The sequence below is a fragment of the Pristiophorus japonicus genome, chromosome 5 (genome assembly GCF_044704955.1).
Source record: "Pristiophorus japonicus isolate sPriJap1 chromosome 5, sPriJap1.hap1, whole genome shotgun sequence".
Lineage (NCBI taxonomy): Eukaryota > Metazoa > Chordata > Chondrichthyes > Pristiophoridae > Pristiophorus > Pristiophorus japonicus.
In genome coordinates this window covers 193,065,264-193,137,352 of record NC_091981.1, presented here as the reverse complement: position 1 = coordinate 193,137,352, position 72,089 = coordinate 193,065,264, and the positions used below count along the sequence as shown (strand labels likewise).

The following is a 72,089-nucleotide window of genomic DNA, read 5'->3' as shown; positions in this document are numbered from 1 at the left end:
TCTGTAGACCATGAGCTTGGTGCCAGATTTGAGGGCCTGATCCTTGAACACTCTCTTCCTCAGGCGGCTGAAGGCTGCGCTGATGCACTGGAGGCGGTGTTGAATCTCGTCGTCGATGTCTGCCCTTGCTGACAATAGGCTCCCGAGGTATGGAAAGTGGTCCACGTTGTTCAAGGCCGCGCCATTCATGATTTTAATTGCCTCACCTGCTGCTGCCTGTTGGGTCTGCTCAGTGCTGACAGACCCGACATTTGGTAAAGGCATGTGGCGACGGGTTCAGAGTGGGGTCCTGACCGACTGGGTAAACAAAACATTTTTGCACCTAACCCATTGACCTCTTTCAGCATCCAGCCCAAAGGAACAGTTTAAAGTAATGGTTTGGAGTATAAAAGGCATCATGGACACTTGTGACTGATCACCTGTTGTTGCCCTTCAACACAGTGAGAAGAAGGTAATTTTAAATGGTGTACATGATCAATACAGTGCATTCTTGGAAGTTGTAAGTAACTCATTTTAATTTGCCTTTGCTGGTTCGATCATTACATTTTTTGAAACTGTCTGGGGGACTTATTCCTAAACCATCTCCCTCCACTGTGCCTCTGCCCAGCCTCCTCCCCAATCCCCCAAACAGGCCATGTAACCACAGTCTCAACTCATGCAGTAGCATCTCACTAGTTGCCTCTGAAACAAATGAATGTCAATATCCAGAAGATTTGCCTTTCTGATATTTTGCCAAAGTATTCACTGCAAAAAAATCCTCCTGATGCTGTCTGTCTTTTTAAGTTGCTGAAGGCCTTTAAACCCTGAAGCACCATATCATCGCCACCCACCACCCCACCCCCCACCCCCCACCCTCCCAATCTCCATGTGAAAATTGCTGGCAAATAACCTGCTGGGTGCCTGCCTATGATATGGAAATTAAGCTGACACTGGAAAATCTCCCAGAGCGTGAGCTTAACTTAGTGGGCAGGTGGTATGGCAGGCCCAATACACTTCCGGTGGCATTTCCACTGGACATGAAACTCCCAGGGCTTGATTGCAATACAGGAGGCATGACAAGTGTGAAATATGAATATGGTAGAGATCAGATACATGATGGCCCATTTGGTACATGCAGTGTGCAACTCAGCCATTAAAGTAGGAAAGTCGCTGGCCTATGCTGGGTTCATGAATCTTAGCTGGATTAACAGTAAGGGTGCTGCAATTGACCTGAGAGATTCTGTCCTAGGAAGAGGAAAAATCAGATGGGGTTTCCATTCCTAATTACACTCAGAATTAGGCTCAGCTGTGTTGCCTGGTTTTGTTGAGTAGCCTGTTGACACTGTTCAGGACTCTCAAATGGAATGGCTATTTGGGTGGTGTTTTACAGGATGGTGCTATTTGTAGTAATGCATTTCAGTCGTCATCTTCAAGAGAGGAAAGGAGAAAATTGGAAGCGAAATAGCAAAGTAAGTAAAATATAGAAATATGCAACATGATGCTAGAAATGGCAGGAGATAGGTAATTTGCAGGAAATAGTGTCTATATTTATTGTTTCTGCTTATATTGTAGTAATGTTATGAATTTGCTCTCTCAGCGTGGAATTTTGTCCAGTGGGAGCACAGATTTGGATGCAGATTCCTCATGATTTTCCATTGATTTAGAAGAAAAATTATGCTGAGTGAACACCTGATTTCCAAGTAAATGGTTCCAGCAAGCTCTATGCTGGGAGTGCACAATCATAAAATAACCCCTTATATACTTCGGAGGAAAAATTGATTATCAACCATTTTGAGGCGCTAACATCGCCTGAGCGCTAATTTTAGTGCCGGGCGATATTTAGTGCCTCTGGTATCGATAATAATTTTTAGCATCCTAAGTGTAGTGTATGGAGAAAGAGTCAGACTGAATGAACACTGTGAGCTCAAAGTAAAGTGTGACCGTAGTCTTTTATTGCAGGTCTCCAACCTGTGAAGCCTCCTTAATTACCTGTGCTCCCAAGGGATTATGGGATCCCTTCGGACTACAGGGGATGAGCCTTCTGGTGGCAGTACAGACTAAATACGAGTTTACATATATAAAAACACTCCCCCGCAAAGTCACGAGTGTAACTATTTACAATGTGAGTCGATCTGGGGCCTTTCTTGCCCTGGTTGATCATCTTGGTGTGAAAGCTGGTGTTGTTGAATCATTTGTTGGGCCCAGCTGGGCTGTTGTGGATGATGGGTTCTGCTTCGTGGTCAACCGTGATGCCAGTTGCCACTGGTGTGTTTGTTGGGGGATAAAAAAAGATAGGATCCAAGGTGGGTTGCTCAGGATAGTCCATGAATCTGAGTTTGATTTGGTCCAAGTGCTTCCAGTGAATGAGTCCATTTGAAAGTTTGACCCGAAATACCCTGCTCCCCTCTTTGGCCACAACAGTGTCGGGAAGCCACTTGGGACCTTGTCCATAATTCAATACAAATACAGGATCAGTGATTTCAATCTCGCGTGACACATTTATGCTTTCATGGTATGCACTTTGTTGAAGCCGCTTGCTCTCTACCTGTTCATGTAGATCAGGGTAAACTAACGAGCCTTGTCTTAAGTTCTCTTTTCATTCAGCAGTTCAGCAGGTGGGATCCCAGTGAGTGAGTGGGGTCTCGTGCAGTAGCTAAGCAGGACTCGGGATAGGCGAGTCTGCAGTGAGCCTTCAGTTACCCTCTTCAAGCCTTGCTTCATGATTTGCACTGCTCTCTCTGCCTGACCATTGGACGCCGCTTTGAACGGGGCAGATGTGACATGTTTGATCCCATGGGGGGGGCGAAGTGTGTTGGAGGGGTGGGCCTGGGGGCTCTGTGCCTCGGTGCGGGGAGTGTTCGGAATGGGGTGGACGGGTTGACTGCGCAGATGGCGTTGGTGGATGTGGTGTGGTTGACGTCGCGCAGGCATGGCTCCGGGGTGGCCGGGGCTGGGGGCTCGACATCCGGGGGTGTTCGGCATTTGGGAAGGATTCTGACGGGACGGGGCGGGTTGGGTGCGGGGAGAGTGTTCCCGGTGTTGGGTGGGTCCGGAGCCGGGGGCGGGGGGCGGGGTACGGTCTTGGGATGGGGGGTGGGCTGTTTGGGGCTGGGATTGGGAGAGACTTCTTCACTCGGGGAGTTGTTGGCCTGTGGGCTTCCCTGCCGCGGAGAGTTGTTGATGCCAGTTCATTGGTTGTGTTCGGGAGGGAGTTGGATGTGGTCCTTGCGGCTGGGTGGGGTCGGGGGGTGTGGAGGGGGCGTGAGGGGGGGTGGTGCTGGTGTGGGTGATCAGCCATGATCTTGTTGAATGGCGGTGCAGGCTCGAGGGGCCGAATGGCCTACTCCTGCACCTATTTTCTATGTTTCTATGTTTCTATTACGGGTCATGAATTCTTTGAACTCAGCACTGGTAAAACATGGCCCGTTGTCGCTCACCTGGACGTTGGGTAGGCCGTGTGTGGCAAACATGGCCCGCAGGCTTTCAGTAGTGGTAGCGGACGTGCCAGCCGACATTATCTCACATTCAATTCACTTGGAGTACGTATCTACAACCACAAGGAACATTTTATCCAAGAACGGGCCTGCATAGTCGACGTGTACCCTAGACCACGATTTGGAGGGTCAAGGCCATAAAGTTAGCGGTGCCTCCCTAGGTGCATTGCTTAACTGCGAGCATGTATTTAATCTGTGAACGCAGGACTCTAAGTCCGCATCGATACCGGGCCACCACACGAGGGATCTGTCCATCGCTTTCATCATTACGATGCCTGGGTGGGTACTGTGGAGGTCATTGATAAAGGTGTCTCTGCCCTTATTGGGGACCACTACTCGATTGCCCCACAGAAGGCAGTCAGCCTGTATAGACATTTCATCTTTGCGCCGCTGGAACGGCTTTATCTCTTCCTGCATTTCCACTGGGACACTGGACCAGCTACCGTGAAGTACACAGCTTTTGACTAGACATAATAAGGGGTCTTGGCTTGTCCAGGTTTTGATCTGCCCGGCAGTGATGGGTGATTGCTCATTCTCAAATGCTTCCATAACCAAGGCTAGGTCTGCAGGCTACACCATTTCCACCCCCATGGTGGGCAATGGCAGCCTACTGAGAGCATCGGCGGAGTTTTCTGTGCCTGGCTTGTGGCGAATGGTGTAGTTATATGCGAACAACTTGAGCGCCCATCTCTGGATGCGGGCCGATGCGGTGGTATTTATCCCTTTACTCTCGGAGAACAGCGAAATAAGTGGCTCATGGTCAGTTTCCAATTCGAATTTTAGCCCAAACAGGTATTGATGCATTTTCTTTTCCCCATAGACACACACTAACGCTTCTTTCTCAATCATGCTGTAGGCTCTCTCAGCCTTAGACAGACTCCTGGATGCATAAACAACCGGCTGCAGTTTCCTAAAATCATTAGCTTGTTGCAATACACACCCGATGCCACATGACGATGCATCACATGCTAGTACCAAATGCTTACATAGATCATACAACACAACCAATTTATTTGAGCATAACAATTTTCTCGCTTTTACAAAAGCATTTTCTTGGCTTTTGCCCCAAACCCATTCATCCCCTTTTCGTAGTAAGACACGCAGTGGTTCTAGCAGTGTGCTGAGACCCGGTAAGAATTTACCAAAGTAGTTCAGGAGTCCCAGAAACAATCACAACTCCGTCACATTCTGGGGCTTCGGTGCCTTCTCAATTGCATCCGCCTTCGTGTTGGTGGGCCTGATGCCGTCCGTCGCAATCCTCCTTCCCAGGAACACAACTTCAGGCACCAGGAAAACGCACTTCGAGCATTTTAACCTGAGCCCCACGTGGTTGAGTCGAATAAGAACCTCCTCCAGGTTCTGCAGATGATCGACTGTGTTCCGACCTGTGACCAAAATGTCGTCCTGGAAGACCACGGTGTGCGGGACCAACTTCAGTAAACTTCCCATGTTTCTCTGGAATATCGCTGCTGCTGATAGAATTCCAAATGGGCATCTGTTATAAATAAAAAGATCTTTGTGCATGTTGATGCAGGTGAGGGCCTTCGATGGTTCCTCCAGTTCCTGCGTCATATAGGCTGAAGTCAGATCCAGCTTCGTGAACGTCTTTCCTCCCGCCAGCGTTGCAAAGAGGTTGTCGACTTTTGGTAGTGGATATTGGTCCTGCAGGGAGAAACGATTGATAGTTACTTTGTAATCGCCACAGATTTTGATGGTGACATCTCCCTTAAGGACTGGGACATTAAGACTGGCCCACTCATTGAACTCGATTGGGGAAAAGATGCCCTTTCTTTGCAGCCGATCTTGCTCGATCCCTATGCTGTCTCTCATCATGTACGGTACTGCTCTCGCCTTGGGATGGATGGGTCGTGCCTCCGGAATTAGGTGGATTTGCACTTTTTCTCCTTGGAATTTCTCGATGCCTGGTTCGAACAGCGAAGGAAATTTCTTTAAGACCTGGGCACATGAAGTATCGCCAGCGGACGATAGCGCTCGGACGTCGTCCCAGTTCCAGCGTATCTTTCCCAGCCAGCTCCTGCCGAGTAATGTGGAACCATCGCCCGGTACCACCCAGAGTGGTAGCTTGTGCACCGCTCCATCGTATGAGACCTTTACAGTAGCACTGCCGATTACAGGAATCAGTTCTTTCATGTAAGTTCTTAGTTTCGTGCGAACTGAAGTTAAGACTGGCCTTGAGGCCTTGTTGCATCACAACCTTTCGAAAGTCTTTTTGTCCATGATGGACTGGCTCGTACCTGTGTCTAGCTCCATTGACAGCGGGAGTCCATTTAGTTCAACATTCAGCATTATCGGGGGACAATTCGTGGTGAATGTGTGCACCTCATGTACCTGTGCCTCTTCGATCTGAGGCTCTGGTTCGTCGTGATCCTCTGTGGATCTGTCTTCCTCTGCAACATGATGGATTGCAGGTTTAACAGGCTTTGCAGCTCACCTGCACACTCGTTGGAGGTGTCCCATTGTTCCACAGCCCTTGCAAATGTACTCTTTGAACCAGCATGAATGGAAACAATGATCACCCCCGCAGCGCCAACAAGGTGTTAATGGCCTTGCATTCATCACCCTTGATGGTGGACTCTGAGACATCTGTGGACGTGTAGTTGCAGGTATGTGTGACCTGCCCTGTACGTTACGATTCAAAAACAACATCACTTTGTTCACAGTACTTGTAGCAGCACTTGTGTGCTGAGAAATTTGCTTCGTATTGTCATTGATGATAATGAATGCTTGTGCTATCACTATGGCCTTACTCAAGGTTGGAGTCTCTACAGTCAAAAGTTTGCGAAGTATGGTTTCATGGCCAATGCCAAGTACGAAAAAGTCTCTGAGCATGTGGTCAAATGTCCTTCAAATTCGCAATGTCCTGCAAGGCGTCTTAGCTCGGCGACATAACTCACCACTTCCTGGCCCTCAGACCTTTTGTAGGTGTAGAACCGGTACCTCGCCATCAGAACACTTTCCTTCAGGTTCAAATGCTCTCGGACCAGTGTGCACAAATCATCGTATGATTTCTCAGTGGGGTTCGCTGGAGTGAGCAGATTATACATTGGGCCATACGTTGGTGCTCCACAGATGGTGAGCACGATCGCCCTTCGTTTGGCAGCGCTCTCTTCCCCATCTAGCTCATTGGCCACGAAGTATTGGTTGAGTCACTCCACAAAAGTTTCCCAATCATCTCCCTCTGAGAATTTCTCCAGGATGCCCACTGTTCTCCGCATCTTTGGGTTCGCTATCTGTACCTCGTCGCCAGTTGTAGTGTATGGAGAAAGAGTCAGACTGAACACTGTGAGCTCAAAGTAAAGTGTGACCGTAGTCTTTTATTGCAGGTCTCCAGAGTGCCTCTCCAACCTGTGAAGCCTCCTTAAATACTTTTGCTCCCAAGAGATTATGGGATCCCTTTGGACTCCAGGGGATGAGCCCTCTGGTGGCTGTACAGAGTAAATACAAGTTTACATATATAACACTAAGAGTGGACTAGAGCGCTAAGCCGGTAGCGCTATTGAAGTTCTGGTGCTAAAGTACTGGAATCCTCACGCTCCAAGAGAAGGTTAGCTGTAAAAAATGAAAACCTAAAAAACATTACACTTCAAATAATTAACACATCAGGAACACCAAATAAAGTAGAATCAATGCACATAAAGTTAAATAAAATCTCTAAAACTTACCTTTTACACTCAGCCCTTTCATTAGCACCCCGGGACAGCTGTGAATGCCAGCTTTTTCTGGCGTGATTAGCACCAGGCGGTAAGCCAGGTGATAACATTCAAGTTGGCTTCCATGGCGCTACCGGGGCATTGCACACTGGTGCAACAGTCCCTGGTGCTAAGCATTCCCTCTTCAACTTGGCGAGCGGTGCTAATATTGCTGTGTCCGGGCAACAAGCCTTTAGCGCCCCAGTAGCGCCTTTCGCCAGTGCTAACAGGTGGCGCTAATCAATTCAATTTCTCACCCCTAATGTTTAATCCCAGTGCAAGTCAGTGTATTATTGGATTCTCATTCTGCCACTCTGTTATCAGGAATACTTTGAGCATCTCTTATGTAACCTCTTGTTATCCCCTTACATCGCATCCCATGAAACAAGAATCAATGTGGAACTGCATCACTAACCATTAGAATGTGGATAGGAATAACATGAATACTTGAGCTATGGTTTTAAGCTAACCCACTCGACAAGAGCAAGACAGGTTTGAGTCAGATTTTGATTTGCACCCTATTCAATCTTTGGCTCGATTGAAGTCAGTGGAGTGTAAAATCAAGCGAGGTGTAAATTGGGAGTCCAACCTGAACTAGTTTGGATTTTAGATCCAGGTCCAAACTGGTATTTTTGGAGCCTCCAAAGTTGAATCTGAAGCAAGTGTCAGACCCAGAGGTGGAATATATCTGACCCGTTACCCTTATAAAGCATTCTTTCTGTTACTAACCCATGTGCTATAAAATATATAGCAAAGATAGCACTATTAGTACATACAAAATGCACCAGGAACCTATTTATGAAATCATCACTTTGGTTTGAAAATATTGATCTGGAATTTGCGGTGGGTAAATACAGCGAATGAATAGCGTTCGCTGTTATTTCCGCTCTGAAACTGACCACAACTTCAGGATTTAGCACATGCGCATCCGAACGCGGAAATCCTGAATTTGAGGTCAGTTATTCAATGCTCCGATGCTGGCTGTGCTGTGACCCCACTCCCGACTCCCCCGACCCCCATAGCCGGCAATTAGTGTAATCAGGGAAATCAGTGAAACTGACGAAAACTTGGATTTTTCCACGGTAATATCGCTGTGAAATACCCCATTAAAAGTTAGACCTTGTTGGATTCGGGAGTAACTGGGGTTTTAACAGTGTATTGACTGCTAAACAAACATTATGGCCGTGAAATGCTAATTTTAATTTTGGGAAGTACCAAATTTCTCCATTTTAATAAAAATTACAATTTTGAAGAAACTTAAAAAAATGTTATATATTTTTAAGTTTGTTCATATCTATTTCAGGTTTACCTTTTGCCCATGTGAGAGCCCCAATTTTGTTTAACATTTTTATAACATTTAAAAAAAACTTGCTGGTTCCCAGTCTCTAAGAATTCTGCATTGTGATTGGCTGCTTAGTCAGCTTGTTGATGTTACAGCAGCTCGTACTATGGACTTCCCACTACACTACACTGATCTCAGATGCATGACAAATAAGCCAAATTTCTCACCACAGAGATTGCAAGATCTTTGTGGGAAGCTTTCTTCGGGCCAACGGCAAACACTTTTGTTTTGCCGCTGACCGCAAATTATGGGCCAATGATTTAAATTCCAATTAAATGAATGCTATTAAAATATATGCACAGATCCAGATTGGGAATAAGGTGCTTAATAATTAAGTCATTAAGCTATTGTAAATAATAGGCTTTCATTAGGTCACCAGGGACCATAAAACTGGGTTATTAAACCCCTTAAAAGTTGATCTATTATATTGCCATTGCAGGTGGTTCTGTAAACTCTATGCAAACAATTACACTAGCCACATTTCAACTGTTTATGAAAAATCAGAATAGCACTCATCATAATTAGTTACAGTAGCTAACTACATGCAAATTAAAGTATGACTAATTATTTTGTTTATAGCACTTACATCTGCTGGTCTAATAATAGATCGGTTGCAGTGCTATGAACTGGACCTATAAAGCAATAATCACAGTCTGAACTGTTCTTACAAAATATTACTTTTTTTCTATTGAAATCTGTGGGAGCTAGATTGATACATCTACAAATTTCCACCTCAGTTAAGTATTCATATGAGCAGCCTGCCCATTAGCTAGTGTGTATGTAAAGTGAAGACTTTAATGCCATATTCAGCTGATATGTCACTCGGTTATTTTTAAAGGTATTGTTTAGTTTGATTCAATCACCAATCCTGGTTTTTATTTTAGCCATGTAGGCTGCTGGACAAATGACCATGAGGCAGATTTTCAATGTACTGCCCAGGTGTAAAACTGGTGTTGTGCGATCGTCTGCCTTTTATAAAAATCGCCCAATTTTCACTTCCACTGATTTAAATGGGCAATCGATCCAGATATTCAGCTTTGCCCTTGGGTGCCACTCATTGGAAATCTACCCCCATATGTCCAGGTTTAGCTGCAGCAACAAAATGCTAAAAACCTCATGGTCACTGGTTTTATTCTCAAAAACCTTATACAGTTACAACTTTAAGAAAACATCAGAAACACTGAGAGGAAGACATTTCTTTCTCCCCTGCTCTCTCAAGACAAATGATAACGGGGAAATTATGGAAATCAGCAGATATTAATTTAGGATAATCAATCAGGAGATGAATCAAAAATCTTCAGAAACTCTCTTTGTACAGCTGCACGTAGATGACTACATGATGAGAACTGCAGCCAACAAAGAGCAATTATTAGAAAACTGAACACTATAGCTAGGTCATTTGAAATCAATATAAAATCTGTGTCACACAGCTACCTCTCTTTGCAAGAGCTGTCCTAATTGGAACTAGGTAATGCAATAAGTTAGAACATGTTCTTTTAATTCTGGGACCTAGATTCAAATCCACCTAGACTAATGAGATAAAAATGTCCTCTCTCTTGCAGCTATAAGAATCCCATGAAATGTGTTGGGGGAGTTTTAACCCAATTCCTGGTGGATATGAACAGCAGAAAATTGCCCACAAATTGACAATAAATTAGCAACCTGATTCATAGAGGCTATAAGGATGCGAGCTCTCGAAAACTATAAAAAATGCTGGTACAGTAGGAATTGCTCTTCTAACATTGGGGTTAAGGCACACTAGGAGTTTTTCTACGCATCTGGCTTGTCCAATACGTGCAAGAATGATTGATGATCAGAAAGGAGAAAAGTGCAAAAGTACAAAAGTACCCCATTCCCCAGCAATGACATTTCTCACCTGGACAAACACAAAAACTGCAAACATTAAATTGAACAGCTACACTAATCTCTTTTGAAAAATGTACACAAGTATCTGTGCCATGATAGTATGTGACATTACTACAGCACAGTGCAATGAAGCAGTCAAAGAGGCACTGAATGTTTGTTTTGATAATCTTTTTGGCTTCGTTTGAGAGACAAAAGTCAGAAAAATCACATAATTTTAATCACAATGACACTGCGTATAAATGATACAATGAAACATTTCATTGTGATTTATGTAACTGAGTCCAGTGGTTTCCCAAATGAAATTACTTTTCTATGAAGTTACTTTTCCAATACCTCTTTAATGTTCAGTTATATCTTGATTATCCTATATACAAATATTCTGTGCAAATTAAATATTCTGATAAAGTAACAATGTTAATGTTTTGATTTTATGCAAGATATTCTCCTTGGATTCAGTGGCATTGACACTCACTTATGTCTCCAACAAACCAAAGCGTGCTTTTACCTACCCAATGTCGAAACCCAGGGGTCGGTACTTTGGGTTACTGGATATAATCATGTGATTTCCTCATCTTTGGTGTGTGGAAGAATAGTACTCATTTCGGGGTCAGATTAAGCTCAGTGGTAGCATTTTCACCTCTGAATCAGAAGGTCATGGGTTCAAACTCCATGCCAAAGACTTGAGTACATAATCTGGGCTGATGCTGTTATTAACAGGAGAATCTTTCTCAGTTATTTCTCTTTCTGGGGATAATTTAACTTTGCAGCATAGTATAAAATGGACACCTTCAATGGAAATGTAAATCGGGAGAGATGTTTAACGGTTGGCCAATCTGATAGTTCCCATTTTACACTATCATCCAAAGTCAAAATTACCCCCTCTATATCTAACTAAAAATGGTGGGTTATATAGGTGAATTAATGTGTGTGCATTACTTAATCATTCTGTCCTTTTGGACTATACTGCAACAAAAGAAGAAGCATTTAACATTGATTTAGTATTTGCATAAGAACATTGCCTCAATGTTCTTATGCTTTGGAAAAGTTTATTTGAAAGTAAACTTGAGGTCATCCAAAACTCAGCTGTTCATGTCCTAATTCACACCAAGTCCCGTTCACCCATCACCCCTGTGTTCGCTGACCTATATTGGCTCCCGGTTAAGCAACGCCTCATTTCAAAATTCTCATACTTGTTTTCAAATCCCTCCATGGCTTCGCCCCTCCCTATCTTTGTAATCTCCTCCAACCCCATAAGATATCTGCGCTCTTCTAATTCTGCTCTCTTGTGCATCCCTGATTATAATTGCTCAACCATTTGTGACCGGGCCTTCTGTTGCCTAGTGCAAGAAATCATGAATCCAAATAAATTGCAAATTATAAAATAAATAATGATTTTATAAAAGAAGTAGGTATGCCAGCTCAGCAGATGGGACAGGCTGATAGCACAGGAGAAATTCCAGCCACATCAGATAAGGGCGACATAGAAAGCTAAGGTCATTACGAGGTCAGGACACAAAAAACAGGCCTTCAAGCAGGCATTACTAAACTGATAAAAAGGGTAGCAAGGAACCATAGAATAGACAACTGTCTATGGAAGGACAACAAGGCATTTAGAACAGAGATAAGGAAGAAGATGACCTCATGAGGATGGGAGGGAGCTGTCATAGGTACTCGCTCCCCTGTAATTGGGCAATTAAATGGGTAAAAATGATTGACCGGCCCATCGAAATAAGGTATATAAACGGGCAACCGAGAGAGAGAAACAGACAGACCAAGCAGAGAATTTCCTCGAGGTGGATCTCATGCTGGCTTCGGCTGAACGCCTTGTTCAAATTCAAACCTCTGAGATGGACCTCATGCTGGCTTTGACCTAAAACCTCCGCCAGCTCGGGATCCGTTCCCAGACCACCATTCTGGCTCAACGTCCATCCATTCCGTTCTGGGGCCATAGATTTTTCTCATCTGTCACGGGTTGTATGTCTACTATATCTATCTTAATTGTGTGTTATATCTGATTATGCTTAAAACTGCCGCTCCTTAATAAAATGCCTTACAACTCCTAAGATGCTTTGGGTAATCTGTGTGTGACCTGTGATCCAAATCTTACACTAGGCGCTTAGATTTGGAATTTCCTGCCTAAACCTCTCTGCCTCTCTACCTCTCTTTCCTCCTTTAAGATGCTCCTTAAAACCTACCTCTTTAACCAAGCTTTTAGTCACCTGCCCTAATTTCTCCTTATGTGGCTCAATGTCAAATGTTTTGTTTTATATCATTCCTGTGATGCACCTTGGGATGTTTTATTACATTAACAGCGCTATATGAATGCAAGTTGTTGTTGTTGAAAGAAAGATCATCCTATGAAAAAGATTTCAGGTAAAACCAAATATGAAAATTATCATTCCTAGAGTTCCTTTTTTTAACCTTGTACCAATATTTCTGACACCTCCCAAATTGATGCAAATCAGTTTCAGGAAAATTGAAACTGAAAATATGAATAATGAATTGTGTATTATTGAAATATCAATCATAGAGACAAAATTCTGTTATGGAAAAAAGGGAGCACTAACCAATTTTTGTTGAGATTAACGAACCAATATCTAAATTATGGGAGAACAGCTGTTTAAAACTCTTAAGTAAACAATTTAGTTAGAGGTAACATAAAATATTAGCTAAGCCTGATGTGCTTCCCATAATGATCCTTGAATGCTTTTCATAAAGCTAAAAAAACATTTAACTGGCATAAATGTTGATAATTTTGCTAATCTAGCTTTGGTGTGTAGAATTGTACAATAATTGGCTCAATAACAGCAATAAAAATATCATTGTTGCTACTATCCTCATCCAAGCCTGTGTTACTTTCAGACTTGACTATTCCAATGCTCTCCAGGCCGGCCTTGCATCCTCCACCCTCCATAAACTTCAGCTCATCCAAAACTCTGCTGCCTCTATCCTATTCTGCACCACATCCATGTGAGCATTAGGGCTGTGCAAATTAACCGCGTGGCCGACATGACCAGAAAAGGTTTGTATGTATTTCTGTTTGGGTAAAAGCTGACAAAGGAAACATTAGTGTGCATGTTAGTGGTGTTACGTAAGAAGCAGCCATAGTGTCTTCATTATACAGCAGTTTAGAGTGCTTACATTATTTGAAGAAAGAAAGACTTGCATTTATATAGCACCTTTCATGACCCCGGACATCTCAAAGCGCTTTACAACCAATGAAGTATTTTTGAAGCGTAGTCACTGTTGTGATGTGGGAAGGAGAAGCAACATTAGGCGAGTGGCCGTTAGGAAACTGGGCCAACCTCTCTGCATCCATAGTTTCTAACCTTGCCTCAAAACTCCCTAGCAGCAACTCGGCCTGCAAGCCTCAGCATCTGTTTGTTATTCATTGATTTGCCATCTCCAGCATCAAGAGTATAGTATGCAATTTTGGCACAATAAAAGAATGTGGCTAAAAGGGCAATACTCACCTTCAGTGCCTCAAATGACAGCTCCCAACTTAGATTTATGGGCACCATTAACAATGTGAACAAAATTGAGGATCTTCCTTATCTCTGCCTTTTGAGATACAAGCAAACCTCTTGAGGTAGGACACTATAGACCCTTGTCATGGCATTCATTCAGTCAATGATCTTTCTCCATCAGCTTGCACCTATGTTTTAACTGTAAGATCGCCTTCAGCCCCAAATAGGAACACCTTCCTTTATTGTACATCTGCAGCAGGACCTTTCAGCATCAAATGTAGCAGTGTTGCCCAAATGTCTCTGGTGTAACTCTGAATAATTAGTCAACTTTTCTGACACTGCCACAACTTCCCCTTTAATGCTGAGCTGCAGCCACCGAAGAGATGCTAGCTCACCATATTTTCTGCTCCCCAACCAAATGTGCTACAAGTTAAACTCTCTGGCCAGTGTCATGTGTCATAAGCCTACTTAAATTAGGGAAGTGGACTTCTACTAAAAAATTTAGTGCGCCATGTCATTTGCGATGCTGGTGCAAATACGCACCTTGAGTGGTTTGGCATTTATAAGCAGTGATTATTCAGTGCAGGAAAAATCCTTGATCATTAAAAGTGGTAAAATCGCTGCACCATCTTTGCCCCAATTTTGTGCCATTATCGAAAAATTGGGCTTTATTGTTAACATTTAGTACCCAAGGGCAGGTAGAGAATAGGCAGGAAGCAGTCAAGTTCCTTCTATATTTGGATGGATTTTAGATCAATCTGGCAGTAAACAATCTGTCCAGCATTTTCCATCATATTCATCACAGTGACACTAATAATTTCACAGTGGAGAATCAATAGTCAGTTGCACTTATGCAAATGTATTGTCTTGATTACTATAATTAGCTATATGATCTATGCAAATTACATTTCCCCTCACTCTGCACAGGCATTAACCAACATAAAATAGCACTGAGACAGGACACAATTCCAAATCTGTCGTGTATGGAGAAAGATTCAGACTGAACACTGTGAGCTCAAAGTAAAGTGTGACCTCAGTCTTTTATTGCAGGTCTCCAGAGTGCCTCTCCAACCTGCGAAGCCTTCTTAAGTACCTGTGCTCCCAAGGGATTATGGGATCCCTTGGAACTCCGGGGGATGAGCCCTCTGGTGGCTGTACAGAGCAAATACAAGTCCACATATTTAACAAATTCCTTCTCAATGATTCTAAAAGTTATGGTCCAGCAATTTACAAAATTATTTTACTTTATTTGTAAGCATCAACAAAATAATTATAAAGGAGTAAAACACTGTTGGAAAATGGTGGCTAAAAAGTCAAACAAAGTTTAGAAAATCGCATTTATTGCTGTCAAAAGATCAACAAAGAGCACATATTGCTGGAGACTCACCGTCCCCAGCACAATCCCAAAGCAGGCAAGAGTGATAATTGCCCCAAGGCACGAGAAGGCAATTAATCCACTAGTGAAGAAATGTGGTCTACAGTCACTGAACATCAAGGGAAGGGATTTCAAAGTGTTCGATTGGGTGCTGAAAAATCTCGTTACTTGCTGCCTTATCTTGCACAGAGACTATTTAGAGACAAATTACATATCAACTCAAGGGGTATCAAAGTGCCTGAAGGCATAGTGGATGCCAGCTCCGCACATTATCAGGCATGGAGGCCTGATGCTCAATGTGCCTTGCACCCAGAGATGTAAGAAGGAAGGCATTGAGCATGAAGAACCTATTTGTGTGCAAGACTCATTGAGGCTCCAGCGTTAAATCAAATCAGAACAATGCCCTAAAGTCCAAAGAGAGTGTCTGAAAAATCCAGCAGTCATTTAGTACCTATTTGCAAAGAGATATAAAGATGTTCCTTTTCCTCCTGGTGACCCTCTTTTTCTGATTTTTCAATGTGGGAGAGAAATGAAGCCATTTCTCTCCCACAAAAACTGGTACAGCTTTAGAAGTAGCCAACAGCCTGATACCACTGTTTTTGCCTGATGATACAACCCCTGACCTGTATGTGGGGCATATACAGTATCTGAGTAATCAGGATTGCATTATTGTTAATCTTTTGACAAATGTTGCACATCCCAAAGGCTCTTGGAGAAGGATCTGTCCTGCTGGAGATAGTCAAGAGCAATATCCGTGCAATCTGAGAAAACGCAGATTTAAATTGAAATACAAAGTATTATCTAACTGGCCTGGGAATTGTTGGGAGACAGTTGGGGAAACAGATCAGTGCTCTGGTGACTCCATTCACATCTTTTCTATAGTGTGAAAGCATTAACTGTTCTACATGAAATAAAACAGAAAGTGCTGTAAATACTCAGCAGGTCAGGTAGCATCTATGGAGAAAGAAACAAAGTTAATATTTCAGGTCGATAACCTTTCATCAGAACTGGAAAAAGTTAGAGATTTAACAGCTTTTAAGCAAGGACAGAGGCAGGGAAGGGGGTGAGGGGAGGAAAGAACAAGAGGGAAAGTCTGTGATCGGGTGGAAGGTAGGAGAGATTAAATGAAGAAAGGGATGACCACATCATGAGCAGTGAATTCCAAATATTAAATTGAAAAAATACAAGTAAATTGCTGTTTCACCCAAAAAGAGTGTTTGGAGTCCTGGATAGTGGGAAATGAGGAAGTAAAAAGGCAGGTGTTGCATCTCCTGCACTTGCACGGGAAGGTGCCATGGGAAGGGGAGGGGCTGTTGAGGGTTGTTGAAGAATGGACCAGGGTGTCATGGAGGGAATGATCCCTTTGGAATGCTGAAAGGGGAAGGAGGGGAAGATGTGTTTGATGGCGGCATCATGCTGTAGGTGGTGGAAATGGCAGTGGATGATCCATTGAATGTGGAAGCTGGTGAGGTGGAAGGTGAGGACAAGGGGAACACTATTATTGTACTGTGAGGGAGGGGAAGGGGTGAGAGCAGGTGTGGGAATGGGCTGGACATTGTCGAGGGCCCTGTCAACCACAGAGAGGGGGATCTTCAGACAAAGAGAAGGGAAGACATGTCGGAAGCACAGATATGGAAGGTGGCATTGTTAGAACCGAAGTGACTGAGGTGGAGAAACTGGGTGAATGGAATAGAGTCCTTACAGGAAGTGGGGTGGGAGGAGGTATAGCCAAGTTAGCTGTGGGAGTCAGTGGACTTATAGTGGATATTGTTCTATAGCCTATCCCCAGAAATGAAGACAGGGAAGTCGAGTAAGGGAAGCGAAGATTCGGCGATGGAGCATGTGTAAGTGAGGGAAAGGTGGAAATTGGAAGCAAAGTGAATGAAAGTATCCAGTTCAGGGCAAGAACAGGAAATGGCACTGATACATTCATCAATGTAGTGGAAAAGGAGGTGAGAGAGGGGACCTGAGTAGGACTGGAACAAAGAATGTTCCACATATCCAACAAAAAGACAGGCTTGGCTAGGACCCATACAGGTTCCCGGAACAACATATTTTATTTGAAGGTGTTGTACATGTGCATTCAACCATACAGTTCTTTTTTTGAGGTAACTAAAGGATTTTCTAAAGGGTGGTGTAGAGCAAAAAATCTTTCACCTGTGGTTGAGATTACCCTAACCTTTCCTTTCCTGGGTACCATCTGTAAGCAACCTATGAAAGTTAGCAATTAGAAGAGAAAGAACAAACAAACTTGTGTTCATATAGCACCATTTACAAACTCTGGACTTCCCAAAGCACTTCACAGCAAATTAATTTATTTTGAACTGTACTCACTGTTGTAATATAGGGAAAAACAGAAGCGAATTTACACTACAATGAAGTAACTGGCCAGATAATCTGGTTTAGTGGTATTGGTGGAGGGATAAATGTTCGCAGTAAATATTTGTACTAAGTCTCCGTTCTGTGCATGCATCCTCTCCACAATCCCCACTAACCCCATTCTGCGCAGGTGTCCTCCTCCCCTGCCCCCTCACCCCCCCACCCCTCCCCCACCCTCTAAATCATCCAGAACCAGCCCACATGTTGCCTCAACTGCCTCTGATCCATCAGCAGCCCTGAAGCTTCCAGTCAGGCAGTGGTTTGGAGAAAGCAGGCGGCAAGTGGGGAGAGCGGCCCAGCAGGGAAAGCGAGAAGTGGGGAGAGAGGCTAGGGGGGAGAGAGGTGGAGGGGAGAGAGAGGTTGGGGGGGCGAGAGAGATTCGGGGGGGAGAGAGGCTGGGGGGGAGAGAGGTGGAGGGGAGAGAAAGGTTTGGGGGGAGAGAGGTTGGGGGGGAGAGAGGTTGGGGGGGGCAAGAGAGATTTGGGGGGAGAGAGGTGGAGGGGAGAGAGAGATTGTGGGAGAGAGAGAGGTTGGGGGGATAGAGGTTGGGGGTTGAGAGAGATTTGGGGGGAGAGAGGCTGGGGTGGAGAGAGAGGTTGTGGGGGAGAGAGAGGTTGGGGGGATAGAGGTTGGGGGGGCGAGAGAGATTCGGGGGGAGAGAGGCTGGGGGGGGAGAGAGGTGGAGGGGAGAGAGAGGTTTGGGGGGAGAGAGGTTGGGGGGAATAGAGGTTGGAGGGCGAGAGAGGTTCGGGGGGAGAGAGGCTGGGGGGGAGAGAGGTGGAGGGGAGAGAAAGGTTTGGGTGGAGAGAGGTTGGGGGGGAGAGAGGTTGTGGGGGAGAGAGGGAGAGGTTGGGGGAGAGAGTGAGGTTGGGGGGGAGAGAGAGCTTGCGAGGCAAAGTGATTTGGGGGAGAGAGAGGTTGGGTGGGAGAGAGAGGTTGGGGGGGAGAGAGGTTGGGGGGAGAGAGTGAGAGAGGTTGGGGGAGAGAGACAGAGAGGTTGGGGGAGAGAGAGAGGTTGGGGGAGAGAAGGGTTGGGGGGAGAAAGTGGTTGGGGGAGAGAGAGGTTGGGGGGAAAGTGGTTTGGGGGGAGCGAGAGGTTGGGAAGGGGAAAGAGGTTGGGAGGCGAGCGGCAGCGGGGGGAGGAGAGAGAGAGAGGCTGGGGTTGGGGGGGCAGGGTGGGGGAGAGAGAGAAGTTGGGGGAGGAGAGAGGTTTGGGGGGAGAGAGAGGTTGGGGGAAGAGAGAGGTTGGGGTGGAGAGAGAGATTGGGGGAGAGAGAGGTTGGGGGGAGAGAGAGGTTGGGGGGAGAGAGAGGTTGTGGGGGAAGTGGTTTGGGGGAGAGAGAGCGAGGTTGGGGGGAGAGCGAGGTTTGGGGGGAGAGGGAGGTTGGGGGTAGAGGGAAGTTGAGGGGAGAAAGAGGTTGGGGGGAGAGAGAGGTTGGGGGGAGAGAGAGGTTGGGGGGAGAGAGAGGTTGGGGGGAGAGAGAGGTTGGGGGGAGAGAGAGGTTGGGGGAGAGAGAGGTTGGGGGAGAGAGAGGTTGGGGGAGAGAGGGGTTGGGGGGAGAAAGAGGTTGTGGGGAGAGAGAGGTTGGGTGGAGAGAGAGGTTGGGGGGAGAAAGGGGCTGGGGAGAGAGGGGTTGGGGGAGAGAGGGGTTGGGGGGGAGCGAGAGGTTGGGAGGGGGAAAGAGGTTGGGAGGGGAGGGGCAGCGGGGGGAGGAGAGAGAGAGAGACTGGGGGGGATGAGGAGAGAGAGAAGTTGAGGGGGGAGAGAGAGAGAGAGCCTGTGGTTGGGGGGGGTGGGGGGGGAGAGAGAGAAGTTGGGGGGGGGACAGAGGTTGGGGGGGGAGAGAGAGGTTGGGGGAAGAGAGAGGTTGGGGGGGCGAGAGAGGTTGGGGGTAGAGAGAGGTTGGGGGGAGAGAGAGGTTGAGAGGTGACAGAGAGGTTGGTGGGGGAGAGAGAGGTCGGGGAGAGAGAGGTTGGTGGGAGAGAGAGCTTGGGGGGAGAGAGAGGTTGAGAGGTGACAGAGAGGTTGAGAGGTGACAGAGAGGTTGGGGGGGAGAGAAAGGTTGGGGGAGAGAGAGGGGTTGGGGGGAGAGAGTGGTTGCGGGGAGAGAGTGGTTGGGGGGTTGGGAGGGGAGAGGGAGATTGGGAGGGGAGAGAGAGGTTGGGAGGGGAGGGGGAGCGTGGGCATAGAGCGAGAGAGGCTGGGGGGGGATGGGGAGAGAATGAAGTTGAGGGGGGAGAGAGAGACAATTGTGGGGGTGGTGAAGGGGGATCAGAAGGACAGAGGGAACTCAGAGAAGACGGATCACGTTCTTCCTATCCCCTGGAGCGTTCAAGCTCGGTACATGTACTACCAGGGACACCATTGGTGGATGAAATCCAGAAGTCACGACACTGTCACGATTCTCTTCATACCCAATAAACATGTTAACAATCCGCACACAATACCCCATCTATGGGGGTGGGGGTGAGGTGTGGTGGGGGGGAGGGGGTTGTAAGGTCTTGTGCTTGAGTAAGGGTCTTCAGCTGGCGGAGAGATGCACTGCTGTGGTAATGGACTTTGACTGGAACTTGGTAGCTTTTGGGGAGATCTATCCTCTGTGGCTTCTGAAGTCAAAATGGATCGAATTACAAATTGGACAGTCACTCAGAAGGCTGGGCGGTTCCAGCTACACATTCCAGAGGAACATCAGGGCGTGTCTTATCCTCCAAGGGGATCAATTAGCAATAGGTCTGGAAAGCCAATCAGAGAAATGGCTGCATTTCACTTAGTACAAATAGACGCATCCATAAACATTGGCCAGGACACCAAGATAATTCCGCTACTTTTCCTGAAATAGCCATGAGTTCTTTTACATTCACCTGAACAAGCAGACATGGCTTTAGTTTAATCTCTCATCTGAAGGGTAGCACACATTCAGTGCTATACTGAAGTATCAGTCTAGATTAAGTGCTCAAGCCTCTGGAGTAGGACTTGAACCTTTGAGCTTCTGACTCAGAGGCAAGTAAGCTACCATTGAGCAAAGGCTGCCACATACGCGTTTCTTGAATGCAAATATAAAATGGAGAAAAGATGAGACAGTATTTTGATCGTGCCACTCAATCTTAGACATTGACATGATAATGACCCTGAATTTGCGGTCGGCGGCCTAGCTGAGGAGTACACTGCCGACATCCGAAAGAAATCTGCACTTACCTTGTGTGATCCCCACTTCAAGAAGTTGCTTTCAAATGCTACAGACCTGTGTGCGGTGTAGTGCCCCACGGATCCCAGGAGCACACCGTTGTGCATTTGTGAACCTGGATCACGTGGGGCGATGCTCCTTTCACTTCTTGATTCTTAGCCAATCAGGAAACAGAGGAGATTGCAGATTTGCCCAAACACATTTTAAACAGCTATTAAAACAAGCTTGCCATTCAGTTACAGAAATTAATATTTCAGTCTACAAATAGAATAGAAATGACGTATTTTATATATAGAAACAATTGGCCGTTAATAAAATGTAGCAGTGATATTCGTCCCATTTAATTTTTTAAGCTATTTTCTACCCAATAATCAAGATAAGATGTTACCACTGTTACTAAAAGCAAAATACAGCTGAGATAATGCCTTTCTTACAGTATGAATAACCTAATCTGCGGGAAACAAATCTACAATGGACAGAATGAGATCCCTCGATTTATTTTATATAGTAGAGAATGGGAGATTAAATACAAACTGGCCTTTTTGTATAATAGCAGCAATGTTTGGAACAGGTAGCGCATCTATCTTTATATTTGTTAGGTAAATCTATTTCTGCACCAAATAATTATTACCATATTTACATATGCTAAACATGGGGAGGGGAAGAGAAAATGACGATAATGGGAAAACACTAGGGATCCTGTAGTAAAACAATGAGTATGAAAGGAATAGAGAACACTGAATGTGTGTGTGTGCGTGTGTAATCATCATCTTCATAGGCATAGGCAGTCCCTCGGAATCGAGGAAGACTTGCTTCCACTCTAAAAGTGAGTTCTCAGGTGGCTGTACAGTCCAATGCGGGAATTACAGTCTCTGTCAAAAGTGGGGCAGACAGTGGTTGAAGGAAAGGGTGGGTGAGGAGCCTGGGTTGCTGCATGCTCCTTCTGCTATCTGCGCTTGATTTTTGCATGCTCTCTGTGACGAGACTCGAGGTGCTCAGCGTCCTCCCGGATGCTCTTCCTCCATTTTGGGCGGTGTTGGGCCAGGGATTCCCAGGTGCAGGTGGGGATGTTACACTTTATCAAGGAGGCTTTGAGGGTGTCCTTGAAACGTTTCCTCTGCCCATCTGGGGCTCGCTTGCCATGTAGGAGTTCCAAGCAGAGCGTTTGCTTAGGGAGTCTCATGTCAGGCATGCGGACGATGTGGCCCGCCCAATGGAGCTGGTCGAGCATAGTCAGTGCTTCGATGCTGAGGATGTTGGCCTGATCGAGAACACTGACGTTGGTGCGTCTATCCTCCCAATGTATTTGCAGGATCTTGCAGAGGCAGCACTGGTGGTATTTCTCCAGCACTTTGAGATGTCTGCTGTATATAGTGTATATGTGTGTGTGTAATACATGCGCACACACACACTGATTATTAACTTCTCATTTAAAAAAGGTTAAAAACCACTATTTTAATGCGTTATTCAGTGTGCTTACAAACACTTCATTATGATAACCTCTGAAAGAAAATCTCGCATTATAGCATTGTCTTGTTACAGATCTTTTTGTAATACAGTTTTCTGATCCAGTCCCCCTCTTCATGCAACAGGCTTCCTGCACCTGTTTGAACCAGACATAACAATTTGCAGCGGAATCACCTTGCAGTAAGTGGGAAATTAGCCCAACTTTTTTGCCAGCACATTCATCGGTACAAGGAGGTGAAAGTCACAGTGAAGCATCTGTTTATTCTCCCCCAATCTCTCTCTCTCACCCCTGTGTGTGTCTCTCTCTCCTCACAGAGCACTTTACGGTGCCACTTGACTCCTCACTCACACTGGCATTGAATGAGAAACAAACTGTTCCATGCCGCCCTGCTTCTCTCTTTCCCCGCCGCTCAAACTCTTCACTCAAACTGCCGCTGAGAAACAAACTGGTCCTGGCCGCCGACCGCCTCTCTCTCCCCGCCCGGTTGGAGGCTTGGCGGCTTGTGGCTCAGTCGGACAAAGTGGGCAATTGAAGAACAACGTGGCCCCACTTCCGGTTCCGGTTCCAGGCGGGGTCAGATCCGGAGGACGCAGGTGCAGAAGGATGAGAAAAGCGTTAGGACAAATAGTCACTACGTTAAGTTAATGGTAATATTATTCCAGTGAATGAAATAAAAGATTTATTTTTGTTTAATCTTGTTTCTGCATTCTTTTCTTGGGTCTTCATAATGTTACAATAATCATTTGTAGGATGTCTTGCCGGTGCCAGTTGTAAAAGCTTAATTTCCCATAATTATTTCTAAATCATCTTTTATGTATACATTGAGAATAATCAACGACTAAAGCCTAATAAAAGAGGCTCTGTTCTACAGAAAGTAGAGTCCATCAGTGTGCTTAATATTTCCATACGCATCAGTATAGCATTGTCACCCACTTTCATTCTGCATGGTGGTAAAAATTGATTTTCAGCATCCTGCCTCTATCACTGGCATTAAGCCCAGCTCAAGTCCAAGGTAATTTATCAATTCAGATGACTACACTAAATAATCATTTGGAATTTGCAGAATTTCCCATGTTGATCGGATCCATTACTGGTTTAATTATAGTTTACTAGCACGACTTAAAACTGACAGTAGAAACTGTGAACCAGTAATGCAATTTTTAGGCTAGAATGTCATTGTTTGCATGGCAGGAAACCAGTATAAAAATGATTGCATTACAACAAGAGCAAATTGCATTTATATAGCGTCTTTAACATAGTAAAATGTCCTCAGGCGCTTCACAGGAGCATTATCAAACAAATTTAACACTGAGCCATATGAGGAGATATTAGGAGAGGTGACCAAAAGCTTGATCAAGAGCTAGGTTTGAAAGAGTATCTTAAATGGTACAATTTTGAAGAGGGTGCAAGAGCAGAGGGTCCTGGCGTGCATATTCACCAATCATTGAAGGTGGCAGGACAACTTGAGAAGGCTTGTTAAAAAAGCATTTGGGTCCTTTGCTTTATAAATAGAAGACACGATTTTCCGCATATGTCCGCCTCTGTTTTCGCCCCAGAGGGGCGGCAATGGTGGTGGTGTGAGCACTCAGAGTCATAGGGCTAGAAATTCAGCAAGTTTGCGTGCGTTTTACCGCCAAGGCAGGGCTGAAGCAAGTGATTTTTTTTTCAGCAGTAACTGCGGCGCACAAAATTTAACGCCCGGGCAGAAAACTCAGCAGCGGTTTTGCGCCGGTGGTAAAAATGATCACTCGCCCATTTTTTAAACCATATATGATGTCAATTGGTGTGCAATGTTCTGCTGTCACTGTGAGCAAAAAATTCGGCAAAACTGCCATTTTTACACCCGCCCAAAAACATGCCCCCAAAACATCTAGGGCTAGAGTTTCCTCGTTTTTTTGCATGCTTAACGCTCACGTAACGTCCATTTTACCGCTGAAATGACATATAACACCCATTTATCGCACACTTAGCCACAAAATGGAAACTGACAAGCATTTTTCGGAAACTTATCACCGAGCATTACTTTCCCTATGTGCGTAACGCTGGGAAAAAATAATACCGCCCACGCACTTTTTTGGGGCGGAATCATCAGAATGGGCGAAATCAACGCCCATAATATCGTCCAGCAATACTTTCCATGCGGAATTAATGCCGAGATTCAATAATACCGCCCGCCCATTTTTTTTTGTCGTAAAGAGCTCATTTGGCGAAACTAACGCCCAGGAGATCGCCCACCCTTCACTTTCACCACCTCGCACACATATCGGCCACAATAGCGCTCGCCCAAAAAACCACCCAGAAAAAGTGGAACTGTTCTGAACTAAAGCCAGCGGTGTGGCTGCCATTTTTAAAATCGCAGTTCGCTTCATTCAAAAGGCTGCTTCAACTTCGGGGGAGTTTGCATTGACTCTGGAGTTCTTCTCAGGTGAAGTGACCATCTCAACAGACATATTTTCAGACTCTGGACTATTGGGGGTTTAATCTAGGTGTATTTTAGTGAGGAAATTATTGCTTCTGATCAATCGCTATTATACTTTCATTACAATGGGGCCAGCCATTTCTCAGTCTGCATCGATTAATACGCAGATGCTGCAGAGTGCAGATGGCTCAATGTGTGATGCACATCATTATGTCCCCAATTTAAGATTTGCAAGAATGAGGAGGGCCAGACCATACACACCACGTACTTACAGGGAAAAGAGGTCTTACCTCGACGTGTCCGACCACACCTGCCTTCGGAGACAAGGTGGTGATCAATGAAATATGTGAGCTCATCAGGCCACGTATGCAGCCTGCCATCAGGACATCAGTATCGATCAAGGTCAATGTCACCGCTGCACTGTTTTTCTACGCTTATGGTTCCTTTTGGGCCTCCACGGTTGAGATTTGCCCTCTGTCTCACCATGCAACCCATCGCTGCGTTAGACAGGTCACGGAGAAGGATGGACTTTATCAGCTTCCCCATGATCACGGAGACTCAGACTGACAGGGCTGGAGCATTCTACAGCATTGCTAAGTTCCCCATGGTGCAGGGAGCTATACAGTGCACTCACATCACCATGCAGCCACCTTCTTACTGCCTGAAGGTCCAACTAGTTGTCGACCACAACCAGACCATCATGGCCACGAATGCCAAATGCCCGGGCACCTTCAATGACGCTCACATCCCGCGAGAGAGCGCTGTCTCTGACATCTTTAAGAGTCAGCTACAAGGACAATGCTGGATGCTTGGTGATAACCGATATGGCCTAGCTACCTGGCTGATGACTCCCTTGCGTGATACCCACACCGAGGCCGAGAAGCGATACAACCAGAGCCACAGAGACACACGCAATCTGGTCTAGACAACAATAACTGTGCTTAAGCAGCACTTCAGATGTCTGGACTACTCAGGAGGGGAGCTACAATACAACCCTGAGCAAGTAGGTAAATTTGTGGTCGTGTGCTCTACACTGCACAACCTGGCTATCAGGAGGGGCCAAGAATTGCCAGAAGGGACTGATGCTCCACCTCGGGAGAGAGAGGAAGAGGATGCTGACCTAGGGCCAGACAATCAGGCTGGCTATGCAACCATGCCCACGACCCCCTCCAGACAGCAGGAAAAGCCCCGTGGTGACTACATAGCTGCAAGACTCTTATATGAGGAGCTGATATCTGAACGATTTGCCTGAAAGAACGTTGCTGTGAGTGACATCGCTGACACACTGCTGTGTGTGTGCAGCTCAGACATGAATGGTGCCCATCACCTTGGTGCCAGTTAAGTTGATTGAAGTTAAGTTTTATTTAACCCTTTCATGTTAAGGAATCATCAGTGTGTAACGGTGCAGCTATCTGAGACAATGCGCAACAAGGTTATGTTCAATAAAAAACATTTTATACCAATATTGGTCGGAAATCATAAGTATCACAGGCAAAAGCACCCAAACCCGCCCACACCCACTTTTTCCGCCATTGATGTCAATCAAATGTTCAACATGTCCAGCAAAACAGAATACAAATGCAAAGCAGGAGGGTGGTTCCCTCCCTCCATACATTACAACAAATTGCATACATCCAGATGGAGATATAAAACAGCCATCACTTGCGGACATGCACCTCACCTGGCCGAGGAGCTCCTCAGGCGGTGCCTCATTGGGGCACATGAAGGCAGAGGCGGTGGTTGCATGGGTACAGGAGCAGGGGATGCCAAGGGGGCAACATTCTCTGTTGCAGAAGCAGGATTGTGGTCCTTGCTCTCATCTGTCATTCGCTGTCGTGGTGTGGAATCTAGGAGTGGAGTGCTGCACTCTGGGACCACAGGGAGGCCTGTACCAGCAGTGTTCCTGGCTATCGCATCCAGGGCCTCCGCCATCCGTGGAATGTCCCCAGTCATGGTGGCTAGCTGTCGGGATAGTCCCCACAATGCTTCGATGAGCTGGTCACTAATGTCTACAGTCCTGCTGGACAACAGTACCATCTCTCCGCTCTCATGTAGCGCTCGTGGACCAAACCTGCTGTGTCCATGAAACCTCCGTGGGGTCGGCGCCATCGTGGGGACAAATAGGGTGCCATATGGCAAGGTGCTTTGGGCCAGTACTTTCAGAGTGGAGGCGAGAATGACCGGAGGGCCACTAGATGGCCTTGGGGTGGAATGGCTTCTGGAGCGTGGCGCTGCAGGTTCCTCGAAGTCCGTGCTCTCATCCGTAGAGAACAGACCCAGCGGATTGACGGGCGAGAATGTGAGCTCCTCAGCACCAGATGGTGGATCGTCCGGAGAGTCGGGCCCCTTGTCCTGACCTTCTAGCCTCTGTGGTCTTGCCTGGGGCTGCGCTGCTGGTTGAGCTGCAAAACACAAATGAGGTTATTAGCGGAGAAGGGGGTGCTAGGGTCACAAGGTGAGTCCAGTGCAACACACAACATATGCACGACAAAAGCACCACCGCTATCAAAATCATCACAGACATCACATTTCATGACCATCAACACATTTGCATTGCAATGATTTCATTAGACCAGCATTATCTCTAGGACAATTTTAGAAATCTATCATATATGATTGTTCGGAAATGAGTGGGTGTGGCATCTATGGACTTTACATCACGTAATGGTATAGAATGTACTCACGTGGCATCATTTCAGGATTTGCAGATGCTTCTGTGGCTGTCCATGTGTGCTTCCCCACGAGTGTGAGCACCCGCTCCTCCATGTCAATGATGTTGCTGGGGTCTGTTGGCCCCCCACCCATTCACCTCTGCACGGACCTCATCGTCGATAGCTTCTTCTGTAAAAGGTAACAGGATGACATGACATGAGGTCATTGCGTGATATCATTGCTAGGTGCTGTCACAGAGACTGATATAACACGTAACCAACTGACAGATGTAATCATGATTCTTATGATAACTATCATTCTTTACCTAAAGACGTGCACCACATGACCGCAGGCTTTAAGTAAAACATTCCCGGTAAAAGTAAAAGACCTCACATCTGATGATAGTCACTCATGACTGTTACAAATCAAATTATATAAATACATAAGAACATGTAAATAAATGTAATACTTACTGTTGTGTATGCATGCCTGTTTACTGTGTGATGTCTGTAACACTGTTATGCAACACTGAATGTACCCTCCCACTGTACACACCTTACCTGTACACGAGATGGTGCTGCTGCTGGAGACCTAAGGGTTACCTGCACATTGCAGGTAGCCCAGTATAAAAAGGAGATCACAGCTTGTGGTCCTCACTCGAGGAGCTGCAAATAAAGGACTATGGGTCTACACAGTTTAAGTGTCATACTCTGCCTCGTGGAGTCTTTACTAAAGATGCCTACATACACTACACTTACTCTTGCGGATCACACAAGGTCGTTCCATCGTTTGCGGCATTGGTTACCCTCACGCACCTCATTGGTCGCCAACAAGACTATCTCTGCTATCTCGGCCCATATATTCTGGTAAACCTTTGGTGTGGGCTTTCCACGTCCTCCCTGTGTCAAATCACCCCAGCGTAACTCGACCTCCTGCAGAACCTCCTCACTCTTTTGCGCCCTCCAATGTGCTCCTCTCCCACTTCACTGCTCTCGCCAGCATCAGTCTCCACAGTGTGCTGTGATGCCTCCTCCTCTCCGTCCATTATAGGCCAAATTGGGGCAAATATGTGGCTGGTAACAGCTAATTTTTGGTTCCCTGTTTGCTGTAACGCTCTAAACTCTCCCTCCTTCCTCCCAAAGAAGCCACACCACACCCAGACACGCCTTCAGTCCCTCTAAACTTCCTCTCTATCTGTCTCCTCTTCTGCGCATGTCATGATGATCCTTGACCTCCTGAATCACAGGAATCGAGCGTTGCCATGCCGTTGTTAAGGATGGCGACACTTTACGGAAAAAGGCCAGAGAGATTTAATGCTACCGCCCATTTCATATCGCTCGCGGTAACGCCCAATTTAAAAAATGGACACTAGGTGCTTTGAGAATGGGCGAGAAGCCGGCGATCTGAAACCCATTTTTACCGCCCATGCTGGAAATAATGCCCATTTTTGGACGATAAGCACAAAAGTGTAAAATCTAGCCCCAAGTCTTACCAGGTCGGACTCACGATGCAACCCGGCGCAAATGATGCCATCTTGTAAAACGGAGCAGAAGTTCAATGCAATAAAGGATTTGGAGGGAATGCTGCGTTTTACACATAGAGGTTTTTGTGAGTTTATAGTTTGCTTTTAAGGCTATGTAAGGACATCTGAGGACATTTAAAAGAATGGGGGCTATAATATCTGACATTATTGCTGGCTGCTTTTTCTATGCAGCATTGAGCTGGAAGAAGGCTTATTCAAGAGCATTAGAGCATAATCAAAGAGTTCACAGACATATGGCGAGGAGGCCTTACCCCCCATGAGTTTACAGGGAACCTGCAGCTGTCTGAGGCACAGTGCATTTGAAGGCTGCGCTTCCAAAAAGAGGTGGTCACCGACATATGCCAGCTCATAAAGGCAGATTTACAGCCTACCAGCAGAATCAAGACTGTACAGCCCATCGAGGTGAACATGGCTGCGACAATTGCCTTCTATGTCTCTGGCTCCTTTCAGGCATCAGCAGGGGACATATGCTGCATCTCGCAGTTCGCTATACACAGCTGCATTCGCCAGGTAACTACTGCACTATACACACGCAGGATGGACTTTATAAACTTCCCAATGACCAAGGAGGCATAGAATGAGAGGGTTGTGGGTTTTGCATGAATTGCTGGCTTTCCCAAGGTTCAGGCTGCCATTGACTGTACGTACATCGCCTTGTGAGGATCTTTAGAAGGTCCAGAGGTTTACTGAAACCAAAAGGGATTCCACTCACTGAACATACAGATCATTTAAGACCATATTCAATGGATCATGGCAGTAAATGCCCAGTTTCCAGGGAGCATCCAGGATGCTTTCATCTTGCATAAGTACTCTGGGATGCAGACTATCAGGCCCTGGGGATTTATCGGCCTTCAATCTTATCAATTTCCCTAACACAATTTCCTGACTAATAAGGATTTCCTTCGGTTCCTCCTTCTCACTAGACCCTCTGTCCCCTATTATTTCCGGAAGATTATTTGTGTCTTTCTTCGTGAAGACAGAACCAAAGTATTTGTTCAATTGGTCTGCCATTTTTTTGTTTCCCATTATAAATTCACCTCATTCTTTCTGCAAGGGATCTACATTTGTCTTCACTAATCTTTTTCTCTTCACATATCTATAGAAGATTTTGCAGTCAGTTTTTATGTTCCCAGCAAGCTTCTTCTCATATTCTATTTTCCCCCTCCTACTTAAACCCTTTGTCCTCCTCTGCTGAATTCTAAATTTCTCCCAGTTCTCAGGCTTGCTGCTTTTTCTGGCCAATTTATAAGCCTCTTCCTTGGATTTAACACTATCCTTAATTTCCTTTGTTAGCAACCCTTGTTGCTTCCTGCCTCCGAGCCAATTTTGGATCCAACTTGCTACTTTGCCCTGGATATAATGAGCTATTACATTTGAGACCAGTCTGCCATGTGGGACCTTATCAAAAGCTTTGCTAAAATCCATATACACTACACCATACACACTTCCCTTATCGACCCTCTTGGTTACCTTTTTGAAAAATTCAATCAAGTTAGTCAGACACGACCTTCCCTTAACAAATCCATGCTGACTGTCCTTGATTAATCCATGTCTTTCGAAATGAAGATTTATCCTGTCCCTCAGGACTTTTTCCAATAATTTTCCCACCACCAAGGTTAGGCTGACTGGCCTGTAATTACTCGGCCTATCCCTTTTCTCTTTTTAAACCAAGCTACAACATTAGCAGTCCTCCAGTCCTCTGGCACCGCACCTGGAGCCAGATAGGATTGGAAAATGATGGTCAGAGCCTCTGCAAGTTCCTCTTTTGCCTCTCTTAACAGTCTAGGATACATTTCTTCCTGGCCTGGGGATTTATCCACTTTCAAAGCTGCTAAACCCCTTAATACTTCCTCTCCCACTATGTTTACCTCATCTAATATTTCACACTCCTCCTTCCTCATTGCAAAGTCTGCATCACCCCTCTCTTTTCTGAAAACGTATGCAAAATATTCATTAAGAATCCTACCGACGTCTTCCGCTTTCATACATAGATTTCCTTTATGGTCTCTAATAGGCCCCACTCATTCTCTGGTTATTCTCTTGCACTTAACGTATTTATAAAACATCTTTGGATTTTCCGTGATTTTACTTGCAATCATTTTTTCATGCCCTCTCTTTGCTTTCCTCATATCTTTTTTAATTGCATCCTGCACTTTTTATACTCCTCTAGAGTTTCTGCAGTGTTGAGTTCCCGGTATCTGTCATAAGCTTCCCTTTTTTGCTTTACCATCCAGGGGCTCTTGATTTGTTAGCCCCACCCTTTTTTTAAGGGAACATACTTGCTCTGTACCCTCAGTATCTCCTCCTTGCCTCCCACTGCTCTGACACTGATTTAGCATCAAATAGCCGTTTCCAGTCCATTTTTGCCAAATCCCATCTCAGCTCAGCAAAATTGGCTTTACCTCAATTGAGAAATTTATTTCTGGTCCGCCTTTGTCCTTTTCCATAACTACCCTTCTGGGTGGGCGGCCAGCCTCCAGCACTCCGCCAGGGTCTTCGGGGCCATTTTGACAGGGCGCGAGCATTACCGCCCCTGGTTGCGACACCGGCTCGACGTTTGACTCCTGTCCAACCCTTGCGCTGCAAAGTGCACCCAGGTGGTCGCGGCTGCAGTGCGGTAAGTAATGTCGACCTCAGGTAAGTGTGAATGTTTTTCAGACTTTTTTTGCGATTTATGTTGTGGTGGTGTGGGCTATGTATTGGGCATGTTTTGGTGTTTTTTTATCAGTTTTTTTTTCTCCCCAGCCCTCTCTTAGAGCGCTCCCAGGCCAGTTCTTTAGCTCACGAATTTCACATGCTCAGCCAGTCTAGCGTCCTTACAGAGGTGTGCAGTACCTCCCTTACCGCTCCGCCCCACATTCAGGGCCCAGCTGCCCAATTTTGCTGACTGAGGCCCAAATTTTTTCCATGGGGTTTCAGAACCGCCCCGCCGTCATTAATACCCCGAAATCCTAATAGCCAAAAATCCAGCCCGAGAGTACAAAAGCAAGGATGTTATGCTAAATCTTTATAAATCACTGGTTAGGCTTCAGCTGGAGTATTGTGTCCAATTCTGGGCACCACACTTTAGGAAAGATGTCAAAGTCTTGGAGAGGGTGCAGGGGAAATTTACTAGAATGGTACCAGAGATGAGGGACTTCAGTTATGTGGAGAGATTAGAGAGGCTGGTAGTATTGTCTTTGGAGAAGAGAAGGTTAAGGGGAGATTCAATAGAGGCGTTCAAAATTTTGAGTGGGACTGATCGAGTAAATAGGGAGAAACGTTGCTCCGGGACCACAAGTTATTTTGGAGATTCTTTGGCGGTCGGAGGCGTTCGTACGAAGGAAGCCTCTGACTGCAATTTTCCGCCCAATAATTTAAAGATGGTGTCATTTTTTAAAATATTACTTTATTCCCATTTCTCACTTTTTGTGGCAGTTGGGCCAACAGAGGGCAGAAACACATAACTGGGTGTCACATTTAAGTCTTGAAAAAATCAGCAAACAGAAGCTTAACAAGCTTCTTTGAAACCCCTCTGTCAATTATTTTAGCAGAGGCAGTCCACTTCAGGTATTTGAACACAAAATCCAGGCGAACATCCCAGTGCAGTAATGAGGGAGTGCTGCACTGTTGGATGAGGCCCAGTGGCAGAGGAGAGGCGGCAGCAGTCAGAGAGGTGGGTGTTCGGGGCGTTGGTGAGGCCTACAAGAGACCAGCTGGTGCAGCTGCAGCGGGGAGAGAAGACAAAGAAGAAATAGAAAGAAATCAAAAGGTGACGTCACAGCCAAGGGGGTAAGTGATTGGCTGGTGATTGGTAAGTAGTTTTTCTTTTTCTTTTTCTTTTCTATATCAGTAAGTAACATTTAGCATTGTTGTTGCCAATTGAAGGGTTAAGTCATGGCAGGACAGCTCGGACACATGTTATGCTCCTCCTGTAGTATGTGGGAAATCAGGGACGCTTCCGGTGTCCCTGACGACTATGTGTGCGGGAAGTGCATCCACCTGCAGCTCCTGACAGACCACGTTGCGGCCCTGGAGCTGCGGGTGAATGAACTCTGGAGCATCCAAGATGCTGAGAATGACGTGAATAGTACGTTTAGTGAGTTGGTCTTACCGCAGATAAAGGGTATATAGCCGGATAGGGAATGGATGACCAACAGGAAGAGCAGTGCAAGCAAGGTAGTGTAGGGATCCCCTGCGGTCATCCCGCTGCAAAACAGATACACCGCTTTGGGTACTGTTGAGGGGGATGACTCATCAGGGGAAGGCAGCAGCAGCCAAGTTCATGGCACCGTGGGTGGCTCTGCTGCACAGGAGGGCAGGAAAAAGAGTGGGAGAGCTATAGTGATAGCGGATTCAATTGTAAGGGGAATAGATAGACATTTCTGCAGCCGCAACCGAGACTCCAGGATGGTATGTTGCCTCCCTGGTGCAAGGGGCAAGGATGTCTCGGAGCGGGTGCAGGGCATTCTGAAAAGGGAGGATGAATAGCCAGTTGTCGTGGTGCATATAGGTACCAAAGATATAGGTAAAAATCGGGATGAGGTCCTACAAGACGAATTTAGGGAGCTAGGAGCTAAATTAAAAAGTAGGACCTCAAAAGTAGTAATCTTAGGATTACTACCAGTGTCACATGCTAGTCAGAGTAGGAATTGCAGGATAGCTCAGATGAATACATGGCTTGAGGAGTAGTGCAGAAGGGAGGGATTCAAATTCCTGGGACATTGGAACCGGTTCTAGGGGAGGTAGGACCAGTACAAACCAGATGGTCTGCACCGAGGCAGGACCGGAACCAATGTCCTATGGGAAGTGTTTGCTAGTGCTGTTGGGGAGGAGTTAAACTAATATGGCACGGGGATGGGAACCTATGCAGGGAGTCAGAGGGAAGTAGAATAGGGGCAGAAGCAAAAGATAGAAAGAAGAAAAGTAAAAGTGGAGGGCAGAGAAACCTAAGGAAAAAGCAAAAAGGGCCACATTACAGCAAAATTCTAAAAGGGCAAAGTGTGTTAGAAAGACAAGCCTGAAGGCTCTGTGCCTCAATGCGTGGAGTATTCGGAATAAGGTGGACAAATTAACTGCGCAGATAGCAGTTAATGGGTGTGATGTAATTGGCATCACGGAGACATAGCTCCAGGGTGACCAAGGCTGGGAACTGAACATCCAGGGGTATTCAACATTTAGGAAGGATAGAAACAGGTGGGGTGGCATTGCTGGTTAAAGAGGAGATTAATGCAATAGTAAGAAAGGACATTAGCTTAGATGATGTGGAATCAGTATGGGTGAAGCTACGGAATACCAAACGGCAGAAAATGCTAGTGGGAGTTGTGTACAGACCACCAAACAGTAATAGTGAGGTTGGGGACAGCATCAAACAAGAAATTAGGGATGCGTGCAATAAAGGTACAGCAGTTATCATGGGTGACTTTAATCTGCATATTGATTGGGCTAACCAAACTGGTAGCAATACGGTGGAGGAGGATTTCCTGGAATGTATTAGGGATGGTTTTCTAGACCAATATGTCGAGGAACCAACCAGGGAGCTGGCCATCCTAGACTGGGTGATGTGTAATGAGAAAGAACTAATTAGCAATCTTGTTGCGCGAGGCCCCTTGGGGAAGAGTGACCATAACATGGTAGAATTCTTTATTAAGATGGAGAGTGACACATTTAATTCAGAAACTAGGGTCCTGAACTTAAGGAAAGGTAACTTCGATGGTTTGAGGTGTGAATTGGCTAGAATAGACTGGCAAATGATACTTAAAGGGTTGACGGTGGATAGGCAATGGCAAACATTTAGTGATCACATGGATGAACTTCAGCAATTGAAGAAGACATCCCTGTCTGGAGTAAAAATAAAACGGAGAAGGTGGCTCAACCGTGGCTAACAAGGGAAATTAAGGATAGTGTTAGATCCAAGGAAGAGCCATATAAATTGGCCAGAAAAAGCAACAAACCTGAGGGCTGTGAGAAATTTAGAGTTCAGCAGAGGAGGACAAAGGGTTTAATTAAGAGGGGGAAAATAGAGTACGAGAAGAAGCTTGCCGGGAACAAAAAAACTGACTGCAAAAGCTTCTATAGATATGTGAAGAGAAAAAGATTAGTGAAGACAAACGTAGGTCCCTTGCAGTTGGATTCAGGTGAATTTATAATGCGGAACAAAGAAATGGCAGAACAATGGAACAAATATTTTGGTACTGTCTTCACGAAGAAGACACAAATAACCTTCCGGAAGTATTAGGGGACCAAGGGTCTAGTGAGAAGGAGGAACTGAAGGATATCCTTATTAGGTGGGAAATTGTGTTAGGGAAATTGATGGGATTGAAGGCTGATAAATCCCCGGGGCCTGATAGTCTGCATCCCAGAGTACTTAAGGAAGTAGCCCTAGAAATAGTGGATGCATTGGTGATCATTTTCCAACAGTCTATTGACTTTGGATCAGTTCTTATGGACTGGAGGGTAGCTAATGTAACACCACTTTTTAAAAAGGGAGGGTGAGAGAAAGCGGGTAATTGTCAACCAGTTAGCCTGACATCAGTAGTGGGGAAAATGTTGGAATCAATTATTAAAGATGAAATAGCAGCGCATTTGGAAAGCAGTGACAGGATCGGTCCAAGTCAGCATGGATTTATGAAGGGGATATCATGCTTGACGAATCTTCTGGAATTTTTTGAGGATGTAACTAGCAGAGTGGACAAGGGAGAACCAGTGGATGTGGTGTATTTGGACTTTCAAAAGGCTTTTGACAAGGTTCCACACAAGAGATTGGTGTGAAAAATCAAAGCACATGGTATTGGGGGTAATGTACTGACGTGGATAGAGAACTGGTTGGCAGACAGGAAGCAGAGAGTCGGGATAAACGGGTCCTTTTCAGAATGGCAGGCAGTGACTAGTGGAGTGCCGCAGGGCTCAGTGTTGGGACCCCAGCTCTTTACAATATACTTCAATGATTTGGAAGAAGGAATTATGTGTAATATCTCCAAATTTGCAGATAACACTAAACTGGGTGGTGGTGTGAGCTGTGACGGGGACGCTAGGAGGCTGCAGGGTGACTTGGACAGGTTAGGTGAGTGGGCAAATTCATGGCAGTTGCAGTATAATGTGAATAAATGTGAGGTTATCCACTTTGGGGGCAAAAACACGAAGACAGAATATTATCTGAATGGTGGCAGATTAGGAAAAAGGGAGGTGCAATGAGACCTGGGTATCATGGTTCATCAGTCATTGAAAGTTGGCATACAGGTACAGTCGGCAGTGAAGAAGGCAAATGGTATGTTGGCCTTCATAGCTGGGGGATTTGAGCATAGGAGCAAGGAGGTCTTACTGCAGTTGTACAGGGCATTGGTGAGGCCTCATCTGGAATATTGTGTTCAGTTTTGGTCTCCCAATCTGAGGAAGGACGTTCTTGCTATTGAGGGACTGCAGTGAAGGTTCACCAGACTGATTCCCGGGATGGCAGGACTGACATATTAGGAGAGACTGGATCAACTGCGCCTTTATACATTGGAGTTTAGAATGATGAGGGGGGATCTTATAGAAACATATAAGATTTTGACGGGACGGGACAGGTTAGATGCGTTCCCGATGCGGGGCAAGTCCAGAACCAGGGGACACAGTCTTAGGATAAGAGGTAGGCCTTTTAGGACAAATGAGAAAAAACTTCTTCACTCAGAGAGTTGTTAACCTGTGAAATTCCCTGCCGCAGAGAGTTGTTGATGCCAGTTCATTGGATATATTCACGAGGGAGTTAGATGTGGCCCTTACGGCTAAGGGGATCAAGGGGTATGGAGAGAAAGCAGGAAAGGGATACTGAGGGAATGATCAGCCATGATCTTATTGAATGGTGGTGCAGGCTCGAAGAGCCGAATGGCCTACTCCTGTACCTATTTTCTATGTTTCTATGACTTTAAACCGAGGGCCCATGTGCTTTCTCAGGTGAACATAAAATATCCAACTGCATTATTTCGAAGAGCAGGTAAGTTTTCCCTGGTATTGTGGCGAATATCTATCCCTCAACTGAGATCACTTAAAAACAGATTATCTTGTCACTATCACATTGCTTTTTTTCATTCGTTCCTGGGATTTGGGCATCGCTGGCAATGCCAGCATTTATTACCCATCCCTAATTTCCCTTGAGGTGGTGGTGGTGAGCCGCCTTCTTGAAGCACTGCAGTCCGTGTGGTGAAGGTACTCCCACAGTACTGTTAGGGAGGGAGTGCAGGATTTTGACACAGCAACGATGAAGACAAACCAATATATTTCCAAGGTGTGTGACTTGGAGGGGAACGTGGAGGTGATGATGTTCCGAAGTGCCTGCTGCCCTCGTCCCTCTAGGTGGTAGAGGTTGTGGGTTTGGGAAGTGCTGTCGAAGAAACCTTGGTGAGTTGCTGCAGAGCATAGCAACATCGGAACGTAAGAAATAAGAGCAGGAGTAGGCCATTCGGCCCCTTGCGCCTACTCCGCGATTCTATAAGATCGTGGCTGATCTTGGGCTCTGCTCCACTTCCCTGCCTGTTCCCCATAACCCTTCACTCCCGTATCGTTCAAAAATCTGTCTATCTCTACCTTAAATATGTTAATATATTCAATGATCCAGTCTCTCCAGCTCTCTGGGGCATAGAGTACCACAGATTTACGACCCTCTGAGAGAAGAAATTCCTCCTCATCTCAGTTCAAAAACGCCGACCCCTTATTCTGAAACTATGCCCCCTAGTTCTAGATTCCCCCACGAGTGAAAACATCCTCTCTGCATCTACCTTGTCGAGCCCTCTCAGTATCTTATATGTTTCAAAAAGATCCCCCCTCATTCTTCTAAACTCCAATGAGTATAGGCCCAACCTACTCAACCTTTCTTCATAAGTCAACCCCCTCATCTCAGGAATCAACCGAGTGAACCTTCTCTGAATTGCCTCCAATGCAAGTATATCCCTCTTAAATGAGGAGACCAAAAGTGTACGCAGTACTCTAGGTGTGGCCTCACCAATACCCTGTACAGTTGCAGCAGTACTTCTCTGCCTTTATACTCTCTCCCCCTTGCAATAAAAGCCAACATTCCATTTGGCTTCCTGATTACTTGCTGTACCTGCATACTCACTTTTTGTGTTTCATGCACAAGTACCCCCAGGTCCCACTGTACTGCAGCACTGTGCAATCTTTCTGCATTTAAATAATAACTTGCTCTTTAATTTTTTTCTGCCAAAGTGCATGACCTGACACTTTCCCACATTATACTCCATGAGATAAATGTTTGCCCACTCACTTAGCCTGTCATTATCCGTTTGCAGAATCTTTGTGTCCCCCTTGCAATTTGCTTTCCAACCCATTTTTGTATCATCAGCAAACTTGGCTACATTACTCTTGGTCCCTTTCAATCCAAGTCATTAATATAGATTGTAATTAGTTGCGACCCCAGCACCGATCCCTGTGGCACCCCACTAGTTATCGTTTCCCAACCGGAAAATGACCCATTTGTCCTGACTCTCTGTTTTCTGTTAGTTAGCCAGTCTGCTATCCATTCACATAAATTACCCCCAACCCCGTGATCTTTTATCTTGTGCACTAACCTTTTATGTGGTATCTTATCGCATGCCTTCTGGAAATCCAAATACAACACATCCACTGGTTCCCCCTTATCCACCCTGCTCGTTACATCCTCAAAAAACTCCAGCAAATTTGTCAAACATGATTTCGCTTTCATAAAACAATGCTGACTCTGCTTGATTGAATTATGCTTTTCCAAATGTCCCGCTACTGCTCCCTTAATAATGGACTCCAGCATTTTACAAACGACAGACGTTATGCTAACTGGCCTATAGTTTCCTGCTTTCTATCTGCCTCCTTTTTTAAGAAGGGGTGTTACATTTGCGGTTTTCCAATCCGCTGGGACCTGTCCAAAATCCAGGGAACTTTGGTAGATTACAACCAATGCATCCACTATCTCTGCAGCAACTTATTTTAATACCCTGGGATGCAAGCCATCAGGTCCAGGGGACTTGTCCACTCTTAGTCCCATTATTTTACCAAGTACTTTTTCTTTAGTGATAGTGATTGTTTTAAGTTCCTCCCTCTGTATAGCCCCTTGATTATCCTGTATTGGGATGTTTTTAGTGTCTTCTACCATGAAGACCAATACAAAATATTTGTTCAAAGGCTCTGCCATTTCCCTGTTCCCATTTATTAATTCCCCAGTCTAAGGGACCAACATTTTCATTAGCTACGCTCTTCCATTTTATATACCTGTAGAAGCTCTTACAATCTGTTTTTATATTTCTTGCCAGTTTACTATCATAATCTATCTTCCCTCTCTATTTTTTTTTTAGTCATCCTTTGCTGGTTTTTAAAAATATCCCAATCCTCTATCCTCCCACTAATCTTGGCCACATTATATGCCATTGTTTTCAGTTTGATATCATCCTTTACTTCCTTCGTTAGCCACGCTAACTTTCCTTCTCACTAGAAAATATTTTTGTTGAAATATCTCCTTAAATATCTGCCACTGCTTGTGAACTGTCTTACACTTTAATCTATTTTTCCAGTCCGCTTTAGCCAGCTCTGCCTTCATACCTTTGTTTATGATCAGGACACTGGTTTGAGATCCAACTTTCTCACCCTCCAACTAATTTTTTTAATTCAATCATACTATGGTCACTCTTTCCTAGAGGATCCTTTACTAAGTGATCATTTATTAATCCTGTCTCATTCCACAGTACCAGATCATCCACTTCTGAAGATGGTTGCAAATGCTTCAACCTTGTCTTTTGCACTTGCGCGCTGGGCTCTGCCATCATTGAGGATGGGGATGTTCATGGAGCCTCCTCCTCCCGTAGTTGTTTAATTGTCCACCGCCATTCACGACTGGATGTAGCAGGACTACAGAACTTTCATCTTATCTGTTGGTTGTGGGATCAATTAGCCCTGTCTATAGCATGCAGCTCTGTTGTTTAGAATGCATGTAGTCCTGTGTTGCAGCTTCCCCAAATTGACACCTCATTTTTAGATACAACTGGTGCTGTTCCTGGCATGCTCTTGTGCACTCCTCATTGAACCAGAGTTGGTCCCCGGCTTGATGGTAATGTTAGAATGAGGCATATTCCGGGCCATGAGGTTACATTGTGGTGTAATACAAATCCGCTGCTGCTGATGGCCCACAGCGTCTCATGGATGCCAAGCTTTGAGCTGCTAGATCTGTTCTGAATCTATCCCATTTAGCACGGTGGTAGTGCCACACAGCATGGTGGAGGGTTTCCTCAGTGTGAAGATGGAACTTCGTCTCCACAAGGAACGTGTGTTGTCACTGTTACCAATACTGTCATGGGCAAATGCACCTGCGAAAGGTAGATTGGTGAAGACAAGGTCAAGTTGGTTTTTCCCTCATATTGGTTCTCTCAAAACCTGATGCAGGCCCAGTCTGACAGATATATCCTTCAGAACTCGGTCACCTCGGTCAGTACTGGTGTTACTGAGCCACTCTTGGTGATGGACATTGAAATCCCCACCTAGAGTACATTCTGTGCCCTTGATACCCTCACTGCTTATTCCAAGTGGTGTTCCACATGGAGGGGTACTGATTCATCAGCTGGGAAGGGCGGCAGGTGGTAATCAGCAGGAAATTTCCTTGCCCATCTTTTACCTGATACTATGAGGCTTTATGGGGTCCTGAGTCAATGGTGAGGACTCCCAGAGCCACTCCATCCCGATTGTATACCACTGTGCTGCCGCCCCTCGTGGGTCAGTCCTGTCGGTGGGACAGGATATACCCAGGGATGTTGATGGAGGAGTCTGGGACATTGGCTGAAAGGGAGGATTCTGTGTGTATGACTATGTCAGGCTGTTGCTTGACTAGTCAGTGGGAAAGCTTTCCCAAATTTTGGCACAAGTCCCAGAAGTTAGTCAGGATGAGTTGTAGGGTCGACTGTAGGCTGGGTGTGCATTTGTCATGTCCGAAGCCAGTACCGAGATCAATGACGGGTGGTCCGTCCGGTGTTATTATTATTATTGTTTCTTGTAGCAGTTTGTTACAAGTGAGTGGCTTGCTAGCTCAATTCAGATGGCAGTTAAGAGTCAACCGCATTGCTGTGGGTATGAGTCACATATAGGCCAGACCGGGTAAGGACGGCAGATTTCCTTCCCTAAAGGACATTAGTGAACCAGATGGGTTTTTACGACAATCTGGTAGTTTCATGGTCACCATTACTTGATACTAGGGTGGAGAAACTCAGCTGCTTTGTGCCTCCCATTAGCAGCTGTGGGGGGCGGTAACAGGACGCTAAGGGGCTACCGACCAGGCGCGGTGAATTCATCAATGCCCGTGAACTTCCCTGATTGTTGTGCGCTGTGCATACCCTCTCAGTCTCTAGTGCCCCGAAGGTCATGAGATCATCAAGTGCGCAGCGCCCCGTTACTGTCCTGGATGTAAATTCCTTCCTACCCCCTGCTGCATTATTGGCGTCAACAGCGGCTGCAACAGGAGATATTGTCACCTCGCTGGCTACTTGGGGACCAATAATTAAAGGCAGTGGTGGACAGTTAGGCCAAACTTTATCCAACGCACAAGTCTTGCGGCCCCTTGGGGAAGAGTGACTATAATAAGGTAGAATTCTTAATTAAGATGGAGAGTGACATAGTTAATTCGGAGACTAGGGTACTGAACTTAAGGAAAGGTAACTTCGATGGTATGAGATGTGAATTGGCTAGAATAGACTGGCAAATGATACTTAAAGGGTTGACGGTGGAGAAACAATGGCAAACATTTAAAGATCACATGGATGAACTTCAACAATTGTACATCCCTGTCTGAAGTAAAATTAAAACCGGGAAGGTGGCTCAACTGTGACTAACAAGGGAAATTAAGGATAGTGTTAAATCCAAGGAAGACACATATAAATTGGCCAGAAAAAGCAGCAAACCTTCGAATTGGGAGAAATTTAGAATTCAGCAGAGGAAGACAAAGGGTTTAATTAAGAAGGGAAAAACAGAGTATGAGAGGAAGCTTGCCGGGAACATAAAAACTGACTGCAAAAGCTTCTATACATATGTGAAGAGAAAAAGATTAGTGAAGACAAATGTAGGTCCCTTTCAGTCAGATTCAGGTGAATTTAGAATGGGGAACAAAGAAATGGCAGACCAGTTGAACAAATACTTTGGTTCTGTCTTCACCAAGGAAGACACAAATAACCTTCCGGAAATACTAGGGGACCAAGGGTTTAGTGAGAAGGAGGAACTGAAGGAAATCCTTATCAGGCAAAAAATTGTATTAGGGAAATTGATGGGCTTGAAGGCCGATAAATCCCCAGGGCCTGATAGTCTGCATCCCAGAGTACTTAAGGAAGTGGCCCTAGAAATAGTGGATGCATTGGTGATCATTACCCAACAGTTTATCAACTCTGGATCAGTTCCTATGGACTGGAGGGTAGCTAATGTAACACCACTTTTAAAAAAGGAGGGAGAGTGAAAATGGGTAATTATAGACCAGTTAGCCTGACATCAGTAGTGGGGAAAATTTTGGAATCTAATATTAAAGATGAAATAGCAGCGCATTTGGAAAGCAGTGACAGGATCGGTCCAAGTCAGCATGGATTTATGAAAGGGAAATCTTGCCTGACTAACCTTCTGGAATATTTTAAGGATGTAACTAGTAGAGTCGACAAGGGAGAACCAGTGGATGTGGTGTATTTGGACTTTCAAAAGGCTTTTGACAAGGTCCCACACAAGAGATTGGTGTGCAAAATTAAATCACATGGTATTGGGGGTAATGTACTGACACGGATAGAGAACTGGTTGGCAGACAGGAAGCAGAGACTCGGCATAAATGGGTCCTTTTCAGAATGGCAGGCAGTGACTAGTGGGGTGCCGCAGAGTGCAGTGCTGGGACCCCAGCTCTTTACAATATACTTCAATGATTTGGAAGAAGGAATCGAGTGCAATATCTCAAAGTTTGCAGATGACACTAAGCTGGGTGTCGGTGTGAACTGTGAGGAGGACGCTAAGAGGCTGCAGGGTGACTTGAACAGGTTGGGTGAGTGGGCAAATGCATGGCAGATGCAGTATAATGTGGATAAATGTGAGGTTATCCACTTTGGGGGCAAAAACACGAAGGCAGAATAATATCTGAATGGCGGCTGATTAGGAAAAGGGGAGGTGCAATGAGACCTGGGTGTCATGGTGTAGTAGTCATTGAAAGTTGGCATGCAGGTACAGCAGGTGGTGAAGAAGGCAAATGGTATGTTGGCCTTCATAGCTAGGGGATTTGAGTCTAGGAGCAGGGAGGTCTTTCTGCAGTTGTATAGAGCCTTGGTGAGGCCTCACCTGGAATATTGTGTTCAGGTTTGGTCTCCTAATCTGAGGAAGGACGTTCTTGCTATTGAGGGAGTGCAGCAAAGGTTCACCAAACGGATTCCCGGGATCGCAGGACTGTCATATGAGGAGAAACTGGATCGACTAGGCCTGTAATCACTGGAGTTTAGAAGGATGAGAAGGCATCTCATAGAAACATAGAAAATTCTGACGGGACTGGACAGGTTAAATGCAGGAAGAATGTCCCCGGCGTTGAGGAGGTCCAGAACCAGGGGACACAGTCTAAGGATAAGGGGTAAGCCATTTCGGACTGAGATGAGGAGAAACTTCTTCACTCATAGAGTTGTTAACCTGTGGAATTCCCTGCTGCAGAGAGTCGTTGATGCCAGTTCATTGGATATATTCACGAGGGAGTTAGGTATGTCCCTTACGGCTAAAGGGATCAAGGAGTAAGGAGAGAAAGCAGAAAAGGGGTACTGAGGTGAATGATCAGCAGTGATCTTATCGAATGGTGGTGCAGGCTCGAAGGCCCGAATGGCCTACTCCTGCACCTATTTTCTATGTTTCTATGTCTGACGCCTGCTGAAAGTTTTTGAAGCCTCATTGCTGTGCAATGCCATTGCCGTCCACTCTCTGAAAGTTATTGGATCTGTAATGGAAGTGGCCACTCAGAACTAAGAAGAAGAATGTAGCAAACGATCATTAGCCCTTCACTTTAAGCGAGGGAATAAGCGTCTGATGCAGGTGGCACTACACAGCACAGTTTTCAATGCTCTGCCGCTACTGCCCCTCTCACACAATTTAACGCATTAAGAGAAGTGGTTCGCATTTGATTTAGCGCTCCACTTCCCTCTTGGAGTGCGAAAACTGAAGTTCCCGGGATCAAAAAAGAATTATCGCCTGGTGATAATTTTCTCAGATTTCAAAAGTTAACGCCCCAAATGGGGCACAACATAATTTCTAGCCCTAGCTTTTTATCCCAGATTTATTTATTTAATTGAATTTAAATTCCCCAGTTGCCGTGGTGGAATTTAAACTCATGTTTCCAGATTACTTGTCCAGTCATATAACCATTATGCTACCATTCCCCTTGTTTGTGGGAGCTTGCTGTGCACAAATATACTGCTGTGATTCCTACTGTCATGTATGTACTTTTGGGATCACTAGCCACTAGATGACGTCACTGTTGAAGGCCATTGTGCTGCACGCACATGTGTGCAGCCCAAGTATAAAAGGCCAGCCATTTTGTATATTAGTCACTTTGGGCCTTAATAAAGCAGAGCCATGGCCATACTCTTGGAGTTAAACAGTACTCAGTCTAACAGTTATTGCATACACAAAATTTGGCAACGAGGCAACAAGAACCTTTGCATCCAAAAATGAGCACAATTGGATTGTTGGAGCAATTTGTGGAAGCAGAAGATTGGGCAGACTTTGTGAGCCATTTGAGCCAATTCTTCATGGCCAACAAAATGGAGGAGGTCGGTGACTCAATCGGCACCAGGCGGTGTTCCTCACGGTTTGCGGTCCAAAAATTTATGGTCTGATAAAGAATCTACTCCTGCATGTGAGTCCAACAGAGAAGATGTATGAAGAATTGTGTACACTGGTAAAGGACCACCTTAAGCCAGACGAAGGTATCATCATCTCAAGATACAGATTTTACACGCACGTTCGCTCAGAGGACCAGAATGCGGCCGAATTCATTGCCGACCTGAGTCGTCTAGTGGGACCATGTAAGTTCTGGGTTGTGTTGGTAGACATGCTACGGGACTTCTTTGAAATCGGCACCAACCACAAGATGATCCTGCGTAAACTACTGGCGGTGGAGACGTTGGATTTGACGTTGGCCTACATGATACAGGAGCTGGTCGAGACGTCGAAAAGACTTATGTGCATTAACATACATAAAGGACTGTTTATTTATCACAGGTGCCCTTTTGAAATTCACTCGGCTGCAGCAATATTTCAGAGGAACATGGCGAGTCTACTGAAGTTCGTTCCCAGAACCATCATGTTCCAAGATGACATCCTGATCACAGGTCGTCACTCCGAGGAAAATCTGAACAACCTGGAAGAGGTTCTACATGTCTGGACAAAGTGGGACTCAGACTGAAACGCTCAAAGTGCGTCTTCATGGCACCAGAGGTCAAATTCCTGGAGAGGAAAATTGCTGCTGACAGCATCAGGCCCACAGCCATCAAGGATGCACCCAAGCTGCAGAACGTGACGAAGCTGCGTTCGTTCCTGGGTCTTCTCAACTACTTCGGTAACTTCATATCTAAATTGAGCACCTTATTGGAACCACGGCACATGCTGCTAAGAAAAGGCAACAACTGGGTGTGGGGTGCGTCTCAAGACCGAGCTTTTGAGAAAGCCACTAATCTGCTTTGCTCTAACAAGCTGCTGGTACATTATGACCCATGTAAACATTTAGTATTGGCCTATGATGCTTCATCATATGGAATTGGTTGCGGACTCCACCAAGCTAATGAGGTGGAAAAACTCCAACCAGTCACTTATGCTTCAAACAGTTTGTCTAAAACGGAAAGAGCCTACAGCATGGTAGAGAAAGAAGCACTAGCTTGTGTGCATGGGGTTAAAAAGATGCATCAGTACCTGTTTGGTCTTCAGTTTGAAGTGGAAACAGATCACAAGCTGCTCATTTCACTGTTCTCTGAAAACAAAGATATCAATACCAATTCTTCATCCTGCATCCAGAGGTGGGCGCTGACATTATCCGCATATGATTATGTCTTTCGCCCTAGACCTGGCACCGAGAATTGTGCTGGTGCTTTGAGCCATCTGCCATTGCCCACACCAGAGGTGGAAATGCCACAATCGGCGGACTTATTGTTAGTTGTGGATGCTTTTGAGAGTGAAGGAACCCCTGTCATGGCTCAACCATTAAGACCTGGACCAGCCAGGACCCGATATTATCGGTTGTGAAACGATGCATCCTCAAAGGTGAGTGGTCTGCCATACCCAAGCAAATGTGCATGGAGACCAAACCTTACATTCGTCGCAAAGACGAACTGTCTATTCAGTCAGATTGTATAATGTGGGGCGATCGTGTTGTTATGCCCAAGAAAGGAACAGAAAAATTTGTATGTGAGCTACATAGCACACATCCCAGCATTGGAATGATGAAAGCCATCACCAGGTCTCATGTATGGTGGCCGGGAATTGACTCTGAGCTGGAATCATGTGAGGATCAGTGGAGCACTTGCATGCAGCTCAGCAAAGCACCAGCGGAATCGCCGCTGAGTCTTGTAGTGGTTTTTCCTTCTACTGTTGCTTGTGACCGGGCGCAACCTTCAGACTATGGTGATTTGAGTTGCTATCACCAGTGGACCCCTTTTCTGCTTATACCCAATTACAGCTTAGTGATATGTTTGATATGACCAATAGGTCTGAGGCTGCTTCTACCCAATCGCAACCTTGACATTTTGAGGCGTCCTACACCCTTATCTGGTTCTGACCTCAGAATTTAGGTGGATAATGAGCTTCCCACATTAAAACACGCAGAGATGCAAAAGACAAGAAATGTTCCTGGAAAAGTCAGATAAGTCCTACTTTATTAAAACCCAGGTGAGCAAGGTTAAGTTGCAAAAGACAACACAAAACTAATACACACATAATAAAATTGGTGCGAGCCCCCAAAGTGTGGACCAAGTGAAATACAAGGTCGACGCGCTGGCTTGTTGAACCACTTTGAACTAAGGAAAAAAAAAAGATTTATGGGAGGAACGGACACAACGAAATTCTACACAAGTTTAAAATCCTTATACCCACTCTATCACCCACCCCCTCCTTTACACCTACCTAGCCTAAGCTGACAGTTGGGAGAAGACTCCAGGGTGATACTCACAGTTTCCTTTGACGGGTATAGTGGGTCCCACCTTAAATCGGATTTGCTCCAGTTACACTCGGAGGTTGTATGGGCTCGCAGTTGTGTTTCTTTTCGGCCGTGTGAGTTGTCGGTGTGGACTGGGGTGAATGTTGCCTCCCCCGGTCACCTCGGCCGTCGGTTGTCCAGTCGGTGGGCCTCGGAGCGTGGTCCTGGTGTGCGGCTCGGTTGCTTAGGGCAAGTTTGGGCCCCCCCCTTTTTCTCTTCCTGGGTTTTCGGTCGCTGGTTCAGCACATGGATGGAGTCTAGGTCCGCTGGTGGCAGTTGTCTTTGGCTGCTCCGAAGTTCTTTAGCCTGGGTCGTTCTTTTGCGAGGCTGAGTCCCTCTCTCTTCCTTCGAGGTGTCGTCAGGTCCCCTTGTCTGTGTTCTTTAAGTGCTGCCAGCTCTCACCTTTATACCCAGTTCAGTTCCGGCCTTTTTCGCGCCCAAACTGAATTAGTGTCTCATTGTTTGAGTCGAGGTGGGGATGAGGTGTTAAGGTAAAGCATTGTTTCTTGTGCACCTCGGTGCCAGATAGTCTGGCTGGCTATTGTGTCAGGGTCGGGATGCACTGAGGTGTTGGCCTTTCCTATTGTCTTTATGTACATGGGTAATGGGCTGGTGATGGGCCCTTCTCCTTGATTAGATCCAGGTAAGTTGTCCTTTACAAAATGGGCTGGGTATTCCCCATTGGTCGAGGATTTCCTTGCTTCTGGCCCGGTTCAATTCACTGATTGGCCGGCCCAGGATGCACTTTCCCGGGATTGGCTGGCTTCTCAGCCTGCCTGTGGCCCCCGAATTCACATAGTGTCTGGCCACAGACATCCTTCCCAGCCTGCCTTTCTTCCTGCGGCTTGCCTTGGCCAAAGTCCGATTAAAAGGGTGTATGGGATGATCCTCTGTTTCCTTGTTACCAGGTGCCCTTTTTTTTTGTGTAGCACTGGATTTTTTACCCTTACAGTCTGTACTCGTGGCCGTCCAAACCATGGTCCAGGATCCACATAGACTTTGCAGGTCCCTTCCTGGGGAAGATGTTTTTAGTTGTGGTGGATGCATATTCAAAGTGGATAGAGTGTATAATCATGTCATCCAGCACATCCACAGCTACCATTGAGAATCTCAGTGTCATGTTCGTGACACATGGTCTGCCTGACATCATTATTAGTGACAACAGATCGTGCTTCACCAGTCAGGAGTTTCAAGAGTTCATGAAACTCAATGATATCAAACATGTATGGTCAGCACTGTTCAAACTTGCATCCAATGGGCAAGCAGAACGTGCTGTCCAAAACATAAAGCAGAGTATGATCACTGCAGACCCGCCTGTCATGCATACTGCTCAGTTACAGGACAAGACCACACATGCTTACCGGGGTCTCGCCTGCTGAACTAATGATGAAGAGAGGTCTTAAGACCAAGCTATCTCTTGTACACCATGACTTGAATAATCATGTTGAATATAGAAGGCAAAGTCAGCAAGGATATCACGATCGCGCAGTTGTGTCATGTGATATTTTTGTAGATGATCCTGTATATGTTCTGAATTATGGTCAGGGTCCCAAGTGGATCGCTGGTACTGTCATGGCCAAGGAGGGCAACAGAGTATTTATTGTCAAGCTCAAAAATGGGCAAACATGAGGAAGTATATGGATCAGATAAAGCTGCGGCACACAGACGAACCGGAACAGACAGAGGAAGAGACAATCAACGACCAACCAACCTACCCCCAGTCAGAGGACTCAGTGATCATCAGTGAATTTGAACTTTCAATCATTGACATGTTCAATGAAAATGGACTTTCAATCCCTGACATGGCCATTGCCACTCCCACCAGGTCAGCCAGCCAGCCAGCCACCAGTCACAACAGACTCTGAACATTCATCCAAGGCTGGAGTTGAACTGAAACGGTCAACCTGGGAGCATAAAACACCGGACCGTCTCAATTTGTAAAAGACTGTGTTAATATCTCAGAGGAGGGTATTGTCATGTATGTACTTCTGGGATCACTAGCCACTAGATGGCGTCACTGTTGGAGGCCATTGGGATGCATGCACGTGTATGCAGCCCAAGTATAAAAGGCCAACCATTTTGTATATTAGTCACTTTGGGCCTTAATAAAGCAGAGCCAAGGTCATACCTCTTGGAGTTAAACAGTACTCAGTCTAACAGTTATTGCATACACAACACCTACATTACAACAGTGACAACATTTCAAAAGTACTTCATTGGTCTGTAAAGCACTTTGGGATATCCGGTGATTGTGTAAGGCACCATATAAATGGAAATCTTTTTTTTTCTTTTTACATAAAAGAGAACAAAAAGCACTTTGTATGAATGATATACTTTTCATCATAAGCTTGCAATGCATATTTACCAGTGTCACCATCCTACAGCAGAAGAACATAGAAGTTCTGCATATTAGTAAGTAAGCAGAAATTTCCCAATTCAACAAATGAATATGAAGACCACAGCCCCGATTTGAACTCAGGATGCGAATCAGGTGGGCAGGAAACCGCCATGACATCATCGGCAGGAGGCCTGCAGGATTGTAACACCCAGATTCATTTCCATTTAACCAGCAGGTTGCCTCCCTCGATCGTGTTTTGAATCGGCTGCCACTTGCAACTTTCAGCATGACTCCCACTAGTGGACAAAGTCAGGGCAAATACTGTTTCCACAGCAGATATAGGAGCACCCCAAGGCCACTGTAACTCAGGCTCTGACAGAGATGGCTGATAGACTCAGTACCAGTAGCAACACCACCATGACCTGGGTTCAATATCGGAATAGTTTCAATGTTCTTAGGTGAGCAGCTAGGTTGAGTACAGCTATTCAGTGTCAGCTCTGGGTCAGCACTCTCACCTATGCATCAGAAGGTTGTGGATCAAGCCCCAATCCAGAAACTTAAGCACAAAAATCTAGGCTGAAACTCCAGCACAGTACTAAGGGAGTGCTGCACTGTTGAAGGTGCCGCCTTTCAAATGTGCCGTCTTTCGAATGTGACGTTAAACTGAGGCCCTGTCTGCTCTCTGCTCTCAGGTTGATGTAAAAAATCCCATGTTATTATTTCAAAGAAGAGCAGGGGAGTTCTCCCTGGTTTCCTGGCTAATAATAATCCCTCAATCAACATTTAAAGCAGATTATCTGGTCATTATCAGTTTGCTGTTTATGGGAGCTTGTTGTGCGCAAATTGGCTGCTGCGTTTCCTACATTAAAACAGTGACTACACTTCAAAATACTTCATTGCAAAGACACTTGGGACTTCCGGTGGTCATGAAAGGCGCTAGATAAATGCAAGTCTTCCTTTCCTTTTACCTCTCTCAGCAATACCTTTCAACACTCCTGTCAGCCCTTTCCCTACCACACTCAATGAGTACCACCCATCCATTAATCCTTCACTATATGATCGCACACTAAAGGGCCAAAATTGCCTCCCACCCGAAACGAGTTGCACCTACCATTTTCGATGCATGGGGCGGAGAGACCAGAGAATTCGGGTGTTGGTGCTTTTTGTTAAGCGGGCAGAAGTGGCTTCATCGTCGGGGCGGAAGTGGGGGCAGGGCAGAGTGGCCACCACTAACGGGGTGGAGCGGAGCGGCCGACGCTGCAAGTCATCAGTGCCGCGCAGATCACGTCATCGTGCTGGCACGTCACAATGTCCATCCACTTCAGTTAAAGGGGAGGGCGGCTGCAAACTCTGCAGCCACTTTAGTGGCAAACATTGGGCCATTAGGGAGGGTTTCGGCTGAACTTGCGGCCATAATTGTCCGCCCGACCTTGCAGTCGGCTGACAAAACAAACACATGGAGTCACCGGCAGCGCCACCTCCCCTTTAAAGGCGGCTGCGCTGCCAAGCCACAGAAATGGCACTGACTCAAAAAGCTTTTAGGAGCACCGACCAGCGGCGGCGCCACTCCCGTGGGGGAATTCCGCAAAGGGAAATTTCCCGCGGGGCAATTTCGGGAAGGAATCACTGCCGGTTATTAAGGGGTCGACGCGTTTATGCGCAGTGGGAAAACGGGCGGAGCGGTCCCCTACACCGCTCCAAAACAGAGCAAGGGCAATTTCTAAAATGGCAGCCCCTCCATAGTGATTCGGCGGCCAGTCCACACCGACCCGTGGCCGTCACTCTCAGGTGGCCATGGGCCTTATAGAAAGGGGTATTTTCGGCCCTGAAGACACCTCTCTTTCTAATTTCAAACACACTCACCTCTTCCTTTACTCTATTCACAACACACAGTAACACAATTCTCCTCTCACTTGCACACCACCCAGAACTCCATCCTCACTTCACGTTACAAAAACAACTCGCATTTATATAGTACCTTTAAGGTAGTGGTCCCAAGGAGACTCTTCACAGGAGCATTATCAGACTGAATTTGACACCAAACCACATAAAAAGATATTAAGATAGATTACCAAAAATTTGTTCAAAGAGGTATGTTTTAAGGAGTATCTTAAAAGAAGAGAGAGAGCTTGATATGCAGAGAGGTTTAGGGGGGGGGGGCATTTCAGAACTAAGGGCCTATGAAATTAGGTCATGCACAAGTGGCCAGAATTGGAGGAGCGCAAAGAGCTCGAGGAGTTGTAGAGCTAGAAGAGGGTACAGAGATAGGGAGAGGCGAGGCCCTGGAGTGATTTGAACACAAGGATGAGGCATTGTCGGACTGGGAGCCAACGTAGGTCAGCGAGCACATGGGTGATGAGCAGGGCAGCCAATCCAGGATTGGCTGGAAGTCCACCAGAATCGACATCTATTGAAAGCAATCCGGGAGGTTTTAATAGGAGTCGCTTTGGAGAAACAGTCCTTGTATGTGCGGTTTGTGCATGCACAGTACCCCGGCTATTGTGGCTTGCAACCAAACCATGTTGTCTGAGCCCTGCTGATCTCCCCAATATTCAGAGCGCACTTCTTCATTGCCAGTTGTGAGAGTGGCGACAACAAGAAGCACCTGAAAACTCCGTGATTCCTGAGACAGCAACTGGGGAGGGGGAGAAAGAGAGAGAACAGCACAAACTGGGGAGGGGAGAGAAATAAACTAGGAAAAGGAGAGAGAAACAAAATGAGGGAGGGAGAGAACAACACAAACTGGAGAGAAAGTGTGAGGAATACAAACTGGGGTGGGAGAGAGGGAGCAACACACAGTGGAGCGAGAGAGGGAGTTCATATTAGCCTGTGATGTGCGCTGTTGTATAATGTATTTTGTTCCGAGAGTCGGGCAGTGTTGATGCTTCTTCCTGAGGACTGAGCCTCATCTCCCTAAAGCTGGTCAGTGAATTGAATTAGATTTAGTTGTGGTTTCATTTCATACTATTATAACTTGCTGTGTACTGTAAAAAGTTGTAAAATCAGACAAAAACTTTGCTTATAAGTTACTTGTATCGAAGATGTTTTGTTGAATCAGTGGCATTTACTTGGTGTTTCTCATTGCCAACGATACTGTAGAAACATCACAGAAGTCGTTTTTACTTAAACATTACTTATCCTTAAATCTTTCTATTTTGTGTTCATTCTGTGATTTATAAATTATGTTATTCTTCTCACTGTACAACAAAAAGTCAAATATAATAAATGGGCTCAATTTTTCCCAAAGCTGTTTGTTGGTGTCCTTGAAAAGTTACGCCCATTTTTTGAGGGCCCCAAGTATGCCAAAAAAAAAATCTTTCAAGTTTCCCCATTTGATTTCTTCATTTTGGCGCCGCCGAGCTTGTCGTTTAGTTTTGGGGGTGGAGCCTTGATCTGCGGCAAAAAGATCGGGTTACCACGGTAACCAGGAACACAATGCGGGCTGAGGCTGGAAAGTGGCACTTCCAGCCAATTCACAGTAAACAAGCACATTACAGCAACTTACCAAAAACAAGCACATTAGCCATTGTAGCAACTTACCTCTATTACATTATTAAAGTCGCCGACCCCCCCCTACGCCGCCGCCATGCCGGTGCCGGTCCCGGCTCCTATCACGGGCCGAACGGCCTCCCCCCTCCCCGTCCCCTGCACCTATCCCAGGCAGAATGGCCTCCTCCCTCCCGGTCCCCGCTCCTAACTATATCCGAAAGGCTTCCCCCCACTCTCTCCCACTCTCTCTTACCACTCCTGCTGCTGCTGTCCAGGCATCTGCTGCGCTGATTTACACACCTGAGCCGATTTTCTTAACTCACCAGAAGGTTTTTCTACAGAGGCCACATACGCCGGTCTAATAAGAACTGGAGAAACTCTGAACTGGCCAAACTTACCTAACTGGCCAGAATTGGCACGGGTGGCCAGTTACGCCTCCTTCAAATCAAAAAAAAACAAACCTAAAAAAATCGTAACTAACTGAGTTACACTGGTGCAAATTGATTGTGGAAAGTTGTATTTTTTAAACTTGGGCCATAAAAAGCGGTGTGCGCCAAAAAAACGGCACAGATCACTGGGGAAAATTGAGCCCTTTATTCAGGGCGTTCTGATACTTAGATACTTAACTAAGGTAAATGCAAAAGCATTTGCAAATGTCATGCAGTTAAGCATCACATGAGCAGTGTTATGTGATCGCATGCCATGTGATCAAATGTCGAATAATCAAATCTCCAGGAATACATCAACCCTGAGTTGGCAACCCTTGTGATGAGTGAGCAGGACTTGGTGAGTGTTAGGATACTGGCAGCAAAGTTTTGGATGAACTCAAGTCTATGGAGGGAGCAGAGTGGGAGTCCAGTCAAGGGAGCATTGGAATAGCTGAGTCTGGAGGTAACAAAGGCATAGATAAGGGTTTCAGCAGCAGATGAGCTGAGGCGGGTGGAGATGCGTGATATTACCGAGATGGAAGTAGGCGCACTTGATGATGGAGAGGATATGAGGTCGGAAGCTCAACTCAGTGTCAAATAGGATACTGAGGTTGTAAACAGTCTGGTTTCAATCTCAGACAGTGTCCAGGGAGGGGGAGTTGCTGCTATACGGAGTTTGTGGTGGTGAACAAAGACATTCTCCTCCGTTTCGGCTGCACTCAAAAATTTGTCACCATCCTCTGTCAGCTCCACGATGACATGCAAGCCGTGATCCTAACCAATGGATTCACCACAGACCCAATCCACCTATGGACCAGGATCGAGCAGAGCTGCGTCATCGCACCAATGCTCTTTTCGATCTTCCTAGCAGCAATGCTACATCTCATCTTTAGCAAGCTCCCCACTGGAGTGGAGCTAAATTATAGAACAGATGGGAATCTGTTCAACTTCCACCGCCTCCAGGCCAGATCCAAGGTCGTCCCACCCTCCATCATCGAACTACAGTAAGCAGACGATGCTTGTGCCTGCGCACTCTCGGAGGCTGAACTCTAAGCCATTGTCAAAACCTTCATCGAGGCATACAGTAGGGGATGGTGGCTCTGTCAGCTTGCTTTCCTGACCAGAGCGGTTGCGAGTCACTCCCGCTCCCTGGTTCTCAACCTTGGATTTATTAATCAGGGTATGATAAAGTGCAGCAGACAACTGTTTCGTACAAAGAAGGTTTGGGTTTTATTAAAGAAAACAAATAACACAAATACACTCCAATAAAACTGTAAAATCTTACAAAAAAGTTCTAAACAATGGGGAATAGTTTATTACAGTAATAAACACACAGAAATGCCTCCCACCTCCCACTTACTCTCTAACTAGGTCAAACTCTAGGGCTCCAGGGATTCATGCTCACCAGATCCTTCCTTTGAAAGCTAGGGCTGTTTCACGGTTTCAGGGTTCTTTGGTTATAACCGGTTTGCCTTACCATACCCCGGACGTGGTAGAAGACCGTGTTGCATATTGAAGCCAGTTGGGGTGAGTCCGCTGATGCGGTTAGACGCGTTTTGGATTTATCTCTGGTAAGTACCCGATTTCCTTTGTTAGCAATAGGGTTTTAAGTTCTTTATGTAATTTCTATCCGCTGGATAGTCTGGGCTCAAATTGTAGAGTGGAAAACTTGCATGGACCCCGGTTTTCTTGGTGGTTGATTATCCTGGTTGGTTTCGTGGTCGCGGTGGTCAGTTGATGGCTGTTACCAAGTCAGTTGGTATTGATGTTCCACTGATTGGTTTTTGAAGTTCTTTTCTCCGATGTCGCAATGTTTCTTCCTGTGTTTTCTCGCCGTGTGCTCTCGATCTTAATCTTGTTGTTCCGAAGTGATGGTCAGAATAGTTTCTTCGTACAACAAGCCCTCAATTATACTCTGAGAGGCTGTTTAATCTTCACACCAAATCTAACATTTCTTTTGTTTAAGTTTTGCTGCTCATTGATTTTAAGTGGTCTTCTTTATATAAGTTTTATTGGGCTGGCTAAATGAAACTTTGATTAAATGTTTAATCTGGCGTTGATAGACTTTGGGATACTCCTTATTTATGAGCCAATAAGCTCTTGTCCATTGTAATAGCACTGCTTTGGCTTCGGGAAGTCTGGGCTGAGCCAGATATTTCTATGCATGCCGAAAAGGTGTTGGAATATTTGGGTCCTGTGAGTGGGGTGGATAATGTTTCTTCCGTGGTCGATTGTTTAAATGCTAATGTTTTCTGGGAGTCTGACCGATGGTTAAACAGCTCCCCCAGACAAACTGATTAGCTACAATATCCAAATTCTAAAGGTAAAGGTTGAACCCACCCCTCTGTCTCTGCAGCTTTTCCCCACAGGCCGAAACATGCCTTTTAAAATCCCAAACTTTGTTAAAACTTGTAGATTTCTTCCATATGCATTTTAGGATCCCAAACTTTCTGTTTAATAGGCCAAAATCGAATTTCCTTTTTGGTGAGTCCAAACACTGGGGAGTTTCCATGAATTTTTGGAATCTTACAATCCCCCATTTGACACTCTTCGCCACAGAGTGTTATCCTAAGTGAACAAAATTCCTGATTCCCAAGAGCTAAAACCTTCCCCTGACATTTACATAGCTAAACCCAAACGTACATTCCCCTTTGAAATGTATTGCTATTTACAGGTAAATTCAGTCTTTCTAATTACAATACAGCACAGAGGGGGTCCAACACCCCTCCATTACTCCAGTTTCACAAAAATACACAGTAAAAACACACATAGTACAAACGCTTTACAACACTTGACCTCTGCGTTTTTACAGCAGGTGGAATCTAAACCGGACATCACCATCTGACTGCGATTTTTTCCGCAGTGTTCTATCATTATTTAGTGTATCCCTCCCTGATACAATCCTTAAGTTCAGCTAGGGCTCGTCCAGCACCCTCTGGTGCCGGGATCGACGACTTCTGCCCCTCCCCCTGCAGGTAGTACACCATAAATAAAAAATAATCACGAGCTGGCAGATAACTAAAGCGTGGGAAGCTATTCTGATCCAGGGAGAGACCTCTATATTTCTGACAATATCCCACCAGGATGGAACAGTGATATCGGAAATTTTGCCCCCTATCTCAACTGTTTTTTGTTCTAGAGTATAGAAATGTTTCTGTGATATTTCTACAGCTTTCAGTAGCGCGGTAAGATGTTAGGGTAGAGGAGGGATTTCATATCCAAAATGAGCAACATAATCTTGTAAATTTGTGAAATTGTTATTTACAGTGAGGTGAATAGTAGAGGGTTCAGGAATGGGAACAATCCGTTCTTGGGCCACTTGAACTTCCGCCTCGGGTTGAAAACATAAACTTCTTTCACTCACTGGACACCAAATGTGTTGTCCATGTTGGTAGTGGGGCACACTTGTGGTGACATAATATGTCCCACCTCCTATATATGCTATCTGTGGAGGAACATGGTCTTGTGTCATTACCTCCATGGTACAGTTGATAGGCTGTGCGCTAGCAGCTTTAAACTGCATTGTGGTCTGGAGTAGGCATTCAAGTGCTGGGGGCACAGTATTACGTGTGCACCCCGGCTCTGGCATCCGGAGAGGTCAGTACCTGTCATAGCATGCTCCCACTTTATGACATAGGGTGGGACCGCTGTGAAACGAACATGTGCACCTCCTTGAATGATCCCAATATTCTCCACCCTGTACACCGGCGCGGGTCGGGCTGTCCCACCATAACCGGCATCCTTACAACTATCCCCATGATGGTATGGTTGGACCGTCCACAATCTACTGGGATAGGGTAGGCTTCAGAAGCTAGACGGAGCTGACACGGACTCAACAAATTGCTAAATGGGTGGAGGGCTGCGAGGTGCTTGTTGCTGATCCAAGAGGGGACTTGGCCTTGCTTTAGATCTTCTAGATTGCTGCAACCCTCGTCCAGCAACCATGCCCCGTACAGCACACACACCTCATTCCTCGCAGCCTGATCCGAGGCATTCCTATCCTCCCGTATAACTGCATTTACTGTTTTTGCATGTCTTTCCAGCTCAGCAATAATCTCCTTTAAATGGAACCTCATCGCCTGGTCGTCGTGTAGCTCTGAGCCTACCACTGTGTTCTCTTCCCTTAGGATCTTCCGTAGCTGTTTTTTTAGACCATTTATTTGCATTTGCAGTTCCATATCATCCATGCTATTAATCACAGTGGATCCTGTATTATATGCAGTGAAAATATCGTTCCAGGTTCCCTTCCTTTGTCTCCCTGTGCCCATAGTGTTCCCAACATATAGTGTGTATAAATCTGCTTTGCCTATGTTGCCAAAATCTAATTTGTGAAATTTCCTGAACATTTCTCTGAGTAGGGGCTGGTATAGCTGCTCTGTCTCCTTTGGGCACCATGCAGGTAAGTGTACTTCTGTAAGGTTTAAGATGACTGAAGCTACTGCATAGTGTACCTCCTGGTATAATACCTTTTCAGTCAGTACTATCACTAACCCATTCCCCGGTCCCTTGATGGTGGTAGGACACCTCTCTGTCACTGTCCGTACTGTCGGGGTCATGGGCAAGGGCTTTCTGGCGCATGCTACGAGTTCTGCGACGTTGACTGGGATCGGGGGATGTGGGATTACACATGATTCCAAGCTTTGATCCCAGCCCATCCCCTCCCCGTCATCCTGCCACTGCCTGGCAAACACAATGGATATGCCTGCGGGACAGACCCTCAGACCCTCTCTGACCCCCACATGTATAACTCGATCCCCTGTTCAGACTCCCACCACTTATCCCAACATACACTCACTCCTCCCTGTGTCCCCGTGATGGTCCGGTAAGTATTGTTACTGAGTCGTTCCCAGTCAGCTACCTGGTCCCCATTGTCCCTGCTCAGCTTCCTGAGCCACCACCACCTATCCAGGGGAATCTGCCCCTTATATGTCAAACACACTCGTTTCCCCTCAGTGACACTGACCCATGCTGCAACGACCTGGGCATGGGATGGAGGCCTCCAAGTAGGTGAACCCGGCCTGGCTGGAGTATCGGGTAGAATTGGACCCCAGCCATCCTGGCTAACTCCCTTCGTGGAAGTAGGCGGCGACCTCCTCCACGCCTGGTATACCATCTCCTTTTTTTTTGAAATTCGTAGCCAATCGTTCCAATTCTTTGTCAAATCACAAACGCCAGAGGTCACCTTGGGCCCATTCAAGGATCACTCTGCGCCAATGCTCTTAGCCAAAAGGCCTAGAGCCACTGCACCGTTCCTGAAAGTACTGCAATACCAGGTTCGTGCCATGGAGGTGGATGGGTCAGGTCCCCCACACACCTCCGTGGAGGTGGATGGGTCAAGCCACCCCACCCACCTCCTATTTCCAAAAAAGCAAGCATATACCTTCCTGATCCAGGAAGAACCACCTTGGGGTTATGGTGGTTACTCCCCTGTCAGGTCAGTTACGCATGATCTTAGCCAAAAGGCCGAGAATGGTACACCATCTCCTGCAGTAACGGTGGGTGCTCTTCCTCCTGAGCACCCAAAGATACGAGATTCCTCGATGTCACCTCTGTGACCCATACTCGCCCCCATTAGGATGAGTAGGAGCAAGGCCCCTCTCATCATTCGGTTCCTTCCCTGTAGGGACACAAAATAGATAGCCTTGCCCTAGAGAAAAACAGTTCTCTGGCTTGGCAAAGGTGATCCAGTTCTGCAATCCAACTTAAACTTTAAAATGTTAAAAATTCCAACTAAAATACTAAAACTTAAACTAAAAAACAATCCTGGAAAAGCTATATACATCACCACCCGTCCCCGGGTGGCCAAGCTAGGTCCTGCTTGCCCCATGCCTTTTCCGATCCTTTGGCCACTTGTACATTTGAGTGTACGGTGACTTGTGCCTTAGAAATCGGAGAGTATTTCCACGGTAGCTGAGGCCTTTCCCGAGTCCCAGATAATGGGCGGGATAGCTCCTCCTGTACTACAGTTCACCACCCCTTGCTGTAGGACCGGTGAGTCCGCTGCTTCTTCTGTAGGTTCCGCACAGCCGGAGGCTGCTGGCTGGGGACCCTCATTTGGTGGCTGGTCCACCACTACCTTCCCTGTGAGTCCCTCACAGTTGGTGGCTGCAGGCTGTGGACCCTTGTCCTTTAACTGGTCCCCCACCTCAATCAATCTTTTTTATCTTGTAGCCCTCTTGGGGCTGAGCAGTGTGAATTGGGGCGCTGGTGACCACGACGTTCTTGGCCGTGGTGTGCAAGAGGTTCTCCTTAGGGCTACGCATACTAGGGGTCTATCCGAGTCCCAGATGATGGGTGGGATAGCTCCTCCTGTAGCGCAGCTCACTACCCCCAATGGTATGGTCTGCGGGTCGGCGACTTCCCCTGTGGGATTCCCACTATCGGAGGCTGCTGGCTGGGGACCCTTATCCTCGGGACGGTTCACTGCCCCCAATGGTAGCGGGATGGAGAACGACCCAGCCTGTTCGTTCCCTGTGAAGCCCACTAGACAGTACGGGACCCCGCTTGTGGGGTTTCCCCTGCCTGTTGCATCGTCTCCCGTCATTTAGGCCCGTAACATCCAAGACTTCTTCCTTGACAGTAGTGTATGTACTCTGCCCTCTCTTGCTTTCTGCAGAGAGAGACTGGTATACTCTACTGTCTAGGGAGAATAGGAGCATTTCTGCGATTTCGGAGTCGTCGCACCCATTGATGCCTGCCGCTTGGTCTACTTCCATAAAGTGAAGCGAAGGGTTCCCTTTATGGGTGAGCTTGTCCAGGTGGGCTACCTTGGTTCTAAGCTGCTGGGTGCTGTGGGAGACCACAAAGTTACTTTCGAGGGGCCCTGCTGCCGCACCGAGAGTGGACGCACCGTACTTCTGCCGCCATACCGGGCACATCGGCCCTGGTCCCGGCCCTTGTCGTACTGGTGTCACTCCCACCTCTCCCTGCTGCCAAGCCGAGTTACAACCCGATGCCACAGGTGGTGGTGCATCGTCCCTGTCTGCCCCGCAAATTGTTCGCCCCTCCTGCTGCCAAACTGGGTTGGGCCCCGGCGCCACAGGTAGTGGTCGAAAGTCTCTCCCCGCTCGCCCCTCCTGCTGCCCAATCGGGTCGCGCCCCGGTGCCACAGGTGGAGACCGAACTGTTTCCCCCTGCTCTTCTAGGTCCACGGCATACCATGCCATTAGCCTTGGACAGAGCAAGGTTCAGACTATTTAGTTGTTGCTGGCAGGGACCGTAGTCTCCCGACTCAAACCCCCTAGTGCTTGCTACTTTGTAAGCTGCTTGGACATCTCTCAACCTCTCCTCCTGCTCTTTAATTATCCTGGTGAGGCGGGTGTTTCTCCCCACAATACCGGTTCTTGACCCTTCGCTTCGGTGACCTGGCACTGAAGGAAATCCTGGCGGTTTCTATGTGTTTCCACTAACCGTAGTTTCCCTTGCTTTTGCTTGCCTAACTCCTCAAATAATCTCTCCCCCATGATAGCTCTGGCACTCGAGTGTTCCTCGGACTCCCTGAGGTCTGCCTCCAGCGACTCTACTTTCTTGTCCAATTGCTGGACCTGTCACTGCAGGCAGACTAACAATGTTGCTTTCTCCACAGAGCTCTTATGATCCTTACTCTCAGTCCATTTGGCTGCAGCGTCCACAGGACGCTCAACACGCAATAGGTTTAGTATCCATTTCTTTGTTATATTGACTTTCTTGAATATGTAAGAGGAAATCCTCTCTTCCATTTTGCTTCTTTCCTCAAAAACAGTGTCTAGTAGATCACATCCTTTTGACCAAGCTCCTACCTGGCTCGCCATTCTGTATGGTGTGGTGGCTCTGTCAGGTTGCTTTCCTGACCAGAGCGGTTGCGAGTCGCTCCCACTCTCCTGGTTCTTGACCTTGGATTTATTAATCAGGGTGTGATAAAGTGCAGCAGACAACTGTTTTGTACAAAGAAGGTTTTATTCAAGAAAACAAATAACACAAATACACTCCAATAAAACTGTAAAATCTTACAAAAAGGTTCGAAACAATGGGGAATACTTTATTACAGGTAATAAACACAACAGAAATGCCTCCCACCTCCCACTTACTCTCTAACTAGGTCATACTCTAGGGCTCCAGTGATTCATACTCACCAGATCCTTTCCTTTGACAGCTAGGGCTGTTTTGCGGTTTTGGGGTTCTTTGGTTATAGCCGGTTTGCCTTGCCGTATCCTGGACATGGTGGAAGACCGTGCTGCGTATTGAAGCCAGTTGGGGGGAGTCCGCTGATGCGGTTAGACGTGTTTTGGATTTACCTCTGGTGAGTACCCAACTTCCTTTGTTAGCAATAGGGTTTTAAGTTCTTTAGGTAATTTTTATCCGCTGGATAGTCTAGGCACAAATTGTAGAGTGGAAAACTTACGTGGACCCCGGTTTTCTTGGTGGTTGATTATCCTGGTTGGTTTCGTGGTCGCGGTGGTCAGTTGATGGCTGTTAACAAGTCAGTTGGTATTGATGTTCCACTGATTGGCTTTTGAAGTTCTTTTCTCCGATGTCGCAATGTTTCTTCCTGTGTTTTCTCGCCGTGTGCTCTCGATCTTAATCTTGTTGTTCCGAAGTGATGGTCAGAATAGTTTCTTCATACAATAGGCCCTCAATTATACTCTGAGAGGCTGTTTAATCTTCGCACCAAATCTAACATTTCTTTTGTTTAAGTTTTGCTGCCCATTGATTTTAAGTGGTCTTCCTTATATAAGTTTTATTGGGCTGGCTAAATGAAACTTTGATTAAATGTTTTAATCTGGCGTTGATAGACTTTGGGATCGCGATACTCCTTATTTATGAGCCGATAGCTCTTGTCCATTGTAATAGCACTGCTTTGGCTTCGGGAAGTCTGGGCTGAGCCAGATATTTCTATGCATGCCGAAAAGGTGCTGGGATATTTGGGTCCTGTGGGTGGGGTGGATAATGTTTCTTCCGTGGTCGATTGTTTAAATGCTAATGTTTTCTGGGAGCCTGACCGATGGTTAAGCAGCTCCCCCAAACAAACTGATTAGCTACAATATCCAAATTCTAAAGGTAAAGGTTGAACCCACCCCTCTGTCTCTGCAGCTTTTCCCCACAGGCCCAAACATGCGTTTTAAAATCCCAAACTTGGTTAAGACACGTAGATTTCTTGCATATGTATTTTAGGATCCCAAACTTTCTGTTTAATAGGCCCAAATCGAATTTCCATTTCAGTGAGTCCAAACACTGGGGGGTTTCCACAAATTTTTGGAATCTTACAGTATGTAAGCATGGGCCTTCTGCTAAACATCCGTAAGACAAAGATCCTCCACCAACCTGAGCCCTCCACACAGCACTGCCCCCACCGATTATTAAAATTCACAACGAGACCTTGGGCAATGTGGACCACTTTCTATACTCCAGAGCCTACTGTCAACAAGAGCAGACATTTATGATGAGATCCAACACTGCCTTCAATGTGCCAGTGCAGCCTTCGGTTGCCTGAGGAAGAGAGTATTTGAAGACCAGAACCTCAAATCCGCATCAAACTTATAGTCTACACGGCAGTAGTGATACCCGCCCTCCTATATGGCGCAGAGATGTGGACTATATACTGCAGACACCTCAAAGCACTGGAGAAATACCATCAGTGGTGCCTCCGCAAGATTCTGCAAATCCATTGGCAGGATAGACCCACCAACATCAGTGTTCTCGCTCAGGCCAACATCCTCAGCATCGAAGCACTGACCACGCTCGATCAGCTCTGTTGGGTGGGCCACATCGTCCGCATGCCCGACACTAGACTCCCAAATGAAGCACTCTATGCAGAGCTTCAAAATGGCAAGCGAGCCTCAGGTGGACAGAGGAAACGTTTCAAGACAGCTTAAAAAAGCCTCCTTGATAAAGTGCAACATCCCCACCGAATCCTGGGAATCCCTGGCCCACGACTGCCCAAGGGGAGGAAGAGCAACCGGAAGGGCACTGAGCACCTCGAGTCCCATCGCCGAGAACAAGCAGAAACCAAGTGTAGACAGCAGAAGGAATGTACGGCAAACCAGACTCCCCATCCACCCTTTCCTTCAACCCCTGTCTGCTCCACCTGCGATAGAGACTGCAGGTCCCGCATTAGACCCCTCAGTCACCTGAGAACACACTTTTAGAGTGGAAGCAAGTCATCCTTGACTTCGAGCGACTGCCTATGATGATGATGGTATTGGTACTGGTTTTCCCATTAATTTAACATAAAACATAGAACATAGAAATTTACAGTGCAGAAGGAAGCCATTTCGGCCCATTGTGTCTGCGCTGGCCGACAAAGAGCCACACGGCCCGTCATCAGCAGCCCTAAAGGTTACATATAAACCCATGAACAATGGCGGAAAGGCAAAGAGCACCCAGCCCAACCAGTCCACCCCACACCACTGCAACATCTCTTATACTAAAAACACTCCATCCTAACTGGAGCCATGTGATCTCCTGGGAAAGGCAAAAACCAGATAAAAACCCAGGCCAATTTAGGGAGAACAAATCTGGGAAAATTCTTCTCCGACCCATCCAGGCAATCAAAACTAGTCCGGGTGATCGCCCTGACCATATTCTATTCCCTGCAGTACATACCATTATATCTGTGCCGATCAACAAAAGGTCATCTTGTCTAATCCCAATTACCAGCTCTAGGTCCGTAACCTTGCAGGTTACGGCACTTTAAGTGCTCATCCAACCATCTCTCAAAAGTGGTGAGGGTTTCTGCATCCACCACTCTTCTAAGCAGTGAGTTCCAGATCCCCACAACCCTCTGCGTAAAGAAGCCCCCCTCAAATCCCCTCTAAACCTTCCACCAACCACCTTAAAACTATGCCCCCCTCGTAACAGCCCCCTCCACCAATGGAAATAGACCCTTACTATCCACTATGTCCAGGCCCCTCAATATTTTGTACACCTCGATGAGGTCTCCTCTCAACCTCCTCTGTTCCAATGAGAACAAACCCCACCGATCCAATCTGTCCTCATAACTAAGATTCTGCATTCCAGACAGCATCCTAGTAACTCTCCTCTGCATCCTAGTAAAACTCCTCTGCACTCACGTCCTTCCTGTAATACGGCAACCAAAACTGTATGCAGTACTCCAGCTGTAGCCTAACCAAAGTATTATACAATTTAAGCATAACCTCCCTACTCTTATATTCTATGCCTTGGCCAATAAAGGCAAGCATTCCGTATGCCTTCTTAACCACCTTATCCACCTGACCTGCTACTTTCAGAGATCTGTGGACAAGCACTCCAAGGTCCCTTTGTTCATCTACACTAGTAAGTGACCTACCGCTTAATGTGTATACCCTTTCCTATTAGCCCTCCCAAAGTGCATCACCTCACACTTCTACAAATTAAATTCCATTTGCCACTGCTCTGCCCACCTGACCGGTAAATTGATATCCTCCTGCAGCGCATGACTTTCCTCTTCATTATCAACCACACAGCCAATTTTAGTGTCGTCTGCAAACTTCTTAATCATACTCCCTATATTCAAATCTAAATCATTGATATATACCACAAAAAGCAAGGGACCCAGTACTGAGCCCTGTGGAATCCCACTGGAAACATCCTTCCAGTCACAAAAACATCCATCAATCATTACGCTTTGCTTTCTACCTCCAAGCCAATTTTGGATCCAACTTGCCACTTTGCCCTGTATCCCATGGGCTTTAACCTTCATGACCAGTCTACCATGTGGAACCTTATCAAAAGCCTTGCTGAAGTCCATATATACTATATCGTACGCGCTACCCTCATTGACCCTCTTGGTTACCTCCTCAAAAAATTCAATCAGGTTAGTCAAACACGATCTTCCCTTAACAAATCCATGCTGACTGTCCCTAATTAATCCTTGCCTATCCAAATGCAGATTTATCCTGTCTTTCAGGATTTTTTCCAATAATTTTCCCACCACTGATGTAAGGCTGACAGAGCTGCAATTACTCAGCCTATCCCTTTTCCCCTTGTTAAACAAGGGTACTACATTAGCTGTCCTCCAATCCTCCGGCACCATGCCCATATCCAAAGAGGACTGGAAAATGATGGTCAAAGCCTTTGCTATTTCCTCTTTTACTTCGCTCAACAACCTGGGATGCATTTCATCCGGGCCTGGAGACTTATCTACTTTCAAAGCTGCTAAACTCCTCAATACTTCCTCTCTCACGATATTTATTTCATCCAGAATTTCACACTCTTCCTCGATAGCAGTATCTGCATTACCTCTTTCCTTTGTGTAAACAGATGCAAAATATTCGTTAAGAACCCTACCAACATCTTCCGCCTCCACACAAAGATTACCCTCATGGTCTCTAATAGGTCCTACCCTTTCTTTAGTTACCCTCTTACTCTTAATATATTTATAGAACATCTTAGGGTTTTCCTTAATTTTACTGGCCAAGAATTTCTTGTGCTCTCTCTTAGCATTCCTAATACCCTTTTTAATTTTTCCTCTTCACTTTCTATATTCCTCTAAAGATTCTAAAATATTTAGCCATTGATATGTGACATAAGCATCCCTTTTTTTCTTAATCCTCCCCTGTAAGTCCCTAGACATCCAGGGGGCTCTCGAATTATTTTTCCCAGCCTTTTTCTTTCATGGCACATGTTTGGTCTGAGCCTTCCGGATCTCCTACTTGACTGCCTCCCGCTGTTCCGACACCGATTTACCCACAAGGAGCTGCTTCCAATCCACTATGGCCAAATCACTCCTTAACTTAGCAAAATTAGCTTTTCTCCAATTTGGAACTTTTATTCCAGGCCTATTCTTGTCCTTATCCATAACCAACTTGAATCTGACTGAATTATGGTCACTGGCACCCAAGTGCTCCCCCACTACTACCCCTTCAACCTGCCCAGCTTCATTCCCCAAAACTAAATCCAAGACTGCCCCGTCTCATGTTGGGCTTGCTACATACTGACGAAAAAAGTTCTCTTGACTGCATTTCAAGAATTCCGTACCCTCTATACCCTTCACACTAAATTTGTCCCAATCAATATTTGGATAGTTAAAATCCCCTCCTATTGCTACACTATGGTTTTTGGACTTCACAGGCAATTTGCCTACATATTTGTTCCTCTATCTCCCTCCCACTGTTTGGGGTCTATAATACAATCCCAGAAGTGTGATCACCCCTTTTTTATTTTTCAATTCGACCCATATGGCCTCATTTGATGATCCCTCTAACATATCATCCCTCCTCACCCTTTTCTTTAATCAGTACCGCAACCCCCACCCTGCTTTTTACCACCCTCTCTATCTTGTCTAAAAGTACAGTAGCCAGGAATATTAATCTGCCAAATCTGCCCCTCTTTCAGCCATGTTTCTGTAATGGCTATAATGTCATACTCCCAAGTGTCTTCCTATGCTCTTAGCTCATCCAGTTGGAGGAAATTTCTGCTCATCCATTATTAGATGTTGGACAAGCAGTCTGACAAACCCGCAATGCCGCAACAGGCTGAACGACATCATTCAACTAATGAAAGTGAATACATGATCCCCCAACTCCTCACCTTCCATCTGTGAGACTCTCCTTCATGTTCTCTTATTTCCCACCTTCATTACATAGTCAGTGAAGCACCATTTGATTGCTGAGGCATGTATTTCTATGTGTGCATACTCCCTTTCATGTGAGAGTTAAACCTGCATGTAATGGACCCACACTTGCACTCATTGCCGAGGCCTCATGACACTGCTACACAGCAACCCTTCTGTGCTTTGCAGGCCAAGGTTTCGCACCAGCTTTTGGAGCAACAGAGGACTGGTAAGGGTGAGGCCGATATCCAGCAGCTGACTAATATCGAAGAGAGGGTGCAGCAGCTAGTGGACCCATATGTTGACTTCCCTGTGGCTGCCGGTTGTGTGGATCACTCTGGGGGCAGCATCGGTAAGTGAAGGCCTTCCTTTATAAGAACATAAGAGCATAAGAAATAGGAGCAGGAGTAGGCCATACAGCCGCTCGAGCCTGCTCCACCATTTAATAAGATCATGGCTGAGTCGATCACGGACTCAGGTCCACTACCCTGCCCATTCTCCACAGCCCCTTATTCCCTTATCGTTTAAGAAACTGTCTATTTCTGTCTTAAAGTTATTCAATGTCCCAGCTTCCACAGCTCTCTGAGGCAGTGAATTCCACAGATTTACAACCCTCTGCGAGAAGAAATTTCTCCTCATATCTGTTTTAAATGGGTAGCCCCTTATTCTAAGATCATGCCCTCTAGTTCTAGTCTCCCCTATCAGTGGAAACATCCTCTCTGCATCCACCTTGTCAAGCCCTCTCATAATCTTGTATGTTTCATTAAGATCCCCTCTCATTCTTCTGAATTCCAATGAGTAGAGGCCCAACTTACTCAACCTTTCCTCACAAGTCAACCCCCTCATCCCCGGAATCAACTAAGTGAACCTTCTCTGAACTGCCTCCAAAGCAAGTATATTCTTTCATAAATATGGAAACCAAAGCTGCACACAGTATTCCAGGCGTGGCCTCACCACTACCTTTTACAGCTGTAGCAAGACTTCCCAGCTTTTATACTCCATCCCCTTTGCAATAAAGGCCAACATACCATTGGCCTTCCTGATCATTTGCTGTACCTGCTTACTATACTTTTGTGTTTCATGCACAAGTACCCCCAAGTCCCGCTGTACTGCGGCACTTTGCAATCTTGCTCCATTTAAATATAACTTGTTCTTTGATTTTTTTTCTGCCAAAGTGCATGACCTCACACTTTGCAACATTATACTCCATCTGCCAAACTTTTGCCCACTCACTTAACCTGTCTGTGTCTTTTTGCAGATTTTTTTGTGTCCTCCTCATACATTGCTTTTCCTCCCATCTTTGTATTGTCAGCAAACTTGGCTACGTTACACTCGGTCCCTTCCTCCAAGTTGTTTATATAGATTGTAAATAGTTGGGGTCCTAGCACTGATCCCTGCGGCACCCCACTAGTTACTGGTTGCCAACTAGAGAATGAACCATTTTTTCTGGCTCTCTGTTTTCTGTCCGTTATCCAATCTCTCCCTGAAAGTCCAATTACCTACCAGTCAATTGCTTATGATTGTGTGCAAGTTGCTTGCTGCATGGTGAAATGCCCTACTTCATGCTGACAGGACCCGTTCTGCCATTTATATTTGCGGATGAGACCCCGAGTGTGAGCCAGAGTGAGACCGAGACCCTTGCGGTGACTGAGAGCTAGCGCCAGGACGAGACCCTTGAGCCGAGTGCAGATATTGGCAGCATGTTTGATAAGGGCGAATCAGAGGGGGACACTGCTGCCAGCATCACGTCACTGATTCCTACACTCACACGTGCCAGCACAGATACTGAGAGTACGCAGTCGAGTCAGTTAGCTTTATCAGAGTCGTCTGCACTGGGTGATGCACCAGGGCCTAGCGTGCTGCAGCATGGTCAAGGGCAAAGGCATCCTCGGGTGCCATCTCTCCAGAGGGCGAGTTTTTCTGCGAATTCTGCCACAGAGGACTCAGACAAGCCCATCGATGTTGGGGCTTATGAAAGAAGGGTGGAGGCCATGCATTTTGAGATGTTGGGGGCAAGGGCAAGGATGTCCATGAGCCTGTCGCAAGTGGTCAGGAATGTGGAGAAGGTTGCCTCCCGCATTGTGGACAGCTCTGCGCACACCAAGGAGCCCATTATTGCCAGTGTTAGGAAGATATTGAACTCCCAGAGTGACCGTGCGGATCCAGCTGTGATGCAGTGTGTTGTGGCTGATGTGGCAGTTGCCATTACAGCACAGATGCAAGGGAGTGAACATCTAAGTGCTGCTCTAGAGAGGATGGCCGCGGCCCTGGAAGCTCAGAATGCTCTCATGCACTCTGGCCAACAGGCCACGGAGCGTCTTACTGCTGTTGTATCTGGTGGCATCGAGACTGCGTCTGCTCTCATGCAGTCTCAGCTGGATGCCACGTGAGATCTGATGCTGCCATCGTGGCTGGTTCCACCACAGTCCACAGGGGACCTTCTGGTATCACGCCACCCCACCAACTTATGCTCCAGCAGATTGATGGTTATGGTAAGGTGCTGCCCCGGGGGAGTGGCGCAGGCTCATCAGGCCAGGATCCTGATGTGCTCTCTCAGGATCACAGCAGTCCTGGCCGAGTCCTGCCACTCTGCCATTGCTGCCAACCGTGGAATTGCCCAGCCAATTCCGACTGAAGGCGGCGAGGAGGATGCGGCCCAGTGTAAAGCTAGCCCTTCCATGACCAGAACTGATCGAGGGTGTCCGTAAAGGACAACTGTAGCTTCTACAATTGAAGTACAGCGGACTTCCCAGAGCCATGATGCAGCCGCAGGGGAGACACTGCAGCATAGTTCAAGAATAGGTTTGCGTAAGAGGGGTTATAAGGAAATGCACAAGGGTGAGAATTGATTATGTGTATGTTTTGTGGATCAATTATTTCACGTGTAATAAATCTTTATTTTGGGTTTGATTATCTGTGCAGGTCTCTCATTTGACTGGATAATGATGTGTTAAGGTGCTCATTGGTTTGCCCATGGAGATGGACAGGTGAAAGAAAGAAAGAAAGACTTGGATTTATATAGCCCCTTTCACGACCATCGGACGTCTCTAAGCGCTTTAGAGCCAATGAATTACTTTTGGAGTGTAGTCACTATTGTAATGTAGGAGACGTTGCAGCCAATTTGCACACAGCAAGTTCCCACAAACAGCAATGTGATAATGACCAGATAAATGTTTCCAGTCGTTTAAGTTTCCGGCTGTTGCAATTTTTCAAGTTTTTTCAGTTTCCAGCTGTTGCAATGTTTTCGGTTGTTGGTTTCCAGCTGTTAAGAACATGAGAATATAAGAACATAAGAAATATGAGCAGGAGTAAGCCATTTGGCCCCTCGAGCTTGCTCTGCCATTTAATAAGATCATGGCTGATTCTGATCATGGAGTTAGCTCCACTTCCCTGCCCATTCCCCATAACCCTTTACTCCCTTATCGCTCAAAAATCTGTCTATCTCCACCATAAATTTATTCAATGACCAGCCTCCACAGCTCTCTGGGGCAGAGAATTCCACAAATTTACAACCCTCTGAAAGAAGAAATTCCTCCTCATCTCAGTTTTAAATGGGCGGCCCCTTATTCTGAAACTATGCCCCCTCGTTTTAGTTTCCCCGATGAGTGGAAATATCCTCTGTGCGTCCACCTTGTCAAGCCCCCTCATTATCTTATGTTTTGATAAGATCACCTCTCATTCTTCTGAACTCCAATGAGTATAGGCCCAACCTACTCAACCTATCTTCATATGTCACCCCCCCCACATCTCCGGAATCAACCTAGTGAACCTTCGCTGAACAGCCTCCAATGCAAGTATATCCTTCCTTAAATACGGAGACCAATTCTGTACGCTGTACTTTAGGTGTGGCCTCACCAATACCCTGTGCAGTTGTAGCAGGACTTCTCTGCTTTTATACGCCATCCCCCTTGCAATAAAGGCTAACATGCCATTTTCTTCCTGATTACTTGCCATACCTGCATACTAGCTGTTATATATGTAAACTTGTATTTAGTCTGTACCGCCACCAGAAGGCTCATCCCCTGGAGTCCCAAGGGATCCCATAATCCCTTGGTAGCACAGGTATTTAAGCAGGCCTCACAGGTTGGAGAATCACTCTGGAGACCAAAGTCACATTTTACTTTGAGGTGACCATCTACAGTTTGACTCTTTCTCCATACATAACAACTGGCAACGAGATACAGATAGCGAACCTAAAGATGCAGAGATCAGTGGGCATCCTGGAGAAATTCTCGGAGGGAGATGATTGGGAAACTTTTGTGGGGCGACTCGACCAATACTTCGTGGCCAACGAGCTAAATTGGGAAGAGAACGCTGCCAAATGATGGACGATCCTCCTCACCATCTGTGGGGCACCAATGTGTGGCCTCATGAAGAATCTGCTCACTCCAGCAAAACCTCCGGAGAAATTGTACGACGATTTGTGCACACTGGTCCGAGAGCATTTGAAGCCGAAGGAAAGCGTTTTGATGGCGAGGTACCGGTTCTACACCTACAAAAGGTCTGAAGGCCAGGAAGTGGCAAGTTATATCGCCGAGCTAAGACGACTTGCAGGACATTGCGAATTTGAAGGACATTTGGAGCACATGCTCAGAGACTTTTTTGTTCATGGCACTGGCCACGAAACCATACTTCGCAAACTTTTGACTGTAGAGACCCCAACCTTGAGTAAGGCCATAGCGATAGCCCAGGCGTTCATTGCCACCAATGACAACATGAAGCAAATCTCTCAGCACACAAGTGCTGCAACAAGTATTGTGAAGAAAGTGATATTGTTTTCAAATTGTAACATACTGGGCAGGTCACACATACCTGCAGCTGCATGTCCGCAGATATCTCAGAGTCCACTATTAAGGGTGATGAATGCAAGGCCATTAACACCTTGTTGGCGCTGCGGGGGTGATCATCGATTCCATTCATGCCGATTCACAGGGTACATTTGCAAGGGCTGTGGAACAAAGGGACACCTCCAACGAGTGTACAGGCGAGCTGCAAATCCTGTTAAACCTGCAAACCACCATGTTGCAGAAGAGGACAGATCCACAGAGGATCACGACGAACCAGAGCCTCAGACCGACGAGGCAGAGGTACATGGGGTGCACACATTCACGACAAATTGTCCCCCGATAATACTGAATGTTGAACTAAATAAACTCCTGGTGTCAATTGAGCTGGACAGGGGCATGAGCCAGTCCATCACGGACAAAAAGATTGTGGTGCAACAAGGCCTCAAGGCCAGTCTTAACTCCAGTTCGAACAAA

The 72,089-nt window shown here is 46.1% G+C and overlaps 1 pseudogene; it reads right to left on the bottom strand.

The window, feature by feature from the left end:
* Positions 1–58,536: 58,536 nt before the first annotated feature.
* On the bottom strand, positions 58,537–58,775 carry LOC139264906 (U2 spliceosomal RNA; annotated as a pseudogene).
* Positions 58,776–72,089: the final 13,314 nt, after the last annotated feature.